Genomic DNA, 60948 nt, shown 5'->3' with positions numbered 1-60948 from the left:
CCGAACTGCCGGAGTGGCCAGACTGCGCCGAACTGCCGGAGTGGCCAGACTGCGCCGAACTGCCGGAGTGGCCAGACTGCGCCGAACTGCCGGAGTGGCCAGACTGCGCCGAACTGCCGGAGTGGCCAGACTGCGCCGAACTGCCGGAGTGGCCAGACTGCGCCGAACTGCCGGAGTGGCCAGACTGCGCCGAACTGCCGGAGTGGCCAGACTGCCCCGAACTGCCGGAGTGGCCAGACTGCCCCGAACTGCCGGAGTGGCCAGACTGCCCCGAACTGCCGGAGTGGCCAGACTGCCCCGAACTGCCGGACTGCCCAGACTGCCCCGAACTGCCGGACTGCCCAGACTGTCCCGAATTGCCAGACTGCCCAGACTGTCCCGAATTGCCAGACTGCCCAGACTCTCCCGAATTGCCAGACTGCCCAGACTCTCCCGAATTGCCAGACTGCCCCGACTGCCCCCCGGCGATGCCAGACTGGTCCGACTGCCCCTCGGCGATGCCAGAGTGGCCCGACAGCCTGGAACGGCCGGAGCCAGAGCCACCTCCAGAAATAGGTGGGTTGGGGAGGGGGGGTGTAGCACAGTGTCGTCGTTGACGGCAGCCACCCTCCCTTCCCTCCCTTTAGAAAAGGGGAATTTATTTTTTTTGGTGTTGCTTGGGGTTATTTTTTTAGGTGCTTCTGGGGTAGCACCTTTAAGGGGGGGGGTACTGTCACGTCCTGGCCAGTATAAGGTTAATTGTTTTTGTAGTTTGGTCAGGACGTGGCAGAGGGTATTTGTTTTATGTGGTTCGGGGTGTTGTGTTTGTGTAAAGGGTGTTTGATTTAGTTTTCCGGGTTTTGGTTTATGTTTAGTTAATTCTAGGGTTAGTCTAGTGTGTGTGTTTCTATGTTTGGTTGATTGGGGTTGGGACTCTCAGTTGAAGGCAGGTGTTGTCTATCTGCCTTTGATTGAGAGTCCCATATATTAGGGTGTGTTTGTATGTGTTATTTGTGGGTGATTATTCTGTGTATAGCCTTGTGCCTTACCAGACTGTTTATTTGTCGAGTGTTCGTTTTTTTGTGTTTTGTATGTTCATTGTTGAGATTAATTAAAAATCAAGATGAGCATTCACGTACCTGCTGCGTATTGGTCCACATTTTCTGATGACGATTTCGCATTATCGTCAGAAGACGAAGACAACAATTGTGACACCTTCACTCACGCCGCCAAACTTACCCTCGTAAAACTGACTATCCTACCGATCCTCGACTTTGACGATGTCATCTACAAAATAGCTACCACTAATCTACTCAGCAAACTTGATGCATTCTATCACAGTGCCATCCGTTTTGTTACCAAAGCCCCTTATACCACCCACCACTGCGACCTGTATGCTCTTGTCAGCTGGCCCTCGCTCCATATTCGTCGCCAGACCCACTGGCTCCAGGTCATCTACAAGTCTTTGCTAGGTAAAGCTCCGCCTTATCTCAGCTCACTGGTCACAATAACAACACCCACCCGTAGCACGCGCTCCAGCAGATATATCTCACTGGTCATCCCCAAAGCCTTTGGCCGCCTTTCCTTCCAGTTCTCTGCTGCCAGTGACTGGAACGAATTGCAAAAATCGCTGAAGCTGGAGACTTACATTTCCCTCACTAACTTTAAACATCAGCTATCTGAGCAGCTAACCGATCGCTGCAGCTGTACATAACCCATCTGTAAATAGCCCACCCAATCGACCTACCTCATCCCCATATTGTTTTTATTTACTTCTCTGCTCTTTTGCACAACAGTATCTCTACTTACACATCATCATCTGCTCATTTATCACTCCAGTGTTAATCTGCTAAATTGTAATTACTTCGCTACTATGGCCTATTTATTGCCATACCTCCTCATGCCATTTGCACACACTGTATATAGACTTTCTTTTTTTCTATTGTGTTATTGACTGTACGCTTGTTTATTCCATATAACTCTGTGTTGTTGTTTCTGTCGCACTGCTCTGCTTTATCTTGGCCAGGTCGCAGTTGTAAATGAGAACATGTTCTCAACTGTCCTACCTGGTTAAATAAAGGTGAAATACAAATTACAAATAAAAAAAGAGCCTATAGAAAGGTTTGAATGCCTTGATCTGCTTGGCTGTTCCTTTTAATGTACATACTAATGGAAATGATTTAAGAGGTACATGAGTGTGAACGTGTGTTTGTCCGTGGTGAGATTCGAACACGTAAACACTAGATTATTACACTAGATATTTACGTTATACGTCCACCTCGACCAGCTACCCTCTTTTCAGTGTTGCCTTAAATAACCATCTGACTTATGTAACCATACCAAACGTAACTTATAATAATTTGAGTGTTCTGGATTTATGTTTACTAAGTTACATCTAGTCTAGTAATGTAACCTAACATAAACATATCATACTATATGAATGGAGTGGCACAGATTTAAGTAAACTATAATATGTTTTGCTTGGATTCCAGACCTCTCTGTGTCACATGGTCTGCACATCAGCCAGGCTCGGAAACTACAACCAAATTTCACCCCCACAGTTCACTCCCATGTTATCTGATTCTGAGCTCACTATGCAACAGTTGTGTGCAGCTATGCCGTTGAACAGGTTCTTGTTCCAAGGAATAGAAAGAATAAGGTAGTTTGATCACATCACAATAGTTTGATTACAGAACACTAGTACATTTATCAGACAAGGCTGCAGTGCCTCAATAGCACTGATTCAACCAGGTAAATGTATCAGCTAGTTGTCTTTTGAAATGTGTTATACTATGTTATTACATTTACATTTACATTTAAGTCATTTAGCAGACGCTCTTAACCAGAGCGACTTACAAATTGGTGCATTCACCTTATGATATCCAGTGGAACAACCACTTTACAATAGTGCATCTAAATCTTTTAAGGGGGGGGGGGGGGGGGTTAGAAGGATTACTTTATCCTATCCTAGGTATTCCTTAAAGAGGTGGGGTTTCAGGTGTCTCCGGAAGGTGGTGATTGACTCCGCTGTCCTGGCGTCGTGAGGGAGCTATCCATTGTTATTGTAGAATTAATGCTACAGTATTGCTTTCCTGGTTTCAAGTTATGTTAGTCTTTATCTTTATGATGAATGTAATTGTCTTCTTCAGGAATGAAGGTGACTCAACTAGACTGTCTGTGTGTGATTCTTCTACATCTCCTACACACAGCAGGCTCTGGTACAGTAGAATACACATTTAATATCTCACTGCCTTTAATACCTCTGTGTGTGTGATTCTTCTACATTTCCTACACACAGCAGGCTCTGGTACAGTTGTCACATCCTGACCAGTATAAGGGGTTATTTGTTATTGTAGTTTGGTCAGGACGTGGCAGGGGTGTGTTTGTTTAGAGTGTTTCGGGGTTTGTTGGGCAATGTTCTGTTTTAAGAGGGGTGTTTGTTTAGAGTGTTTCGGGGTTTGTTGGGCTATGTTCTGTTTTAAGAGGGGTGTTTGTTTAGAGTGTTTTGGGGTTTGTTGGGTTATGTTCTTGTCAGTCTATTTCTATGTTAGTTCTAGTATGTCTATTTCTATGTGATGTTTGTTGGGTTGACCTTCAATTGGAAGCAGCTGCTCCTAGTTGCTTCTAATTGAAGGTCCTATTTAAGAGGGGTGTTTTTTCTATGGGATTTGTGGGTAGTTGTTCCTTGTTTAGTGTTTGTTGCACCTGACAGGACTGTTTCGTTTTTTTTTTGTATACGTATTTAGTTGTTTCCCCTTCTTCAAATAAAAAGAAGATGAGTATACATATTCCCGCTGCATTTTGGTCCAATCCTTATGACAACAGTAGAATACACATTTAATATCTCACTGCCTTTAATACCTCTGTGTGTGTGATTAATATGATCTCATTGTGTCTTTAGTCACTATTGTGGTCTTAAGGGTTCTACACGGTCTAAACAAATGGAGCCGACGGAGGTCCTTTTGCTTCTCTGTCTACATAGTTCTACGTACTTTTGTCCGTCGGCTCCGTTGGGTAAACTGTGGAGATCCCTTTAGGGTGTCTGGCCTAAGGTGATTTCCTCTCCTGGTCTCCTTTCCTTCATCTGCACTGGTGTATGTGTGTGTGTGATTAATATTATCTCATTGTGTCTTTAGTTGCTTGTGTAGTGTTAAGGTGCATAACCTAAGGTGGATTCCTCTCCTATTCTCCTTTCCTTCCTCTGCACTGATGTAAAAACTAAACTAAAGGTGAATCCAACTCTTCTGTAGGCATCCACCCTATAGTACTGCTATATATACTACAGTGTATAGTACTGCTATATATACTACAGTGTCTAGTACCACTATATATACTACAGTGTATAGTACTACTATATATACTACAGAGTATAGTACTACTATATATACTACAGTGTATAGTACTACTATATATACTACAGTGTATAGTACTACTATATATACTAAAGTGTATAGTAGTATAGTACTACTATATATACTACAGTTTATAGTAGTATAGTACTACTATATATACTACAGTATATAGTACTACTATATATACTACAGTGTCTAGTACTACTATATATACTACAGTGTCTAGTACTACTATATATACTACAGTATATAGTACTACTATATATATTAAAGTGTATAGTAGTATAGTACTACTATATATAGTACAGCGTATAGTACTACTATATATACACTACAGTGTATAGTAGTATAGTACTACTATATATGCTACAGTGTATTTCAGATCAGTGCAGATGAGAGGGACGACCACTTTAAACTATTGAAACTGTTAATCTGTCTGTTCTCTTCAGAGAAGTTTGAGGTTCTTGGTCCAACTGATCCCATTGTTGCTGTGGCTGGTGATGACATCATTCTGCCATGTTACCTCAAACCCAACATCAGCGCTGAGGACATGACAGTGGACTGGCTGAACCTGGACTTCAAAGACAGTCGTGTCTATCGTTACCAAAACCACAGAATCATACGAGATTATCAGATTCCCTACTATAGAGGAAGAACTTCACTGTTTGAAGAGGAGCTGTGGAGGGGAAACACCTCTTTGAAACTGACCAGGGTACAAGGCACTGATGAGGGACGTTACAAATGCTTTATTAAGGCAAAGAGCTGGTATGATGATTTCACTATTCAAGTCCTCGTTAAAGGTGAGGTTTATTTTCATGTTAATGTAATAATCTAACTACAGTACAATGACATCAACTCTTTTCTTCATATTACTGGATACAGTATGTGTCTATTTGTTCACAGCCTGTCACCAGTTAACATCCAGTCTACCTGTGTGTCTGTAGCTGTAGGATCCAAGCCAGTGGTGTCCATTGAGGGACACAGAGAGGGAGGGATGGGTCTGCTGTGTGAATCAGAAGGCTGGCACCCTGAGCCTGAGCTGGCGTGGCTGGACAGTAAAGGAGTCCATCTCTCTGCTGGACCTCCTGAAACACACAGAGACTTCAAGGGATTCTACAGAGTCAAACAACATGTCATTGTCCAGGAGACTGACACCAACCGCTTTACCTGCAGAGTCCAACAGAGCCGGATCAATGAGAAGATGGAGACAGAGGTTCACCTCCCTAGTGAGTAACAACATAATATTATTTAGACATGAAACACTAGAGATATTGATGTGTTAATGTCCAGTATATGTTTTAACCAAAGGCTTTGAGACAACAATACAAAAGATTAGTGTTTATTATGATACACTCCACTGCTGTGTGGTAGTATTAGTACCAAACCCTGTTGTTGATATGTGTGGTATTATTAGTACCAAACCCTGTTGTTGATATGTGTGGTAGTATTAGAACCAAACCCTGTTGTTGATGTGTAATGATGTGTGTGGTAGTATTAGTACCAAACCCTGTTGTTGATGTGTAATGATGTGTGTGGTAGTATTAGTACCAAACCCTGTTGTTGATGTGTAATGCTGTGTGTGGTAGTATTCGTACCAAACCCTGTTGTTAATGTGTAATGATGTGTGGTAGTATTAGTACCAAACCCTGTTGTTGATGTGTAATGGTGTGTGTGGTAGTATTAGTACCAAACCCTGTTGTTGATGTGTGATGATGTGTGGTAGTATTAGTACCAAACCCTGTTGTTGATGTGTAATGATGTGTGGTAGTATTAGTACCAAACCCTGTTGTTGATGTGTAATGATATGTGTGGTAGTATTAGTAACAAACCCTGTTGTTGATGTGTAATGATGTGTGGTAGTGTTAGTATCAAACCGGGTTGTTGATGTGTAATGATGTGTGTGGTAGTATTAGTACCAAACTCTGTTGTTGATGTGTAATGATGTGTGGTAGTATTAGTACCAAACCCTGTTGTTGATGTGTGGTAGTATTAATACCAAACCCTGTTGTTGATGTGTAATGATGTGTGGTAGTATTAGTACCAAACCCTGTTGTTGATGTGTGGTAGTATTAGTACCAAACCCTGTTTTTGATGTGTGGTAGTATTAGTACCAAACCCTGTTATTGATGTGTAATGATGTGTGGTAGTATTAGTACCAAACCCTGTTGTTGATGTGTATTGCTGTGTGTGGTAGTATTAGTACCAAACCCTGTTGTTGATGTGTAATGATGTGTGGTAGTATTATTACCAAACCCTGTTGTTGATGTGTGATGATGTGTGGTAGTATTAGTACCAAACCCTGTTGATGTGTAATGATGTGTGGTAGTATTAGTACCAAACCCTGTTGTTGATGTGTAATGATGTGTGTGGTAGTATTAGTACCAAACCCTGTTGTTGATGTGTGGTAGTATTAGTACCAAACTCTGTTGTTGATGTGTAATGATGTGTGGTAGTATTAGTACCCAACCCTGTTGTTGATGTGTAATGATGTGTGTGGTAGTATTAGTACCAAACCCTGTTGTTGACGTGTAATGATGTGTGTGGTAGTATTAGTACCAAACCCTGTTGTTGATGTGTAATGATGTGTGGTAGTATTAATACCAAACCCTGTTGTTGATAATTTGTAAGTCGCTCTGGATAAGAGTGTCTGCTAAATGACTTAAATGTAAATGTAATGTGTAATGATGTGTGTGTTTTAGGTGAGTTATTTGATTACGCAACCCCATTGAGAATGGCCTTCATTGTGTTATGCTGTCTGGGAGCCGTCACTGTGATTGGGTTAGCTCTGGCTATCTACTGCATATGCAATCAGAAAGGTAATGGAAAGATGTCACGAATGTTGAATTGTTTTTTTCCAGTGCTTTTTTCAACCTCAACACATTCACAGTGGTTGTATTCTAAGGATACAGGATAATATACTACATGTGCAGGTGACTAATATGTTAACACTGATGACTGATTTTAACCTGCAGGTGATTCACATGTTAACACTGATGACTGATTTTAATCTGCAGGTGATTCACATGTTGGCACTGATGACTGATTTTAATCTGCAGGTGTGATAATAGATAAAGATTAACTAAACAGACTAAAGCTTCTAGTGTTCATGTTAATGATGTTGTCACTGTCTTCCATCTACTCTACATGTTTACAGATTACCTCAAGAAGGAGAAGGGTAAGTATTGTCTTCAGATCATAACGTTATACACAGTTGAAGTCGGAAGTTTATATACACTTAGGTTGGAGTCATTAAAACTCGTTTTTCAACCACTCCACAAATTTCTTGTTAACAAACTATAGTTTTTGAAAGTCGGTTAGGTCATCTACTTTGTGCATGACACAAGTAATTTTTCCAACAATTGTTTACAGACAGATTATTTCACTTATAATTCACTGTATCACAATTCCAGTGGGTCAGAAGTTTACATACACTAAGTTGACTGTGCCTTTAAACAGCTTGAAAAATCTCTGAAATTGTTGTCATGGCTTTAGAAGCTTCATTTGAGTCAATTTGAGGTGTACCTGTGGATGTATTTCAAGGCCTACCTTTAAACTCAGTGCCTCTTTGCTTGACATCATGGGAGAATCAAAAGAAGTCAACCAAGACCTCAGAAAAAAATATTGTCGACCTCCACAAGTCTGGTTCATCCTTGGGAGCAATTTCCAAATGCCTGAAGGTACCACATTCATCTGTACAAACAATAGTATGCAAGTATAAACACCATGGGACCACGCAGCCGTCATACCGCTCAGGAAGGAGATGAACGTACTTTGACGCGAAAAGTGCAAATCAATCCCAGAACAACAGCAAAGGACCTTGTGAAGATGCTGGAGGAAACAGGTACAACAGTATCTATATCCACAGTAAAATGAGTCCTATATTTTTCTTATTTTTTTAATTTCACCTTTATTTATCCAGATAGGCCAGTTGAGAACAAGTTCTCATTTACAACTGCGACCTGGCCAAGATAAAGCATAGTGGTGCGACAAGAACAACAACACAGAGTTACACATTTAAACAAACGTACAGTCAATAACACAAAAGAAAAGAAAAATAGAAAGATCTATGTATAGTTTGCGCAAATGTAGAAGAGTAGGGAGGTAGGCAATAAATAGGCCATAGAGGCGAAAATAATTACAATTTAGCATTAATACTGGAGTGATATATGTGCAGATGATGATGTGCAAGTAGAGACACTGGGGTGCAAAAAAGCAAGAGGGTAGTAATAATATGGGGATGAGGTAGTCGGGTGTGCTATTTACAGATTGGCTGTGTACAGGTACAGTGATCTGTAAGCTGCTCTGACAGCTGATGCTTAAAGTTAGAGAGCGAGATATAAGACTCCAGCTTCAGAGATTTTTGGAATTCGTTCCAGTCATTGGCAGCAGAGAACTGGAAGGAAAGGCAGCCAAAGGAAGTGTTGACTTTGGGGATGACCAGTGCAATATACCTGCTGGAGCGCGTGCTATGGGTGGGTGTTGCTATGGTGACCAGTGAGCTGAGAAGGCGGGGCTTTACCTAGCAAAGACTTATAGATGACCTGGAGCCAGTGGGTTTGGCGATGGATATGTAATGAGGGCCAGCCAACGAGAGCATAGAGGTCGCAGTGGTGGGTAGTATATGGGGGCTTTGGTGATAAAACGGATGGCACTGTGATAGACTACATCTAGTTTGCTGAGTAGAGTGTTGGGAGCTATTTTGTAAATGACATCGCCGAAGTCAAGGATCGGTAGGATAGTCAGTTTTACGAGGGTATGTTTGGCGGCATGAGTGAAGGAGGCTTTGTTGCGAATTAGGAAGCCGATTCTAGATTTAATTTTGGATTGGAGATGCTTAAAGTGAGTCTGGAAGGAGAGTTTACAGTCTAACCAGACACCTAGGTATTTGTAGTTGTCCACATATTCTAGGTCAGAACTGTCCAGAATAGTAATGCTAGTTGGGCGGGAGGGTGCGGGCAGCAATTGGTTGAAGAACATGCACTTAGTTTTACTAGCATTTAAACGCAGTTGGAGGCCACGGAAGGAGTGTTGTATGGCGTTGAAGCTTGTTTGGAGGTTTGTTAGCACAGTATCCAAAGAAGGGCCAGATGTATACAGAATGGTGTCGTCTGTGTAGAGGTGGATCAGAGAATCCCCAGCAGCAAGAGCAACATCATTGATATATACAGAGAAAAGAGTCGGCCCGAGAATTGAGCCCTGTGGCACCCCCATAGAGACTGCCAGAGGTCCGAAGAACAGGTCCTCCGATTTGACACACTGAACTCTATCTGAGAAGTAGTTGGTGAACCAGGCGAGGCAGTCATTTGAGAAGCCAAGGCTATTGAGTCAGCTGATAAGAATGCGGTGATTGAGAGTCGAAAGCCTTGGCCAGGTTGATGAAGACTGCTGCACAGTCAGATGGCGGTTATGATATCGTTTAGGACCTTGAGCGAGGACGAGGTGCACACATGACCAGCTCGGAAACCAGATTGCATAGTGGAGAAGGTACGGTGGGATTCAAAATGGTTGGTGATCTGTTTATTAACAGGATGGATATAGGTCTATAACAGTTTGGGTCTAAGGTGACACCCCCTTTAAAAAGGGGGATGACCGCGTCAGCTTTCCAATCTTTGTGGATCTCAGACGATACGAAAGAGAGATTGAATAGGCTAGTAATAGGGGTTGCAACAATTTCGGCAGATCATTTTTTGAAAGAGAGGGTCCAGATTGTCTCGCCCAGCTGATTTGTAGGGATCCTGCAGTTGCTACAGGGGGTGCTGAGGTGTTGACTGGGGTAGGGGTAGCCAGGTGGAAAGCATGGCCAGCTGTGGAAAAATGCTTATTGAAATTATCGCTTATCGTAGATTTATTGGTGGTGACAGTGTTTCCTATCCTCAGTGCAGTGGGCAGCTGGGAGGAGGTGCTCTTATTCTCCATGGACTTTCCAGTGTCCCAAAACGTTTTGGAATTAGTGCTACAGGAAGCAAATTTCTGTTTGAAAAAACTAGCCTTAGCTTTCCTAACTGACTGAGTATATTGGTTCCTGACTTCCCCGAAGAGTTGCATATCGCAGGGGCTATTCGATGCTAATGCAGAACGCCACAGGATGTTTTTGTGCTGGTCAAGGGCAGTCAATTCTGGTGTGAACCAAGGGCTATATCTGTTTATAGTTCTACATTTTTTGAATGGGGCATGCTTATTTAAGATGGAGAGGAAAGCACTTTTGAAGAGCAACCAGGCATCCTCTACTGACGGGATGAGGTCAATATCCTTCCAGGATACCCGGGCCAGGTTGGTTAGAAAGGCCTGCTCGCTGAAGTGTTTTAGGGAGCGTTTGACAGTGATGAGGGGTGGTCGTTTGACCGTGGACCCATTACGCACGCAGGCAATGAGGCAGTGAACTCTGAGATCCTGGTTGAAGACAGCAGAGGTGTATTTAGAGGGCAAGTTGGTCAGGATGATATCTAAGAGGGTGCCCATGGTTACGGATTTTGGGTTGTACCTGGTAGGTTCCTTGATAATTTGTGTGAGATTGAGGGCATCTAGTTTAGATTGTAGAATGGCCGGGGTGTTAAGCATATCCCAGTTTAGGTCACCTAACAGTACGAACTCTGAAGATAGATGGGGGCAATCAATTCACATATGGTGTCCAGGGCACAGCTGGGGGCTGAAGGGGGTCTATAACAAGCGGCAACGGTGAGAGACTTGTTTCTGGAAAGGTGGATTTTAAAAGAAGAAGCTTGAATTGTTTGGGCACAGACCTGGATGGTATGACAGAACTCTGCAGGCTATCTCTGCAGTAGATTGCAACTCCGCCCCCTTTGGCAGTTCTATCTTTTCGGAAAATGTTATAGTTAGGGATGGAAATTTCAGAATTTTTGGTGGCCTTCCTAAGCCAGGATTCAGACACGGCTAGGACATCCGGGTTTGTGGAGTGTGCTAAAGCAGTGAATAAAACAAACTTCGGGAGGAGGCTTCTAATGTTAATATGCATGAAACCAATGCTTTTATTGTTACAGAAGTCAATAAATGAGAGCACCTGGGGAATGGGAGTGATGCTGGAGGCTGCAGAGCTTGGGTTAACCTCTACATCACCAGAGGAACAGAGGAGGAGTAGGATAAGAGTACGGCTAATGGCTAAAAGAACTGGTCGTCTAATGCGTTCGGAAAAGAGAGTAAAGGGGGCAGGTTTCTGGGCACAGAAGGGTAGATTCAAGGCATAATGTACAGACAAAGGTAGGGTAGGATGTAAGTACAGTGGAGGTAAGCCTAGGCATTGAGTGACAATAAGAGAGGTTTTGTCTCTAGAAGCACCATTTAAGCCAGGTGCGGTCACCGCATGTGTGGAGGGTGGAACAACAGAGCTAGCTAAGGCATATTGAGCAGGGTTGGAGGTTCTACAGTGAAATAAGACAAAAATTACTATCCAAAACAGCAATAGACAAGGCATATTGACATTAGGGAGAGGCATGTATAGCCGAGTAATCATAGGGTCCAGTGAGTAGCTAGGCGAGTTGGAGGCACAGATTCAGACAGCTAGCAGGCCGGGGCTAGCAGCAGGCTAGCAGATGGGCCTCAGGGGGACGTCGCAACGGGGGAGCCTGTTGTAACCCCCTCGGACGGTTACGTTGGCAGACCAGTTGGGATGGATCAGCAGGGCTCCGTGTTGGCAGCAAGGGGTCCAGGCCAATTTGCAAAAGAGTTAATTGAAGCTCAGGAATTGCTTGATAGATCTATTCAGCTAGCTGGGAGATGGGCCTAGATTAAAGATTAGCTCCAGGCTAACTGGTGCATGCTTTGGGACAGAGGCGTTAGCCAGGAGTAGCCAGTCGGATAGCAGCTAGCTAACTGCGATGATCCGGAGTAAAGGTTCAGAGCTTGCGGTAGGAATCCAGAGATATGGTGGAGAAAAGCAGTCCGATATGCTCTGGGTTGATATCGCGCTGTGCAGGCTGGCAGGAGTTGACCGGGCTAAAGCTGGCAGATGTCCCAGTTAACGGTGATGGCTAACTAGCAGCGGCTAACTGACTACTAGCTAGTAGCTGGCTAGCTTTTATTTTATGGAAAAGATGATGTTTGTTTCTGAACCATGCATCATACATTTAAGTCATTTAGCAGACGCTCTTATCCAGAGCGACTTACAAATTGGTGCATTCACCTTATAATATCCAGTGGAACAACCACTTTACAATAGTGCATCTAAATCTTTTAAGGGGGGGGGTTAGAAGGATTACTTTATCCTATCCCAGGTATTCCTTAAAGAGGTGGGGTTTCAGGTGTCTCCGGAAGGTGGTGATTGACTCCGCTGTCCTGGCGTCGTGAGGGAGGGGGTTACGTTTCTAAAGTATAAAAAATAGCAGATCCATAACGCAATGGGTGAGGCGGGTTGCAGGAGAGTATGTTCAGTCCGTAGATGGACAAATTAGATAAAAAATATATACAAAGAAAGAAACAATATATACAAGGGACGGGATAAGACAATGAAAACATCCCACTGCTACGCCATTTATATCGACATAACCTGAAAGGTCGCTCAGCAAGGAAGAAGCCACTGCTCTAAAACCGGCATAAAAAACCCAGACTACGGTTTTCAACTGCACATGGGGACAAAGATCGTACATTTTGGAGAAATGTCTTCTGGTCTGATGAAACAAAAATAGAACTGTTTGGCCATAATGACCATTGTTATGTTTGGAGGAAAAAGGGGGGAGGCTTGCAAGCCGAAGAACACCATCCCAACCTTGAAGCACGGGGGTGGCAGCATCATGATGTGGGGGTGCTTTGCTGCAGGAGGGACTGGTGCACTTCACAAAATAGATGGCTTCATAAGGCAGGAAAATTATGTGGATATATTGAAGCAACATCTCAAGACATCAGTCAGGAAGTTAAAGCTTGGTTGCAAATGGGTCTTCCAAATGGACAATGACCCCAAGCATACTTCCAAAGTTGTGGCAAAATGGCTTAAGGACAACAAAGTCAAGGTATTGGAGTGGCCATCACAAAGCCCTGACCTCAATCCCATAGAAAATTTGTGGGCAGAACTGAAAAAACATGTGCGAGCAAGGAGGCCTAAAAAACCTGACTCAGATACACCAGTTCTGTCAGGAGGAATGGGCAAAAATTCACCCAACTTATTGTGGGAAGCTTGTGGAAGGCTACCCAAAACGTTTGACCCAAGTTAACCTCTTGAGGATACCCTAGGATAGGGGGCGCCACAGCGCATTTTGAAAAAAAATCGTTCCCATTTTCAACGGCCTACTAATCAAACTCAGAAGATAGGGCATGCATATACTTATTATATATGGATAGAAAACACTCTAAAGTTTCTAAAACTGTTTGAATGGTGTCTGTGAGTATAACAGAACTCAAATGGCAGTCAAAACCCCGAGACCGATTGAAACAAGAAGTGGAATTCTGAATTGTGGACTTGACTTCTCATCTTTCCTTATTAATCACACCGTTAACCATGGTTCAGTGAGCACTTCCTATTGCTTCCACTAGATGTCGCCAGTCCTTTCACAGTGGTTTGAGCCTTATAGAGTCAAAACTCAGTGAATGACACGAGTTTGAAATTGGTCACAGGGGATGGGCCATCACCATTATGACGCCGGCGGCCATGTCTGCCCCCACCTTTGGAAACGGTTTTAAAGGCCATGACATCATCCCCCTCGAATCTTATTGGCTCTCTTGGTGTTAGAGGCCCTGAAGATTTATTTTATACAACGTTTGACATGTTTGAACGAACCTACATGCGCGAGGATTGCTTTTATTATGAACTTCAGAGCTGCGCTTGGAGAGAGCCATAGGACGCGCTACCAACATCAGGCTAATGGAACGTGAAGTATGGACTTTTTGACCGAACATACATCTGTTGTGGACCTGGGATGCTTTCTGATGAAGACAACTAAAGGTAGGCGATTATTGACAATATTATAGAAGATGAGATGGTTCATGCTGTTGCGTCCAAGATGGCGCCGAGCTCTGTATATTAGCTCATTTTCTGAGTATCGCATCTCCTTTTATCGCAAAGTGTGATTACCCAGTAAAGTTAATTTAAAATCTGGTATGACGGGTGTTCTCAAGAGATATTCATCTATAAATGTTAGATTGACAATATACATTTAAAAAATCGTTATAGTATAGCAATTTATTGAAATGTAGCATTGTTTACCGGGACGCTTTTGAGGGGAAATTAGGTAGTCAACGTCAGACAGAGATGTAAAATGCTGTTTTTATATATAAATATGACCTTTATTGAACAAAAGAATGCATGCATTGTATAACATGATGTCCTAGGGGTGCCATCTGATGAAGTTTGTAAAAGGTTAGTGCTGCATTTAGCTGTTTATTGATTATATGTGATGCAAGTGGTTGGTCGGAAAATGGCTATGAAGCTGCTTTTTACGATGGACTCATCTAATATAATCTAATGATTTGCTTTTCCTGTAAAATCTTTTTGAAATCGGACGACGTGGGTCGATTCAGGAGAGGTGTATCTATAAAAAATAAAAAAAAATATTATTTAAAAAAAAAACAAATTATGATATTTTTTTAATGCTAATTGGCGATATGATTTTTCGCTGGATTTTGATCCCGCTAACGGGATCAGATGCTGACAACTTAAAGGCAATGCTACCAAATACTAATTGAGTGTATGTAAACTTCTGACCCACTGGGAACGTGATGAAAGAAATAAAAGCTGAAATAAATCAATAATTCTATCTACTATTATTCTGACATTTCACATTCTTAAAATAAAGTGGTGATCCTAACTGACCTAAAACAGGGATTTTTTACAAGGATTAAATGTCAGGAATTGTGAAAAACTGAGTATAAATGTATTTGGCTAAGGTGTATGTAAACTTCCGACTTCAACTGTAAACCAATGTCTCTTCCGTAGATCTAACTTCTAGTGAAGTAGGAAACGCACAATGTTCTGCATATTAATGTTCCCTGACTTTCATCTGATGTTGGAACATTGATATGAGACAAGGAGTCCCAGAGAGAGAATACATCTTCTAGTGTTCATGTTAATAATGTTCTCACTGTCTTCCATCTACTCTACATATTTACAGATGAAATCATGGAGGAGAAGGGTAAGTAGTGGCTTCAGATCATCACTTTGCTAGATTTATGAAAGCACATTTTATGTTTATTTATTTGTTGACCACAAAGGGCAATCGGTAGTCGATACATCCATTTTTGGACTGATAAATGTATTATATGTACCCATTAATTCTTGAGGAATATAACTTATTAAATATTAAAGAGCTTAGTTTAACGCCGTACTCCAAAATTCAAGTTTTTTTTTACCTCAATGTTTGTAAACAAAGAAAATGTAAACAAACACTATATAGCCTCCAAACATATTTAAAACTAAAATGTTGATACAGTATCATGGATGGTCAGTGCTTGCATCCATAGCTCTGTCTATGAATTTGGGAGTAATATTATTTCTCCAGACCCTCCCTCAGCTTTTTACCAAAACAACAGTGGCTGGGATCACGCTTTGTTATTGTTTCAACTTCTGATTGGCCCTAGTTGTTCCTTCTGATGGTAGAACAGTGGTATGAGACAAGGGCCGGGATTCAATTCAAATAATATCACTCCATTATAACAAAGCACACTATAACAGACTTTTAAAGGTAGTTTAAGTTTGAGTCAACATGTGCAGTGTTTACCATGAATGTGATCTATGCGAATGCAGGTGGAAAATGCCTTTAAAATGTGCATTCTCAGCTGTGAAGTGTCCTGCTGTATAGCACACATTGGATTGAAACCCGACCAAGGAGTCCCAGAGAGAGACTACATGTTCTAGTGTTCATGTTAATGATGTTCTCACTGTCTTCCATCTACTCTACATGTTTAAAGATGTCCTCAGGAAGGACAAAGGTAAGTAGTGTCTTCAGTTCATCACTTTTATAACATTATAACCAATGTCTCTTCTATAGATGTAACTTCTAGTGAAGTAGGAACCACATAATGTTGTGCTATTAATGTTTCCTGACTTTTATCTGCTGTTGGAACATTGATATGAGACAAGGAGTCCCAGAGAGAGACTACATCTTCTAGTGTTCATGTTAATGATGTTCTCACTGTCTTCCATCTACTCTACATGTTTACAGATGACCTCAAGAAGGAGAAGGGTAAGTATTGTCTTCAGATCATAACGTTATACACAGTTGAAGTCTGAAGTTTATATACACTTAGGTTGGAGTCATTAAAACTCGTTTTTCAACCACTCCACACATTTTTTTGTTAACAAACTATAGTTTTTGCAAGTTGGTTAGGTCATCTACTTTGTGCATGACACAAGTAATTTTTCCAACAATTGTATACAGACAGATTATTTCACTTATAATTCACTGTATCACAATTCCAGTGGGTCAGAAGTTTACATACACTAAGTTGACTGTGCCTTTAAACAACTTGAAAAATCTCCGAAATTGTTGTCATGGCTTTAGAAGCTTCATTTGAGTCAATTGGAGGTGTACCGGTGGATGTATTTCAAGGCCTACCTTTAAACTCAGTGCCTCTTTGCTTGACATCATGGGAGAATCAAAAGAAGTCAACCAAGACCTCAGAAAAAATATTGTCGACCTCCACAAGTCTGGTTCATCCTTGGGAGCGATTTCCAAATGCCTGAAGGTACCACATTCATCTGTACAAACAATAGTATGCAAGTATAAACACCATGGGACCAGGCAGAAGTCATACCGCTCAGGAAGGAGACGCGTTCTGTCTCCTAGAGATGAACGTACTTTGACGCGAAAAGTGCAAATCAATCCCAGAACAACAGCAAAGGACCTTGTGAAGATGCTGGAGGAAACAGGTACAAAAGTATCTATATCCACAGTAAAATGAGTCCTATATTTTTCTTATTTTTTTTATTTCACCTTTATTTATCCAGATAGGCCAGTTGAGAACAAGTTCTCATTTACAACTGCGACCTGGCCAAGATAAAGCATAGTGGTGCGACAAGAACAACAACACAGAGTTACACATTTAAACAAACGTACAGTCAATAACACAAAAGAAAAGAAAAATAGAAAGATCTATGTATAGTTTGTGCAAATGTAGAAGAGTAGGGAGGTAGGCAATAAATAGGCCATAGAGGCGAAAATAATTACAATTTAGCATTAATACTGGAGTGATATATGTGCAGATGATGATGTGCAAGTTGAGACACTGGGGTGCAAAAGAGCAAGAGGGTAGTAATAATATGGGGATGAGGTAGTCGGGTGTGCTATTTACAGATTGGCTGTGTACAGGTACAGTGATCTGTAAGCTGCTCTGACAGCTGATGCTTAAAGTTAGAGAGCAAGATATAAGACTCCAGCTTCAGAGATTTTTGGAATTCGTTCCAGTCATTGGCAGCAGAGAACTGGAAGGAAAGGCAGCCAAAGGAAGTGTTGGCTTTGGGGATGACCAGTGCAATATACCTGCTGGAGCGCGTGCTATGGGTGGGTGTTGCTATGGTGACCAGTGAGCTGAGAAGGCGGGGCTTTACCTAGCAAAGACTTATAGATGACCTGGAGCCAGTGGGTTTGGCGATGGATATGTAATGAGGGCCAGCCAACGAGAGAATAGAGGTCGCAGTGGTGGGTAATATATGGGGGCTTTGGTGATAAAACGGATGGCACTGTGATAGACTACATCCAGTTTGCTGAGTAGAGTGTTGGGAGCTATTTTGTAAATGACATCGCCGAAGTCAAGGATCGGTAGGATAGTCAGTTTTACGAGGGTATGTTTGGCGGCATGAGTGAAGGAGGCTTTGTTGCGAATTAGGAAGCCGATTCTAGATTTAACTTTGGATTGGAGATGCTTAAAGTGAGTCTGGAAGGAGAGTTTACAGTCTAACCAGACACCTAGGTATTTGTAGTTGTCCACATATTCTAGGTCAGAACTGTCCAGAATAGTAATGCTAGTTGGGCGGGAGGGTGCGGGCAGCAATTGGTTGAAGAACATGCACTTAGTTTTACTAGCATTTAAACGCAGTTGGAGGCCACGGAAGGAGTGTTGTATGGCGTTGAAGCTTGTTTGGAGGTTTGTTAGCACAGTATCCAAAGAAGGGCCAGATGTATACAGAATGGTGTCGTCTGTGTAGAGGTGGATCAGAGAATCACCAGCAGCAAGAGCAACATCATTGATATATACAGAGAAAAGAGTCGGCCCGAGAATTGAGCCCTGTGGCACCCCCATAGAGACTGCCAGAGGTCCGGAGAACAGGTCCTCCGATTTGACACACTGAACTCTATCTGAGAAGTAGTTGGTGAACCAGGCGAGGCAGTCATTTGAGAAGCCAAGGCTATTGAGTCAGCTGATAAGAATGCGGTGATTGAGAGTCGAAAGCCTTGGCCAGGTTGATGAAGACTGCTGCACAGTAAGATGGCGGTTATGATATCGTTTAGGACCTTGAGCGTGGACGAGGTGCACACATGACCAGCTCGGAAACCAGATTGCATAGTGGAGAAGGTACGGTGGGATTCAAAATGGTTGGTGATCTGTTTATTAACAGGATGGATATAGGTCTATAACAGTTTGGGTCTAAGGTGACACCCCCTTTAAAAAGGGGGATGACCGCGTCAGCTTTCCAATCTTTGTGGATCTCAGACGATACGAAAGAGAGATTGAATAGGCTAGTAATAGGGGTTGCAACAATTTCGGCAGATCATTTTTTGAAAGAGAGGGTCCAGATTGTCTCGCCCAGCTGATTTGTAGGGATCCTGCAGTTGCTACAGGGGGTGCTGAGGTGTTGACTGGGGTAGGGGTAGCCAGGTGGAAAGCATGGCCAGCTGTGGAAAAATGCTTATTGAAATTATCGCTTATCGTAGACTTATTGGTGGTGACAGTGTTTCCTATCCTCAGTGCAGTGGGCAGCTGGGAGGAGGTGCTCTTATTCTCCATGGACTTTCCAGTGTGCCAAAACTTTTTGGAATTAGTGCTACAGGAAGCAAATTTCTGTTTGAAAAAACTAGCCTTAGCTTTCCTAACTGACTGAGTATATTGGTTCCTGACTTCCCCGAAGAGTTGCATATCGCAGGGGCTATTCGATGCTAATGCAGAACGCCACAGGATGTTTTTGTGCTGGTCAAGGGCAGTCAATTCTGGTGTGAACCAAGGGCTATATCTGTTTATAGTTCTACATTTTTTGAATGGGGCATGCTTATTTAAGATGGAGAGGAAAGCACTTTTGAAGAGCAACCAGGCATCCTCTACTGACAGGATGAGGTCAATATCCTTCCAGGATACCCGGGCCAGGTTGGTTAGAAAGGCCTGCTCGCTGAAGTGTTTTAGGGAGCGTTTGACAGTGATGAGGGGTGGTCGTTTGACCGTGGACCCATTACGCACGCAGGCAATGAGGCAGTGAACTCTGAGATCCTGGTTGAAGACAGCAGAGGTGTATTTAGAGGGCAAGTTGGTCAGGATGATATCTAAGAGGGTGCCCATGGTTACGGATTTTGGGTTGTACCTGGTAGGTTCCTTGATAATTTGTGTGAGATTGAGGGCATCTAGTTTAGATTGTAGAATGGCCGGGGTGTTAAGCATATCCCAGTTTAGGTCACCTAACAGTACGAACTCTGAAGATAGATGGGGGCAATCAATTCACATATGGTGTCCAGGGCACAGCTGGGGGCTGAAGGGGGTCTATAACAAGCGGCAACGGTGAGAGACTTGTTTCTGGAAAGGTGGATTTTAAAAGAAGAAGCTTGAATTGTTTGGGCACAGACCTGGATGGTATGACAGAACTCTGCAGGCTATCTCTGCAGTAGATTGCAACTCCGCCCCCTTTGGCAGTTCTATCTTTTCGGAAAATGTTATAGTTAGGGATGGAAATTTCAGAATTTTTGGTGGCCTTCCTAAGCCAGGATTCAGACACTGCTAGGACATCCGGGTTTGTGGAGTGTGCTAAAGCAGTGAATAAAACAAACTTCGGGAGGAGGCTTCTAATGTTTATATGCATGAAACCAATGCTTTTATTGTTACAGAAGTCAATAAATGAGAGCACCTGGGGAATGGGAGTGATGCTGGGGGCTGCAGAGCTTGGGTTAACCTCTACATCACCAGAGGAACAGAGGAGGAGTAGAATAAGAGTATGGCTAAAAGAACTGGTCGTCTAATGCGTTCGGAAAAGAGAGTAAAGGGGGCAGGTTTCTGGGCACAGAAGGATAGATTCAAGGCATAATGTACAGACAAAGGTATGGTAGGATGTGAGTACAGTGGAGGTAAGCCTAGGCATTGAGTGACAATAAGAGAGGTTTTGTCTCTAGAAGCACCATTTAAGCCAGGTGCGGTCACCGCATGTATGGAGGGTGGAACAACAGAGCTAGCTAAGGCATATTGAGCAGGGTTGGAGGTTCTACAGTGAAATAAGACAAAAATTACTATCCAAAACAGCAATAGACAAGGCATATTGACATTAGGGAGAGGCATGTATAGCCGAGTAATCATAGGGTCCAGTGAGTAGCTAGGCGAGTTGGAGGCACAGATTCAGACAGCTAGCAGGCCGGGGCTAGCAGCAGGCTAGCAGATGGGCCTCAGGGGGACGTCGCAACGGGGGAGCCTGTTGAAACCCCCTCGGACGGTTACGTCGGCAGACCAGTTGGGATGGATCGGCAGGGCTCCGTGTTGGCAGCAAGGGGTCCAGGCCAATTTGCAAAAGAGTTAATTGAAGCTCAGGAATTGCTTGATAGATCTATTCAGCTAGCTGGAAGATGGGCCTAGATTCAAGATTAGCTCCAGGCTAACTGGTGCATGCTTTGGGACAGAGGCGTTAGCCAGGAGTAGCCAGTCAGATAGCAGCTAGCTAACTGCGATGATCCGGAGTAAAGGTTCAGAGCTTGCGGTAGGAATCCAGAGATATGGTGGAGAAAAGCAGTCCGATATGCTCTGGGTTGATATCGCGCTGTGCAGGCTGGCAGGAGTTGACCGGGCTAAAGCTGGCAGATGTCCCAGTTAATGGTGATGGCTAACTAGCAGCGGCTAACTGACTACTAGCTAGTATATATACAAAGAAAGAAACAATATATACAAGGGACGGGATAAGACAATGAAAACATCCCACTGCTACGCCATTTATATCGACATAACCTGAAAGGTCGCTCAGCAAGGAAGAAGCCACTGCTCTAAAACCGGCATAAAAAACCCAGACTACGGTTTTCAACTGCACATGGGGACAAAGATCGTGCATTTTGGAGAAATGTCTTCTGGTCTGATGAAACAAAAATAGAACTGTTTGGCCATAATGACCATTGTTATGTTTGGAGGAAAAAGGGGGGAGGCTTGCAAGCCGAAGAACACCATCCCAACCTTGAAGCACGGGGGTGGCAGCATCATGATGTGGGGGTGCTTTGCTGCAGGAGGGACTGGTGCACTTCACAAAATAGATGGCTTCATAAGGCAGGAAAATTATGTGGATATATTGAAGCAACATCTCAAGACTGAAAGTTAAAGCTTGGTTGCAAATGGGTCTTCCAAATGGACAATGACCCCAAGCATACTTCCAAAGTTGTGGCAAAATGGCTTAAGGACAACAAAGTCAAGGTATTGGAGTGGCCATCACAAAGCCCTGACCTCAATCCCATAGAAAATTTGTGGGCAGAACTGAAAAAACATGTGCGAGCAAGGAGGCCTAAAAAACCTGACTCAGATACACCAGTTCTGTCAGGAGGAATGGGCCAAAATTCACCCAACTTATTGTGGGAAGCTTGTGGAAGGCTACCCAAAACGTTTGACCCAAGTTAAACAACTTATAGGCAATGCTACCAAATACTAATTGAGTGTATGTAAACTTCTGACCCACTGGGAACGTGATGAAAGAAATAAAAGCTGAAATAAATCAATAATTCTATCTACTATTATTCTGACATTTCACATTCTTAAAATAAAGTGGTGATCCTAACTGACCTAAAACAGGGATTTTTTACAAGGATTAAATGTCAGGAATTGTGAAAAACTGAGTATAAATGTATTTGGCTAAGGTGTATGTAAACTTCCGACTTCAACTGTAAACCAATGTCTCTTCCGTAGATCTAACTTCTAGTGAAGTAGGAAACGCACAATGTTCTGCATATTAATGTTCCCTGACTTTCATCTGATGTTGGAACATTGATATGAGACAAGGAGTCCCAGAGAGAGAATACATCTTCTAGTGTTCATGTTAATAATGTTCTCACTGACATCCATCTACTCTACATATTTACAGATGAAATCATGGAGGAGAAGGGTAAGTAGTGGCTTCAGATCATCACTTTGCTAGATTTATGAAAGCACATTTTATGTTTATTTATTTGTTGACCACAAAGGGCAATCGGTAGTCGATACATCCATTTTTGGACTGATAAATGAATTATATGTACCCATTAATACTTGAGGAATATAACTTATTAAATATTAAAGAGCTTAGTTTAACTGCCGTACTCCAAAATTCAAGTTTTTTTTACCTCAATGTTTGTAAACAAAGAAAATGTAAACAAACACTATATAGCCTCCAAACATATTTAAAACTAAAATGTTGATACAGTATCATGGATGGTCAGTGCTTGCATCCATAGCTCTGTCTATGAATTTGGGAGTAATATTATTTCTCCAGACCCTCCCTCAGCTTTTTACCAAAACAACAGTGGCTGGGATCACGCTTTGTTATTGTTTCAACTTCTGATTGGCCCTAGTTGTTCCTTCTGATGGTAGAACAGTGGTATGAGACAAGGGCCGGGATTCAATTAAAATAATATCACTCCATTATAACAAAGCACACTATAACAGACTTTTAAAGGTAGTTTAAGTTTGAGTCAACATGTGCAGTGTTTACCATGAATGTGATCTATGCGAATGCAGGTGGAAAATGCCTTTAAAATGTGCATTCTCAGCTGTGAAATGTCCTGCTGTATAGCACACATTGGATTGAAACTCGACCAAGGAGTCCCAGAGAGAGACTACATCTTCTAGTGTTCATGTTAATGATGTTCTCACTGTCTTCCATCTACTCTACATGTTTACAGATGACCTCACTGAGAAGATAGGTAAGTAGTGTCTTCAGATCATCATTCTGATAACATTATTAGAACCACAAAGTTAAATTTTCTCAAATTTACCAACTTTAAGTAGGAAAAAATGTAAGAAGGTTATTTTGAGCACATTGAAGATCTTCCTTCTGATGTTGGAACATTGATATGAGACAAGGAGTCCCAGAGAGAGACTACATCTTCTAGTGTTCATGTTAATGATGTTCTCACTGTCTTCCATCTACTCTACATGTTTACAGAGGTCCTCAGTAAGGAGAAGGGTAAGTAGTGTCTTTAAATCATCACTTTGATAACATTATGTAAACCGATGTCTCTTCTTTCTATAACTTCTAAAGAAGTAGAACACACATAATGTTGTTCACATTAATGTTCCCTGACTTTTCTTAATATCTATGTCTACAGCTGTGGTTGAGAAGGATCTCACTAGTCAATTGGGTAAGTTGTGTCCTTCATATCCCAGTGTCTTCAGACCATAGTATGGTGTTCTAGAACAGGATGTGTTGAGGCTGTAGAGGACCACTAGACTAGAGAGAGGTAGTCTCTGATACACCTGGATCACTGATGGACCAGCCACATTTAATTAATGAAATTAAGACGTGGTGGTAGGGTAGAATATCTTCATTGGAGAAGTTGTCTAACAGAGGTACCCTGGACTCATTTAGGTGATGGAACTCAATTAGGATTTGCAACGTTTGAGAAGTGATATGAGACAAGGAGTCCCAGAGAGAGACTATATCTTCTAGTGTTCATGCTAATGATGTTCTCACTGTCTTCCATCTACTCTACATATTTACAGATGTCCTCAGGAAGGAGAAGGGTAAGTAGTGTCTTCAGATCATCACTTTGCTGGATTTACATAAACCATTTTATGTAGATGTTTTGTTGTTGAGCACAAAGGGACAATCGGTAGTTGCTACATCAATGTTTTGACTTATAAATGAAATGTGTACCGATTGATTCTTGAAGAATATAACTTATTACCATGATTAAAGATCTTAGTTTAACTGTCTGTACCCCATCAGAACCCAAAATATAACCTTGTTTTACTCTCAATGTTTGTAAACAAAGTAAATGTAAACAAACACTATATGGCCTCCAAACATATTTAAAACTATAATTTTGATACAGTATCATGGATGGTCAGTCCTTGCATCCATAGCTCTGTCTATGAATTTGGGAGTGATATTATTTCTCCAGCCCCTCCCTCAGCTTATTACCAAAACAACAGTGGCTGGGATCACGCTTTGTTATTGTTTCAACTTCTGATTGGCCCTAGATGTTCCTTCTGATGTTGGAACAGTGGTATGAGACGAGGGCCGGGATTCAATTCAAGGCGAATTATAACGCAGCACACTATAACAGACTTTTAAAGGTAGTTTATGCTTGAGTCGACATGTGCAGTGTTTACCATGAATGTGATCTCTGCGAATGCAGGTGGAAAATGCCTTTAAAATGTGCATTGTCAGCTGTGAAGTGTCCTGCTGTATAGCGCACACTGGATTGAATCCCGACCAAGGAGTCCCAGAGAGACTAGATCTTCTAGTGTTCATGTTAATGATGTTCTCACTGTCTTCCATCTACTCTACATGTTTACAGATGACCTCAAGAAGGAGAAAGGTAAGTAGTGTCTTCAGATCATCACTTTGATAACATTATTAGAACCAAAAATGTTGAATTTTCTCACATTTACCGACTTTAAGTAGGAAGAAATGTACTGTTATTTTGAGCACATTGAAGATGTTCCTTCTGATGTTGGATCATTGATATTTTTTTATTTCACCTTTATTTAACTAGACAAGTCAGTTAACATTAAATTCTTATTTTCAAATATGGCCTAGGAACAGTGGGTTAACTGCCTTGTTCAGGGGTAGAATTACAGATTTTCACCTTGTCAGCTCGGGGATTTGATCTTGCAACCTTTCGGTTACTAGTCCAACGCTCAAACCGCTAGGCTACCTGCCGACCCAATATGAGACAAGGAGTCCCAGAGAGAGACTACATCTTCTAGTGTTCATGTTAATGATGTTCTCACTGTCTTCCATCTACTCTACATGTTTACAGATGACCTCACTGGGAAGCTAGGTAAGTAGTGTCTTCAGATCATCACCTTAATAACAACATTATGTGAACCAATGTTTTTTTTATAATATTTCTTTTTAACCGTTATTTAACTAGGCAAGTCAGTTAAGAACAAATTCTTATTTTCAATGATGGCCTAGGAACAGTGGGTTAACTGCCTTGCTCAGGGGCAGAACGACAGATTTTGTACCTTGTCAGCTCGGGGATTCAATCTTGCAACCTTTCGGTTACTAGTCCAACACTCTAACCGCTAGGCTACGCTGCCGCCCCAAGTTACATCTTCTATAGACGTAACTTCTAGGGTAGTAGAAAACACACTAATGTTGATGTTCTAGAACAGCATGTGTTGAGGCTGTAGAGGACCACTAGACTAGAGAGAGGTAGTCTCTGATACACCTGGATCACTGATGGACCAGTCACATTAATGTTGATGTTCTAGAACAGGATGTGTTGAGGCTGTAGAGGACCACTAGACTAGAGAGAGGTAGTCTCTGATACACCTGGATCACTGATGGAGCAGTCACATTAATGTTGATGTTCTAGAACAGGATCTATTGAGGCTGTAGAGGACCACTAGACTGGAGAGGTAGTCTCTGATACACCTGGATCACTGATGGACCAGTCACATTAATGTTGATGTTCTAGAACAGGATGTGTTGAGGCTGTAGAGGACCACTAGACTAGAGAGAGGTAGTCTCTGATACACCTGGATCACTGATGGACCAGTCACATTAATGTTGATGTTCTAGAACAGGATGTGTTGAGGCTGTAGAGGACCACTAGACTAGAGAGAGGTAGTCTCTGATACACCTGGATCACTGATGGACCAGTCACATTAATGTTGATGTTCTAGAACAGGATGTGTTGAGACTGTAGAGGACCACTAGACTAGAGAGAGGTAGTCTCTGATACACCTGGATCACTGATGGACCAGTCACATTAATGTTGATGTTCTAGAACAGGATGTGTTGAGACTGTAGAGGACCACTAGACTAGAGAGAGGTAGTCTCTGATACACCTGTATCACTGATGGACCAGTCACATTAATGTTGATGAAATTAAGACGTGGTGGTAGGGTAGAATATCTTCATTGGAGAAGTTGTCTCACAGAGGTACGCTGGACTCATTTAGGTGGTGGAACTCAATTAGGATTTGTGGCGTTAGGGAAATGATATGAGACAAGGAGTCCCAGAGAGAGACTATATCTTCTAGTGTACATGTTCAAAGCAAATTTTATTGGTCACATACACATGGTTAGCAGATGTTAATGCGAGGGTAGCGGTATGCTTGTGCTTCTAGTTCCAACAGTGCAGTAATATCTAACACTTCCCAAGAGCTACCTACTACACACAAATCTAAAGGGGTGAACGAGAATATGTACATATAAATATATGGATGACAGATGGCCGAGCGGCATAGGCAAGGGTCAGTAGATTCTATAAAATACAGTTTATTCATGTGATATGAGTAAAGTAAGATATGTAAACATTATTAAAGTGGCATTATTTAAAGTGGCATTGTTTACTGTGACTAGTGTTCCATTTATTAAAGTGTCTAGTGATTGGATCTCAGTGTAGGCAGCAGTCTCTCTGAGTTACTGATTGCTGTTTAGCAGTCTGGTGGCCTTGAAATAGAAGCTGTTTTTCAGTCTCACAGTCCCAGCTTTGATGCACCTGTACTGACCTCGCCTTCTGGATGATAGTGGTGTGAACATGCAGTGGCTCAGGTGGTTGTTGTCCTTGATGATATTTTTGGCCTTCCTGTGACATCGGGTGCTGTAGGTGTCATGGAGGGCAGGTAGTTTGCCCCCGGTGATGCGTTGTGCAGACCACCCTCTAGAGAGCCTTGCGGTTGTGGGCGGTGCAGTTGCCGTACCAGGCTGTGATACAGGCAGACAGGATGCTCTCGATTGTGCATCTGTAAAGGTTAGTCAGGGTTTTGGGTGACAGGCTAAATTTCTTCAGCCTCCTGAGGTTAAAGAGGCGCTGTTGTGCTTTCTTTACTACACTGTATGTGTGGGTGGACCATTCCAGTTTGTCTGTGAGGTGTACGCCCACGAACTTTAAACTTTCCACCTTCTCCACTGCTGTCCCTTCGGTGTGGATACAGGGGTGCTCCCTCTGCTGTTTCCTGAAGTCCATGATCATCTCCTATGTTTTGTTGACGTTGAGTGAGAGGTTGTTTTCCTGACACCACACTCCGAGTGTCCTCACCTCCTCCCTGTAGGCTGTCTCGTCGTTGTTGGTTATCAAGTCCACTACTGTTGTGTCGTCTGGAAACTTGATGATTGAGTTGGAGGCGTGCGTGGCCACGCAGTCGTGCGTGAACAAGGAGTGCAGGAGAGGGCTGAGCACACACCCTTGTGGGGCCCCAGTGTTGAGGGTCAGCGTAGTGGAGATGTTGTTTCCTACCTTCACCACCTGGGGGCGGCCCGTCAGAAAGTCCAGAACCCAGTTGCACAGGGAGGGGTTGAGACCCATGGCCTCCAGCTTGATGATGAGCTTGGAGGGTACTATGGTGTTGAATGCTGAGCTGTAGTCAATGAACAGCATTCTTACATAGGTATTATTTTTGTCCAGATGGGATAGGGCAGTGTGCATTGTGATGGCGATTTCGTCATCTGTGGACCTGTTGGGGCGGTTTGCAAACTGAAGTTGGTCTAAGGTGGCCGGTAAGGTGGTGGTGATATGATCCTTGACTAGCCTCTCAAAGCACTTCATGATGACAGAAGTGAGTGCGACGGGCAGTAGTTATTTAGTTCAGTTATCTTTGCCTTCCTGTGTACAGGATCAATGGTAGCCATCTTGAAGCATGTGGGGACAACAGACTGGGAGAGGGACCGCTTAAATATGTCTGCAAACACACCAACCAGCTCGTCTGCGCATGCTCTGAGGACACAGCTAGGGACACCGTCTGGGCCAGCAACCTTGCCAGGGTTAACACGTTTAAATGTTTTACTCACGTCAACCGCTGAGAAGGGGGGGGGGGGGGGGCGCAGTCTTGTTAGCGAGCCGCGACGGTGGCACTGTATTATCCTCAAAGCGGGCAAAGAAGGTGTTTAGTTTGTCTGGAAGCGTGACGTCGGAATCTGTTACGTGGCTGTTTTGTTTTTGTAGTCTGTGATTTCCTGTGGAACCTGTAACATGTTAATGATGTTGTCACTGTCTTCCATCTACTCTGCATATTTACAGATAACCTCAGGAAGGAGAGGGGTAAGTAGTGTCTTCAGATCATCACTTTGCAAGAATTATGTGAAGCATTTGAAGTCTTTTTTTTGTTGCTGATCACATTGAAGATGTTCCTTCTGATGTTGGAACAGTGGTATGAGACAAGGGCCGGGATTCAATTCAAGGCGCATTATAACACAGCACACTATAACAGACTTTTAAAGATATTTTACGCTTGAGTCGACATGTCCAGTGATTACCATGAATGTGATCTCCGTGAATGTCGGTGGCAAATGCCTTTAAAAAGTGCATTGTTAGCTCTGATGTGCCCTGCGGTATACTGCACACTAGATTGAATCACGACCAAGGAGTCCCAGAGAGAGACTACATCTTCTAGTGTTCATGTTAATGATGTTCTCACTGTCTTCCATCTACTCTACATGTTTACAGTTAAGCTCTGGGAGGAGAATAGTAAGTACAGTAATATCTTCAGATTATCACTTGGATAACATTATGTAAACAAATGTCTCTTCTGTAGATGTAACTTCTCATGAAGTAGAAAACACATCATGTTGTGCATATTAATGTTCCCTGACTTTTATCTGATTTTGGAACATTGATAGGGTAAGTAGTGGCTTCAGATCATCACTTTGCTAAATTTACGTAAACACAATTTTTTTTGAGCACAATGGGACAATCGGTAGTTGGTGCATCCATTTTTTGACTTTTAAATTCATTTTGTACCCATTGATTCTTGAAGAATATAACTTATACATGATTAAATAGCTTAGTTTAACTGTTGTACTCCATCAGAACCCTAAATATAACCTTGTTTTATCTCAATGTTTGTAAACAGAGTAAATGTAAGCAAACTCTGTACAGCCTCCATACATATTTAAAACTATAATGTTGATACAGTATCATGGATGGTCAGTCCTTGCATCCATAGTTCTGTCTATGATTTTGAGAGTGATATTATTTCTCCAGACCCTCCCTCAGCTTATTACCAAAACAACAGTGGCTGGGATCACGCTTTGTTATTGTTTCAACTTCTGATTGGCTCTAGATGTTCCTTCTGATGTTGGAACAGTGGTATGAGACAAGGGGCGGGATTCAATTCAAGGTGCATTATAACACAGAACACTATAACAGACTTTTAAAGGTATTTTACACTTGAGTCGACATGTGCAGTGTTTACCATGAATGTGATCTCTGTGAATGCCGGTGGAAAATGTCTTTAAAAAGTGCATTGTCAGCTGTGAAGTGCCCTGCCGTATAGCACACATTGGATTGAATCCCAACCAAGGAGTCCCAGAGAGAGACTACATCTTCTAGTATTCATGTTAATGATGTTCTCACTGTCTTCCATCTACTCTACATATCTACAGCTAACCTCTCGGCCCAGACTATTAAGTAGTGTCTTCAGACCATCATTCTGATAACATTATTAGAACCACAAAAGTTTAATTATTTCGAATTTACCGACTTTAAGTAGGAAAAAATGTAAGAAGGTTATTTTGAGCACATTGAAGATCTTCCTTCTGATGTTGGAACATTGATATTAGACAAGGAGTCCCAGAGAGAGACTACATCTTCTAGTGTTCATGTTAATGATGTTCTCACTGTCTTCCATCTACTCTACATGTTTACAGATTACCTCAAGGAAGAGACGGGTAAGTAGTGTCGTCAGATCATTACGCTACTAGCATTATGTAAACAAATGTCTCTGCTATAGATGTACAGTTTCTTCAGAAAGTATTCACACCCATTGACTTTTTCCACATTTTGTTGTGTTACAAAATGGGATTCAAATGTATTTAATTGTCATTTGTGGTTAATGATCTACACAAAATACTGGAGTAGAAAAATACTAACATTTATTACAGATTAAAGAGAAATAAAAACACTAATGTACAGTATGTTTATTAGATTAGTATTCAACCCCCTGAGTCAATACATGTTACAAACACCTTTGGCAGTGATTAAAGCTGTGAGTCTTTTTGGGTAAGTCTCTAAAAGCCTTGCATATCTGGATTGTACAATATTTGCCCATTTATTGTTTTAAATATTCTTCAAGCTCTGTCATAGATTTTCAACCTGGTTTCAGTCTAAACTGTAACTAGACCACCCAGGAACATTAAATGTCATCTTGGTAAGCAACTCCAGTGTATATTTGCCCTTGTGTTTTAGGTTATTGTCCTGCTGAAAGGTGAATTTGTCTCTCAGTGTCTGTTGGAAAGCAGAATGAACCAGGTTCCTGTAGGTTTTTAACTGTGCTTAGCTCCATTCTGGGTTTTTTTTATCCTAAAAAACTCCCCAGTCCTTGCCCATAACATTTTGCAGCCACCACCATGCTAGCAAATATATAGAGTGGTACTCAGTGATGTGTTGTGTTGGATTTTCCCAAAACATTTCCCAAAACGCTTTGTATTCAGGACAAAAAGTACATTTATTTGCCAGATGTTTTTGGTGGATTACTATAGTTCCTTGTTGCAAACAGGATGTATGTTTTGGTATATGTTTAATCTGTACAGGCTTCCTTCTTTTCACTCTGTTATTTAGGTTAGTATTGTGGAGTTACTACAATGTCGTTGATCCATCCTCAGTTTTCTCCTATCACAACTACTAACCTCTGTAACTGTTTTAAAATCACCATTGGCCTCATGGTGAAATCCCTGATAAGTATCCTTCCTCTCTGATAACGGAGTTACGAAGTACTACTGCATCTTTGTATTGACTGGGTGTATTGAATAACCATCTAAAAGTGTAATTAATAACTTCACCATGCTCAAAGGGTTATTCAGCATAATTTTTTTCCACAGGTTGAATCTGTGCTTGAAATTCACTACTCGATTGTGGGACCTTACAGAGATAATTGTAGCTGTGGGGTACAGAGATGGGGTAGTCATTAAAAAAATCATGTTAGCCACTATTATTGAACGCAGAATTAGTCCATGCAACTTATTATGTGATTTGCTAAGATCATTTTTACTCCTGAACTTATTTATGCTTGCCATAACAAAGGGGTTGAATACTTATTGACTCAAGACATTTCAGATTTTCATTTTTCATTCAGTTGTAAAAATGTATAAAAAAACAAATTCCACTTTGACATTATGGGGTATTGTGTGTTGATCAGTAACATTATGGGGTATTGTGTGTTGATCAGTAACATTATGGGGTATTGTGTGTTGATCAGTAACATTATGGGGTATTGTGTGTTGATCAGTAACATTATGGGGTATTGTGTGTTGATCAGTAAAATTATGGGGTATTGTGTGTTGATCAGTAACATTATGGGGTATTGTGTGTTGATCAGTAACATTATGGGGTATTGTGTGTTGATCAGTAACATTATGGGGTATTGTGTGTTGATCAGTAACATTATGGGGTATTGTGTGTTGATCAGTAACATTATGGGGTATTGTGTGTTGATCAGTAACATTATGGGGTATTGTGTGTTGATCAGTAACATTATGGGGTATTGTGTGTTGATCAGTAACATTATGGGGTATTGTGTGTTGATCAGTAACATTATGGGGTATTGTGTGTTGATCAGTAACATTATGGGGTATTGTGTGTTGATCAGTAACATTATGGGGTATTGTGTGTTGATCAGTAACATTATGGGGTATTGTGTGTTGATCAGTAACATTATGGGGTATTGTGTGTTGATCAGTAACATTATGGGGTATTGTGTGTTGATCAGTAACATTATGGGGTATTGTGTGTTGATCAGTAACATTATGGGGTATTGTGTGTTGATCAGTAACATTATGGGGTATTGTGTGTTGATCAGTAACATTATGGGGTATTGTGTGTTGATCAGTAACATTATGGGGTATTGTGTGTTGATCAGTAACATTATGGGGTATTGTGTGTTGATCAGTAACATTATGGGGTATTGTGTGTTGATCAGTAACATTATGGGGTATTGTGTGTTGATCAGTAACATTATGGGGTATTGTGTGTTGATCAGTAACATTATGGGGTATTGTGTGTTGATCAGTAACATTATGGGGTATTGTGTGTTGATCAGTAACATTATGGGGTATTGTGTGTTGATCAGTAACATTATGGGGTATTGTGTGTTGATCAGTAACATTATGGGGTATTGTGTGTTGATCAGTAACATTATGGGGTATTGTGTGTTGATCAGTAACATTATGGGGTATTGTGTGTTGATCAGTAACATTATGGGGTATTGTGTGTTGATCAGTAACATTATGGGGTATTGTGTGTTGATCAGTAACATTATGGGGTATTGTGTGTTGATCAGTAACATTATGGGGTATTGTGTGTTGATCAGTAACATTATGGGGTATTGTGTGTTGATCAGTAACATTATGGGGTATTGTGTGTTGATCAGTAACATTATGGGGTATTGTGTGTTGATCAGTAACATTATGGGGTATTGTGTGTTGATCAGTAACATTATGGGGTATTGTGTGTTGATCAGTAACATTATGGGGTATTGTGTGTTGATCAGTAACATTATGGGGTATTGTGTGTTGATCAGTAACATTATGGGGTATTGTGTGTTGATCAGTAACATTATGGGGTATTGTGTGTTGATCAGTAACATTATGGGGTATTGTGTGTTGATCAGTAACATTATGGGGTATTGTGTGTTGATCAGTAACATTATGGGGTATTGTGTGTTGATCAGTAACATTATGGGGTATTGTGTGTTGATCAGTAACATTATGGGGTATTGTGTGTTGATCAGTAACATTATGGGGTATTGTGTGTTGATCAGTAACATTATGGGGTATTGTGTGTTGATCAGTAACATTATGGGGTATTGTGTGTTGATCAGTAACATTATGGGGTATTGTGTGTTGATCAGTAACATTATGGGGTATTGTGTGTTGATCAGTAACATTATGGGGTATTGTGTGTTGATCAGTAACATTATGGGGTATTGTGTGTTGATCAGTAACATTATGGGGTATTGTGTGTTGATCAGTAACATTATGGGGTATTGTGTGTTGATCAGTAACATTATGGGGTATTGTGTGTTGATCAGTAACATTATGGGGTATTGCGTGTTCTAAATGTGTGTGTTCTTAATTTCATCTATTTAAATTCAGGCTGTAACACAACACTGTGGAGAAAGTCATGGGGTGTGAATACGTTTTGAAGGCACTGTAACTTCTAGAGAAGCAGAAAAACACGCATATTAATGTTCCTTAACTATTATCTCAAGTTGGAACATTGATATGAGTCAAGGAGTCCCAGAGCGAGACTACATCTTCTAGTGTTCATGTTAATGATGTTCTCACTGTCTTCCATCTATTTTCCATCTATGTTTACAGTTCGCCTCAGGGGGGAGAAGGGTAAGTAGTGTCTTTAAATCATCACTTTGATAACATTATGTAAACCGATGTCTCTTCTTTCTATAACTTCTAACGAAGTAGAACACACATAATGTTGTTCACATTAATGTTCCCTGACTTTTCTTAATATCTGTCTACAGCTGTGGTTGAGAAGGATCTCACTAGTCAATTGGGTAAGTTGTGTCCTTCATATCCCAGTGTCTTCAGACCATAGTATGGTGTTTTAGAACAGGATGTGTTGAGGCTGTAGAGGTCCACTAGACTAGAGAGAGGTAGTCTCTGATACACCTGGATCACTGATGGACCAGTCACATTAATGTTGATGTTCTAGAACAGGATGTGTTGAGACTGTAGAGGACCACTAGACTAGAGAGAGGTAGTCTCTGATACACCTGGATCACTGATGGACCAGTCACATTAATGTTGATGTTCTAGAACAGGATGTGTTGAGACTGTAGAGGACCACTAGACTAGAGAGAGGTAGTCTCTGATACAGGTAGTCTCTGATCACATTTAATGAATGAAATTAAGAAGTGGTGGTAGGGTAGAATATCTTTATTAGAGAAGTTGTCTCACAGAGGTACGCTGGACTCATTTAGGTGTGAGGAACTCGTTTAGGATTTGTGACGTTAGATAAGTGATCTGAGACGAGTCCCAGAGAGAGACTACATCTTCTAGTGTTCATGTTAATGATGTTCTCACTGTCTTCCATGTACTCCACATGTTTACAGATGGCATCAAGAAGGAGAGGAGTAAGTAGCGTCTTCAGATCATCACTTTGTTCGAATTATATGAAGTATTTAACTTTTCTTTTTTTTCTGAGCACAAAGGGACAGTCGGTAGTTGATACCTCCATTTTTGGACTTATAAATAAATGATATGTACCCATTGATTCTTGAAGAATATAACTTATACATGATTAAAGATCTTAGTCTAACTGTTGTACCCCATCAGAACCCAAAATGTAAACTTGTTTTAAATCAAATCAAATCAAATTGTTTTTGTCACATGCGCCGAATACAACACCTTATCGTGAAATGCTTACTTACAAGCCCTTAACCAACAATGCAGTTTTAAGAAAATAGAAAATGTTTACTAAATAAACGAAATAAAAAATATAATAAAAAAAGTTACACAATAAAATAACAATAATGAGGCTATATACAGGGGGTACCGGTACAGAGTCAATGTGCAGGGGTACAGGTTAGTCGAGGTAATTTGTACATGTAGGTAGGAGTAAAGTGAAGATGCATAGATACTTAACAGCGAATAGAAGCAGTGTAAAAACAAAGAGGGGGGTGGTCAATGTAAGTAGTCCGAGTGGCTATTTGATTAATTGTTCAGCAGTCTTATAGCTTTTGGGTAGAATCTGTTAAGGAGCCTTTTGGACCTAGACTTGGTGCTCCTTTACCGCTTGCCGTGCGGTAGCAATAAGGACAGTCTGTGACTTGGGTGACTGGAGTCTTTGACAGTTTTTTGGGCCTTCCTCTGACATCGCCTAGTATATACTGTACAGTCAGGCCCATAAATATTTGGACATTGACCAAGTTATTATCAATTTGGCTCTGTACACCACCACAGTGGATTTGAAAGGAAACAATCAAGATGAGCTGAATGTGCAGACTTTCATCTTTATTTTTAGGGTATTTACATCCGAATCTTGTGAACGGTGTTAATTACCCCTAATTTTAGGGGCTCAAAAGTAATTGGACAAACTAACAATCATAAATTAAATTGTGCGTTTTAATACTTGGTTGCAAATCCTTTGAAGTCAATGACTGCCTGAAGTCTGGAACCCATAGTCATCACCAGATGCTGGGTTTCTTCCCTGGTGATGCTCTGCCAGGCCTTTACTGCAGCTGTCTTCCGTTCCTGCTTGTTCTCGAGGCGCTTTGCCTTCAGTTTTACCTTCAGCAAGTGAAATGCATGCTCGATTGGATTCAGGTCAGGTGATTGACTTGGCCATTGCAGAACATTCCACTTCTTTGCCTTAAAAAAGTTTGGGTTGCTTTCGCAGTATGCTTTGGGTCATTGTCCATCTGCACTGTGAAACGCCGTCCAATGAGTTTTGAAACATTTGGCTGAATCTGAACAGATAATCTAGCCCTAAACACTTCAGAATTCATCCTGCTGCTTTTGTCAGCAGTCACATCATCAATAAATACAAGGGAACCAGTTCCATTAGCAGCCATACATGCCCACTCCATAACACTACCTCCACCATGCTTCACAGATGATGTGTTATGCTTCGGATCATGAGCTGTTCCTTCCCTTCTCCATACTATTCTCTTCCCATCATTCTGGTACAAATTGATCTTTGTTTCATCTGACCATAGGATGTTGTTCCAGAACTGTACAGGCTTTTTAAAAATGTTTTTTGGCAAACTCTAATCTGGTCTTCCTGTTTTTGAGGCTTATCAATGGTTTAAGTCTTGTGGTAAACCCTCTGTATTTACTCTGGTGAAGTCCTCGCTTGAATTCTTTTTTACCTTGACACAGATACGCCTACCTCCTGGAGGGTGTTCTTGATCTGGTCAACTGTTGTGAAGGGGTTTTTCTTCACCAGGGAAAGAATTCTTCTGTCATCTACCACAGTTATTTTCTTCGGTCTTCCGGGCCTTTTGGTGTTCCTGAACTCACCAGTGTGTTCTTTCTTTTTAAGAATGTACCAAATAGTTGATTTGGCCACACCTAATGTTCTAATCTCTCTGATGGGTTTGTTTAGATTGTTCAGCCTAATGATGGCCTGCTTCACTGGCAGTGACAGACCTTTGGACTTCATATTGAGGGTTAACAGTAACAGATTCCAAATGCAAATGCCACACTTGAAATCAACTCTAGACCTTTTATCTGCTTACTTGTAAATTAACTAATGACGGAATAGCACACACCTGGCCATGGAACAGCTGAGCAGCCAATTGTCCAATTACTTTTGGTCCCTTAAAAACGGAGGGACCACATATAAAGTTCTGTTATTCCTAAACTGTTCACCCAATTTGGATGTAAATACCCTCAAATTAAAGCTGGAAGTCTGCACTTTCAGCTCACATCCATTATTTAATTTAAACTCCAATATACTGTGGTAGACAGCTAAAATAATAATAACTTGGTCAATGTCAATATTAATAGACCTGACCGTAGGTTCTGGATGGCAGGAAGCTTGGTCCCAGTGATGTACTGGGCCGTACGCACTACCGTCTGTAGCGCCTTACAGTCAGATACCGAGCAGTTGGCATACAATGTAGTGATGCAACTGGTCAGGTGCATTTTTTTTGAGGATCTGGAGACCCGTGCCAAATCTTTTCAAGGTGTTGTCGTGCCCTCTTCACGACTGTCTTGGTGTGTTTGGACCATGATAGTTTGTTGGTGATAAGGGCACCAAGGAACTTGAAACTCTCGACCCGCTCCACTAAAGCCCGGTCGATGTTAATGGGGGCCTGTGGGAGTCCACGATCATCTCCTTTGTCTTACTCACATTGAGGGAGAGGTAGTTGTCCTGGCACCACACTGGCAGGCCTCTGACCTCCTCCCTATAGACTGTGTCATCATTGTCGGTGATCAGGCCTACCACTGTTGTGTTGTCAACAAACTTAATGAATGTGTTTGATTCGTGTTTGGCCACACAGTCATGGGTGAACAGGGAGTACAGGAGGGGACAAAGCACGCACTCCTGAGGGGCTCCAGTATTGAGGATCAGTGTGGCAGATGTGTTGTTACATACCCTTACATTTTACATTTTTTTTAAACATTTATAGTCATTTAGCAGACGCTCTTATCCAGAGCGACTTACAGTAGAGTGCATACATTGTTATTACATTTTTTTAAATACTGGCCCCCCGTGGGAATCGAACCCACAACCCTGGCGTTGCAAGTGCCATGCTCTACCAACTGAGCTACAATGGGACTACCTGGGGGGCGGCCCGTGTTAAGGGTAGGTAACAGGGACCCCAGGGTCCTTAGCTTAGTGATGAGCTTCGAGGGCATTATGGTATTGAACACTGAGCTGTAGTCAATGAACAACATTCTCACAAAGGTGTTCCTTTTGTTCAGGTGGGAAAGGGCAGTGTGGAGTGCGATTGAGATTGAGATTGCATCATCTCTGGATCGGTTGGGGCGGTATGCGAATTGGAGTCGGTCTAGGGTTTCTGGGATAATGGTGTTGATGTGAGCCATGACCAGCCTTTCAAAGCACTTCATGGCTCTTCATTTACCCCAATGTTTGTAAACAAAGTAAATGTAAACAAACACTGTACAGTCTAAACATATTTAAAACAATACTTTTGATCCAGCATCATGTAGGGTCATTCGTGGCATCGATAGTTCTGTCTTTGAATTTGAGAGTGATATTATTTCTCCAGCCCTCCCTCAGCTTTTAACCAAAACAACAGTGGCTGGGATCACGCTTTGTTAATGTTTCAGCTTCTGATTGGCTCTAGATGTTCCTTCTGATGTTGGAACAGTGGTATGAGACAAGGACCGGGATTCAATTCAAGGTGCATTATAACACAGCACACTATAACAGACTTTTAAAGGTATTTTACACTTGAGTCAACATGTGCAGCGTTTACCATGAATGCGATCTCCGCAAATGCCGGTGGAAAATGCCTTTAAAAAGTGCATTGTCAGCTGTGAAGTGCCCTGCCGTATAACGCACATTGGATTGAATCCCGACCAAGGAGTCCCAGAGAGAGACTACATCTTCTAGTGTTCATGTTAATGATGTTCTCACTGTCTTCCATCTACTCTACATGTTTACAGTTGACCTCTGGGAGCAGAATAGTAAGTACTGTCTTCCGATCATCACTTTAATAACATTATTAGAACCACGAAGAAAACATTTTCTTTAATTTACTGACTTCAAGTAGGAAAACATTTTAACAAGGTTATTTTGAGCACATTGAAGATCTTCCTTCTAATGTTGGAACATTTATATGAGACAAGGAGTCCCAGAGAGAGACTACATCTTCTAGTGTTCATGTTAATGATGTTCTCACTGTCTTCCATCTTCTCTATATGTTTACAGATTACCTCACTGAGAGACTAGGTAAGTAGTGTCTTCAGATCATCACTCTGCTAGAATTATGTCAACCATTTTATGCTTTTAACATTTGAACTGCAATCCAGGTCATTTGGTTCTGCTATTTGATGAAGCACATGGATATTCACATTAATCGGTTGTATAAATAAACAACATATCTGACATTGTATTCCCATTTGAACATTGCTGTGCTTTAAATTAGCTGAAAGTTCAGTGATACACATTTGGGTGACAACCAAACAAAACATCTAACATTGTTTTTCCACTGGAATTTGGTTGTGCTTTTAGATGGTTGAAAACGTAATTATAACACATTGGAAATTCAACTCACTTTTGGCAGTCTTTATGAGTGGGTGAATATACTGTAGGTTGTAATCTCATTGATCAACCAAATATTACCCAAATATCCATGTTGAGATAACGTAGTTTGCCCAGTGGGTAGTTTCTGATTGACCAGGATCACTGATGGACCAGTCACATTTATATAATGAAATTAAGAAGTGGTGGTAGGGTAGAATATATTCATTGGAGAAGTTGTCTCACAGAGGTACGCTGGACTCGTTTAGGTGGTGGAACTCAGTTAGGATTTGTGACATTAGAGAAGTGATATGACACAAGGAGTCCCAGATCATCACTTTGAAATAATTATGTGAACCATTTTATAAAGGCAATTCCTAATCCAATTCAAAACTTACGTTGAGGCCCCAGGTTTGTGATGCCGCCGTCAGACGCTCTTTCAAAGTAACCACAAAACAGGGAATACAAATCTCTGTTCGTGTAAAAACACGTTTCCAAAACACAGATAATTTGATAGGCTACAGAGTCCCTCCACGATCAAAATAAAAATAGTCAGATTTAAACAGAAAACAAAATGGTGTACAGTAGCATTTTTCTTAGTTCATGTAATAATGATTAAAACAACTATGGTAACTCCATACCTGAGTCCTAGCTGACCTATAATGTATGGCAACTCCATTCCTGAGTCCTAGCTGACCCATAATGTATGGTAACTCCATACTTGAGTCCAAGCTGACCCATAATGTATGGTAACTCCATACCTGAGTCCTAGCTGACCCATAATGTATGGTTCATGCAGGTTCATGCTCTACAACATCCATACGACCCTACCTCACACAGGAAGTGGCACAGGTCCTAATCTAGGCACTTGTCATCTCACGTCTTGACTAATAGAAATTGATGTTGGCTGGGCTCTCTGCTTGTGCCATACAACCCCTGCAACTTATCTAGAATGCTACAGCCCACATGGTTTTCAACCTTCCCAAGTTCTCCCATGTCAAACCGCTCCTCCACACAATCCACTGGCTTCCAGTCGAATCTTGCATCCACTACAAGATCATGGTGCTTGCCTACGTAGCAGCAATTGGAACTGCCCCTTCCTACCTTCAGGCTATGAGCAAAACCTACACCCCAACCCGAGCACTCCGTTCTGCCACCTCTGGTCTCTTGGCCCTTACACACCTCCGGGAGGGCAGCTCCCGCTCAGTCCAGTCCAAGCTCTTCTCTGTCCTGGCACCCCAATGGTGGAACCAGCTTCCCCCTGAAGCTAGGACAGCAGAGTCCCTGCCCATCTTCCGAAAGTACCTGAAAACCTTTCAATCACCCACCAGTGAATGCGCTTTTCAGAACAGTGCAGATCAGAGTGTGTGCACATTTGTTGATATTCTTTGCTAGTTAGCGAGTCATTAGCCCAGTTAACTGAGCAGGTCGTAAACAGAACCCACCATAGATAGAATGCCTCTTTGGTAAGTGGTCTGTCCTGAATGGATATTTGTAACTTTATTGAGTCTGATTCAATGCACCATTGTACTTCAAGGGCTCTTTCTACTGGTAGCATGTTCTGATCCCAGTCCAGATCCGTTATCTCCTTTGCTTTCTCCTCTTCAGGAATAGCGTCAACAACTTGACTGATCCATTTGTTCAGTCTAAAGCCTCCTTTAGAACACAAGGATGTGCTGTCCTGAGTAAGTCCAGAGAAAATCCAGAGAAATCTCAGGTCTGTATCCTGCTCTGGAACTCTCACCTGGTGGAACATGACTTCAATATCTGTCATGAAGGCAACAGGCTCTTGGTGAAATGTGGACAAAACACCAATGATATGGTTTGTCAAGTCTGGACCATGTTGAAGCTGAGTATTCAGTGATGTCTCTTGTTAGCTGGCTCCACAGTCTAATACCACCCTCAGACTGTGCTTCTTGGGATGATATACTCTGTGGTGAGGAATATACCAAAATATCTTGCTGCTGTCATTCTGTAAGTCTATTGGCTCCATCACTGCAAAGCCTTTGTCCAGGATGTCTGCCATGAAGTTGGTATAGTCCTTACAGGACTAGGGATTCTTACTAAGTTTCCGTTTCAGGTTGAGAGCACGCAGTTGTTGGGAAATGCAGCATCCTCATTCCTCAGTGGGGGGCATATCCTATAGTGGACACCCACCAGCTTGTCTGACACGCTCCATAAAGAGATGATCTTCTCTTGATAGTTCAAGCTGCTCCTCATGGTGGTGCTCTGGGAAATCATGCTTGACCTGTTGATGCAGCGGCTCTTTCAGCTCTACCACAGAGATTCTGTGTGACGTTACGTGAGACCGCCTGTAGGTGGAGACGTTCCCCTTTCTTAGAATCCCATTCACAATCCAGACCAGAGTGGTTTTCACAGCGTAAGGGCCATCTTCTTGGCTGTTTGTGACCGTCCATGGCTCAATGGCCTGAGGTATGTTTGTCAGCAATACAATACAACTTCAGAATCAATCTGCTTGAGACACACCTTTTCCAAATATTGCCATTGGTTCACATCTGTCTGGTTAGGAATCGGTGGAGGCTGATGGGGGGAGCTATAGGAGGACGGGCTCATTGAAATGTCTGGAATGGAATAAATGGAGCGGTATTAAACATCAATCATATCAAATTTTATTGGTCCCATGCACATATTTAGCAATGTTATTGCTTGTGGAAACCACATGGAAAATCTCATATTTGACTCCATTCCATTGATTTCACTCCAGCCATTACAATGAGCCCATCCTCCTTTAGCTCTTTCCACCAGTCGCCGTTGGTAGGAATGTTCTCCTTAGTTACTGGGATTTCCTTCTGTGTGAAAACAGCAAGGATTTCAACAACACTGCTGTCATCAAGGCTGCTTATCTCCAAGTCAGAGACAACAAAGGTACTCATGACTACCTGGTTGTTGATAGTCTTTTATTTTTGTTATTCAACAACTGAACAATACAATGCAGCAAGAGTAAGTACTATGACAAAAGGTAATTCAACCCTCCCACCCCCAAAATAAAACATTTATTAAAACAAGGAAAAATTACAAAATAAATTAGAATAGTAATAATACTAATAATGACTAAATAAAACAAATGACAAGAGAGACCAACATAGACACAAAGCAATACAAACAGTACATTACAGAGAGACAATAGCTACATCGATCTACAAGCTCACATCCACCAACCCCAATGGAAGTGTTTACATATAGTCCAGGAAGGGTTGACATTTTTTCACAAAGTAGTTGTACCCCATCTATATAACAATTTTCAAAATGCCTCATTCCCTACTCATGCCAATGCTGAACAATGTTGCTATCCAAGATCATTGGTAGGAGTTTGTTTTGCCACAGGGGTTTTTTGGGTGACAAGTCTCGTTTCTGTCACGCCCTGACCTTAGAGAGACATTTTTTTCCCTCTAGTTTGGTTAGGTCAGGGTGTGATGTGGGGTGGGCAATCTAGTTTGTCTATTTCTTTGTGTTGAGCCGAGTATGGTTCCTAATCAGAGGCAGCTGGCTATCGTTGTCTCTGATTAGGAATCATACTTAGGCAGCCTTTTTTTTCCACCTTTAGTTGTGGGATCTTGTTTTTGTGTAGCTGCCTTTGAGCAGCTCCAGAACGTCACGTTTTCGTTGTTCTCCTGTTTTGGTGAGTTTCATTTTCATAAAAAAATATGTGGAATTCCATGCACGCTGCGCCTTAGTTTATTTATGATTGGGAGTTCGAAGATAGCGATCGTGACAGTTTCAGATCGAATAACTTACGAAATACATACCAAGATCTTACTAAATTGACGGTACAGGGATTATATTACTCCCAACCTCTTCATTAATACAGCTAATTCTCTCAAATAATGGAAAAGGCGGATCTCTCCATCTATTCAAGTCATCCACCACCTTTTAAACCAAGACAGAGTAGTTAAGCAATTTGTTAAGTCATTATCAATTGTGATTCCTAGATGTTTGAACCTCTGTGGCAACCATCTGAAGGGACCTGTTCGTTCACAGATGCTATAGTTAAACGAGTCAGTGGAAGTATTTAACTTTTGTCCATATTGTCTTTGTAACCTGATATAGAGCTGTATGTACCCAAAAGCGTCTGTAGTTTTGAGAGGGATCCGGTCGGGTCAGAGAGGAACAAAATAATGTTATCTGTGAACAATGACATCTTGTGCGTTATCTGGCCCACCTGAAAGCCCTTTATGCAAGGATCCGTTCTTATGGCCTAAGGCCTCTGCCAGGGGTTCTATGGCTAGCACGTAAAGGAGTGGGGAAAGTGAACAGCCCTGTCTACTACCTCTAAAGAGTGGGAATGGGGCTGACATCATGGCATTCGTGGTGATATTGACTTGCGGTTTATGGTATAAAGTCTTAACCCAGTTACAAAGTTACATTTAGCAAGGACCTTGAATAGGTATGGCCACTCCAGCCTATCAAAGGCCTTTTCAGCGTCTATAGATACTGCTATACTCCTCACACTGGCCATGTGAATTACGTTGAATAACCTGCACAAATTATTGGTGGAGGATCTTTTCTGTATAAAGCCTGTTTGATCGGTGTTAATCAGGTTTAGCAAATATTGTCCTAATCTAGTAGCCATCGCCTTAGAAATCGATTTATAGTTGGCATTGAGGAGCGAGATCGGCCTATAGTAAGAGCATTGTAGAGGATCTTTATTTTTTTATGTATAATATAACTGTTATAATAGCCATGGAAAAGGAGTCCAGCAGGCTCTGCGTCTCAGCAGCTAAATTTAGAACATCCATCAAGACAGGAATAAGCAAATCCTTAAACTCCTTATAAAACCCTGGGGAAAAGCCATCTCCTGGTGATTTGCTGGATTGTAGAGAGGAAATTTCCTTTTTGATTTCTGTTTTCGTAAAGGGGCGATATACACTGGGGGAAAAAAGTATTTGATCGCCTGCTGATTTTGTACGTTTGCCCACTGATAAAGAAAGGATCAGTCTATAATTTTAATGGTAGGTTTATTTGAACAGTGAGAGACAGATTAACCTCTCTGGGCTAGGCGGGACGAAATCGTCCCACCTACGCAACAGCCAGTGTAATCCCATGGCGCGATTTTCAAATACCTTAGAAATGCTATTACTTCAATTTCTCAAACATATGACTATTTTACACCATTTAAAGACAAGACTCTCGTTAATCTAACCAGATTGTCCGATTTCAAAAAGGCTTTACAATGAAAGCAAAACATTAGATTATGTCAGCAGAGTACCCAGCCAGAAATAATCAGACACCCATTTTTCAAGCTAGCATATAATGTCACAAAAACCCAGAAGACAGCTAAATGCAGCACTAACCTTTGATGATCTTCATCAGATTACACACCTAGGACATTATGTTATACAATACATGCATGTTTTGTTCAATCAAGTTCATATTTATATAAAAAAACAGCTTTTTACATTAGCATGTGACGTTCAGAACTAGCAAACCTCCAGTGAATTTACTAAATTACTGACGATAAACGTTCACAAAAAACATTATTATTTTAAGAATTATAGATACAGAACTCCTTTGTGCAATCGAGGTGTCCGATTTTAAAATAGCTTTTCGGTGAAAGCACATTTTGCAATATTCTGAGTACATAGCCCAGCCATCACGGCTAGCTATTTAGACACCCACCAAGTTTAGCCCTGACCAAACTCCGATTTACTATTACAAAAGTTTGATTACCTTTGATGTTCTTCATCAGAATGCACTCCCAGGACTGCTACTTCAATAACAAATGTTGGTTTGGTCCAAAATAATCCATCGTTATATCCAAATAGCGGCGTTTTGTTCATGTGTTCAAGCCACTATCCGAAGTGTAAATAAGGGTCACGAGCATGGCGCAATTCGTGACAAAAGATTTCTAAATATTCTATTACCGTACTTCGAAGCATGTCAACCGCTGTTTAAAATCCATTTTTATGCCATTTTTCTCGTAAAAAAGCGATAATATTCCGACCGGGAATCTGCGTTTAGGTAAACAGACAAAAGAAAACAAAGCAAAGCATTCTGTCGACGCGGGCACGAGCCTGAGTCTCACAGTACTGTAACCAGCCACTACCCAAACGCGCTACTTTTTTTCAGCCAGCGCCTGCAAAGCCACGATTCAGCTTTTTGCCGCCTTCTGAGAGCCCATGGGAGCCGTAGGAAGTGTCACGTAACAGCAGAGATCCTCTGTAATGGATAGAGATAATCAAGAAGGGGAAGAAATTGTCAGACAGGCCACTTCCTGCATGGAATCTTCTCAGGTTTTGGCCTGCCAAATGAGTTCTGTTATATTCACAGACACCATTCAAACAGTTTTAGAAACTTTAGGGTGTTTTCTATCCAAAGCCAATAATAATAATATATGCATATTCTAGTTACTGGGCAGGAGTAGTAACCAGATTAAATCGGGTACGTTTTTTATCCAGCTGTGTCAATACTGCCCCCTAGCCCTAACAGGATAACAACAAAAATATCCAGGAAAACTCATGTCAAATGTTATAAATTGATTTGCATTTTTATGAGGCAAATAAGTATTTGACCCCCTCTCAATCTGAAAGATTTCTGGCTCCCAGGTGTCTTTTATACAGGTAACGAGCTGAGATTAGGAGCACACTCTTAAAGGGAGTGCTCCTAACTGCAGCTTGTTACCTGTATAAAAGACACCTGTCCACAGAAGCAATCAATCAGATACCAAACTCTCCACCATGGCCAAGACCAAAGAGCTCTCCAAGGATGTCAGGGACAAGATTGTAGACCTACACAAGGCTGGAATGGGCTACAAGACCATCGCCAAGCAGCTTGGCGAGAAGGTGACAACATTTGGTGCGATTCTTCGCAAATGGAAGAAACACAAAAGAACTGTCAATATCCCTCGGCCTGGGGCTCCATGCAAGATCTCACCTCGTGGGGTTGCAATGATCATGCGAATGGTGAGGAATCAGCCCAGAACTACACGGGAGGATCTTGTCAATGATCTCAAGGCAGCTGGGCCCATAGTCACCAAGAAAACAATTGGTAACACACTACGCCATGAAGGACTGAAATCCTGCAGCGCCCGCAAGGTCCCCCTGCTCAAGAATACATATACATGCCCGTCTAAAGTTTGCCAATGAACATCTGAATGATTCAGAGGACAACTGGTGAAAGTGTTGTGGTCAGATGAGACCAAAATGGAGCTCTTTGGCATCAACTCAACTCGCCGTGTTTGGAGGAGGAGGAATGCTGCCTATGACCCCAAGAACACCATCTCCACCGTCAAACATGGAGGTGGAAACATTATGCTTTAGGGGTGTTTTTTCTGCTAAGGGGACAGGACAACTTCACCGCATCATTTGACGGGGCCATGTACTGTCAAATCTTGGGTGAGAACCTCCGTCCCTCAGCCAGGGCATTGAAAATGGGTCGTGGATGGGTATTCCAGCATGACAATGACCCAAAACACACGGCCAAGGCAACAAAGGAGTGGCTCAAGAAGAAGCACATCAAGGTCCTGGAGTGGCCTAGCCAGTCTCCAGACCTTAATCCCATAGAATATCTGTGGAGGGAGCTGAAGGTTTGAGTTGCCAAACGTCAGCCTTGAAACCTTAATGACTTAGAGAAGATCTGCAAAGAGGAGTGGGACAAAATCCCTCCTGAGATGTGTGCAAACCTGGTGGCCAACTACAAGAAACGTCTGGGCTCTGTGATTGCCAACAAGGGTTTTGCCACCAAGTTCTAAGTCATGTTTTGCAGAGGGGTCAAATACTTATTTCCCTCATTAAAATGCAAATCATTTTATAACATTTTTGACATGAGTTTTTCTGGATTTTTTGTTATTCTGTCTCTCACTGTTCAAATAAACCTACCATTAAAATTATAGACTGATCATTTCTTTGTAAGTGGGCAAATGTACAAAATCAGCAGGGGATCAAATACTTTTTCCCCCCACTGTAGTTCGTTTTGGTTTTCCTGTGTGAGGTGCGATAGTTCAATAGTAGACAAAAATATCATTGCTGGTTCCGTTCCATCAGAAGTGTATAACTTAGAATAGTATTGTTTAAATGAATCATTAATCTCTTCCGGGTTGTGAGAAACTTGACTAATCTGTGTTTCAATAGAGTTGATGGTTTTCGAATTCTCCTCAGCTTTTATCTGCCATGCCAAGACACTGTGTGTTCTCCCTCAATTCATAATATCTTTGCCTAGTTCTAAGAACAGCCTTTTCAGTTTGTAAGTACTTAGGGTATTATATTTTAGTTGTTATACACCAATGAGCGGTCTGTTTCTTTAGAGACAGATTTTTGGTGTTCTTTTTGTAGTAATACGATTTCATTAATTCATTCAATTCAGCAGTGCATTTCTTTTTGAGGCTTTTGGTATAATACATGATTTGACCCCTAAGAAAGGCCTTTAACGTATCCCTGAGTACAAAACTATTGGGAGAGGACGGACAGTTTGTTTCACAGAAACTTAATTTGGTCTCTGATGAATTGACAAAATTCTGCCTGTTTAAAAAGAGTTGGGTTTATGAAAAAAAAAAAAATAATAAAATAAATAAAAAAATATAAATAAATGAAAAAAAAAATAAAACAATATATAAATTTAAAAAACAATAAAAAAACAAATAAAAAATAATGTATGAAATTAATTGAAATGTATGCACTCACTACTGTAAGTCGCTCTGGATAAGAGCGTCTGCTAAATGACTAAAATGTAAAATGTTTAGGAACCATCTATAGGTCCCTTGAACTCCATCCGGCATCCAAACAGAAAGTGTGAGGGGAGAATGATCTGAGATAGTTCTGGATAAATACTCAGTTTCCACAACTCAGTGGGTTACCTTTGCTGATAGGAGAAAACAATCAATCCAGGTATTAGAGTTATGCAGGCAGGAGTAGAATAAGTAATCCCTATGTTGAGGGTGGTGGAGCTATCTCCATGTGTCTTTCAAATGTAAGTATTTCATAAATGATAGAGTGCATTTGGCTGACTTAGTCAATGAGGTTGCTTTAGTTGAGGATGCATCCAGAATCTGATCCAGACAACAATTCAAGTTGCCCCCAACTAAGTGTTCCCTGAAATTCCGTTACCTTGAGGAATATATGTTGAATAAAAATATGATCATCATAATTAGGTGCATATACATTAAAACTTATTTGGGATAAGGGGCGGTATTTTGACGTCCGGATGAAAGCGTGCCCAAAGTAAACTGCCTGCTACTCAGGCCCAGAAGCTAGGATATGCATATAATTGGTAGATTTGGATAGAAAACACTCAAAAGTTTCTAAAGCTGTTAAAATAATGTCTGTGAGTATAACAGAACTGAAATGGCAGGCGAAACCCAGAGGAAAAACCATCCCCCCCAAAATATTCATCCTACCACTGATTTCAATGGCTGGCACTTTTATAATAGGGCAAAATCGTGCCCGATTGCAGTTCCTAGGGCTTCCACTAGATGTCAACAGTCTTTAGAAAGAGTTTCAGGCTGGTTTTTGGAAAAATGAGCCAGAAATTGTAGTTTTTCTATGTGGCTCCCATTTAGCCTGTAGTGTTTCCAAGCGCATGAATGATAGTGCGCTCTTTGGTATTTTTCTCCTGTAAAGACTAACGATTCTCCGTCTTAAATTTGAGCGTTTATTTGCATATTAGGGTATCTAAGGTTTGATTATAAATGTTGATTGACTTGTTTGGATAAGTTTATTGGTAATGTTTGGGATTCATTTTGTATGAATTTTGAAGGAGGGAAACCGAGTGGATTATTGACTGAAGCGCGCCAGCTAAACTGAGTTTTTATGGATATAAAGAAGGACTTTATCGAACAAAAGGACCATTTGTAATGTAACTGGGACCTTTTTGGAGTTCCAACAGAAGAAGATCTTCAAAGGTAAGGCATATATTATATCGTTATTTCTGACTTTCGTGTCGCAACTCCCTGGTTGCAAATTATTTGTGTGCTGGGTGCTGTACTCAGATAATCGCATGGTTTGCTTTCACCGTAAAGCCTTTTTGAAATCTGACACATTGGCTGGATTAACAAGAAGTTAAGCTTTATTTTGATGTATAACACATATTTTCAAGAATGTTAAATATTTGAATTTAGTATTTTTGAATTTCGCGCTCTGCAATTTCACCGGATGTTGGCCAGGTGGGACGTTACCGTCCCATGTATCCATAAGAAGTTTTAAGAAAGGTCCAAGATTCAGAATACATTCTGCCATGGACCATTACATAACGTCCCAGTGGATCAATATTTGTTTTCGTTACACAGAAGGGTAAATTCTTATTAATCAACACAGCTACTCACAGCTACTGTCTTTGTGTTATATGAAGAGGCAAAGACCTGTCCTATCAATTCCCTCTAACTTTTTATGTTCTTCTCCTGTTAGATGTGTTTCTTGTATAAACGCAACATCAGTCTTGAACTTTTTCAAGTACATAAAGCACTCGTTTTCGTTTAACAGGACCGTTCAGTCCGTTAACGTTTAATGATGTATGATTTACTATCTTAGCCATATTGTTCACTTAATACATGAATGCAAATATAATGATATTGTCCAATAAGAGTGTGGGATATTCTATTGCCTATTTTTCAGTGAGCCTGTAGTGCAACCCATATTATAAAGCGAAGGTCTCTCACAAAACAGTACTGTAATATAAAGTAAACAAAACAATACCCCCCCCAGTGCTGTTCTTGAACGTGCCCACCACAAATCCTACGCTCCCAGAGTCGCTATTCCTAAATTACATTTTTAACATGAAGGCAAAGGTGAACCTGGAGCTGATGCCCAGTAAATTAACAAACACAGAGAATTCTTCACCCATCCTTATAAGATGCAAGTCAAAAACAAAACCAATAAGCGGTGTCCTGATCCCAACACACCTACCATGACAAGGAGCAAAATAAAAATATAAGACTTCATGGCTTAGCCATATAAAAAGGTCTAACAAATCATATTGATGCCTCTGAGGACCATGCCTGTCCCAAATAACTTAAAAACAATGTCACTCTGGCAAAAACAAATAGTTTGTTTACATGGACATTGGGATCTTACCTCATTGATCTGTCAGTAAGCTATAGTATAATCCAGCAAAGCAGTCCTAACAGTTATGCAAGTAATAAGGCAGGCTAGTGGGACACAGCCTAGCTAGCAGTGAAATTAACCCGGTCCGCTATCCAGTCAACCATGTCCTGAGCCAGTCGCCTGCAGTACGTTGCTTCTTTATGGGAGTTTTGAAGAATCTTCTCTGTCCGCCATGGTTGATTCTCATCTTTGCAGGTTGAAGCAGCGCAAAGGGAATGTTCTTGGAACTAAGTAATTTTTTCACCTAGTCGAATTCTTTCCTGCGTTTGACCATCATGTCTGGATATAATTTAATCACCTCCCCGTTGTGTGGGATCACTCCCTTCTCCTTGAAATGTTCGGCCACGGTTCTGAGAACTTTCTCTCTGTTTTGGTACCGCAGGAGCCGAACAAGGAAGGGTTGTGGGTTTTGATCATAGGGGATGGGCGAGGGGTGAGTGACCTGTGTGCCCGTTCGATAACCAGGGGTTCAGCCAAATGTTCTTTGCCCAGTAGGGAGGGGATAATGGCAGCAGACAAATCAATGTGATCCGTCCCCTCATAGGCCTCGCAGAGGCCGATAATTCTGATGTTGCTTGGCCTACTGTAGTTTTCCAAATGGTTGACCTTATTCATCAGGTATTGTTGTTTTTGCTCAGTTTCTGTAGTTCTGTCCCCATTCCCTCTAGCGTGTCCTCAGCAGCTCTTCAGCTTCTTCCATTTGTGATCCTAGCGTGTTGATAATAGTTGCCAAACCTTAGATGGAGTTTTTGATTTCAGCCATCTGTGCTGAGATGGAGCAGCTGAACTCAGACAGTTTCAAGTTAAATTGTGCTGTAAGGGAGTCATTGCCTTCTTTGAGCACTTTGAGGATGTGAGCTAGCCTAGCTAATTCCTGAGGAGTCATGGTGACATCTTGGGTTTCCGAGGAGGCCATGGTCAGAGGTTCTTGCTCCATCGTTTCTTGGTCTCTTTCGGTTCTTCCCTTGCCTTTTTTGTCTCGTAGGCATATCACCACTCTTGGCTACATTGTAGCAATAAGTATGGGTGAACTTATCAAGTTTTAGGATAAGTTTGTTAAAGATTTATCGGGAGCTCTCGGTCACGCTTCTTCCTAGCTTCGCTGCATAACGTGACCACTTTTTGATAGTCTTGAGAAGAATGTCCCGCTCTTCTTCCAGGGACTGAGATCTTGAAGCAGTGCTTCTGTACAGAATGAGGCTGTACTGCCCGGATCTAGAAAGGCATATGTTTCCACTGTTTTGTTACTTTCTTTAATTTACCCCTCACAGGCACAATGGCTAGGATGCAATCAGGATCACCTGCCCCAGTGTGACTCCCTGCAACTTCATCTAGTTTAACAAACGCATTGGTAACACTCTGCTCTCCGTTTTCGTTGCTTTTGTAGCTGTTTACCTCTTTTATAGCTGATGTGCAACATGGTAGGATGTTTACGTGAACACAGTTTAAAGGGAAGTTGATGTGTGCATCCTTTGCTCATGTGTCCAGGGGTCAGACAACCAAAGCAGATTCCCTTGCTCTTCAAAAAATCCAACTTCTCTTGATGTTTGTTCTTGTTCACAGTGCAGATGCCTGTACTGTGTTCTATTTGATAGAATGGACACTGCCTGAGTGCCACACAAGAAGGATTTCCAACCCAGCGCTTCACTGTTTTCACAGCTGGAGTAACTCTCCTTCAGAACACTTGGCCTACTCACAGGCCTTGAACCTTCCCTCACTGCTGCGGTGGGCATTTCCCTCAGGTTTCCAAACAGGGGATGTGAGGCTATCCTGGCTTAGTAACCAGATGAGCAAACCTGCCTCTTCTTCCATTGCTCTCTTGTTGGTCGTAAGCCGTCCCTCTCCATTTTTCTTTCAACATTACAGCAGCTTTGAGACTGGCTCTGATATTTGATTGGCTGTCCATTTCCTCAATATATTGAACATTATCCATAGTGTTGAAGCATCCAGTGAGGAAAACTGCAAAGGCTTGTAAGGATTCAGAATCTTTAACCTTGATGGATGGCCAACTGAGAGCTTTCTCAATATAAGCTGTGGCGATTCTATACTCGTCTCCAAAGTGTTTTTTCAGAAGCCTTTTGACCTCTGCGTACCCTCTGTCAGCCTCCATATGTTGGTAACTGTGGACTAGATCTCTAGCTAATCTGACCATACATATCCTCCTTAATCCTGGTTACAAGTAAACTCAAACAGGAAGTACCAGTGACATGCTCAATTCGGAAGTGGTGAGGAGTTTATACATCAGTCACCGGCTTCATTAAAGTGCATCGACGACATCGTCCCCACACTGACCGTACATACATATCCCAACCAGAATCCATGGATTACAGGCAACATCCGCACTGAGCTAAAGGCTGCCGCTTTTAAGGAACGGGACACAAACTCAGACGCTTATAAGAAATCCCGCTGCGCCCTCAGACAAATCATAAAACGGGCAAAGCATGAATACAGGACTAAGATCTAATCCTACTACACCAGCTCTGACGCTCGTCGGATGGGGCAGGGCTCGCAAACTATCAAGGATTACAAAGGGAAACCCAGGCACAAGCTGCCCAGTGACACAAGCCTAGCAGACAAGCTAAATGCCTTCTATAATCATTTCAAGGCAAGCAACAGTGAACCATGCGTGAAAGCACCAGCTGTTCCAGACGACTGTGTGATCACACCCTCCGTAGCCGATTTAAGTAAGACCTTTAAACAGGTTTTTCACTCACAAGGCCGCATGGCTCATCCTCAGAGCATGCGCAGACCAGCTGGCAATTGTCTTCACTGACGTGTTTAACCTCTCACTGACCCAGTCTGTAATACCTGCGTGTTCCAAGAACACTAAGGTAATCTGTCTAAATGACTGTAGCCCCGTAGCACTCACATCGGCAAACATGAAATACTTTGAAAGGCTGGTCATGGCTCACATCAACATCATCATCCAAGACACCCTGTACCCAATCCATTCGCATACCACCCCAACAGATCCACCGATGATGCAATCTCTATTGCACTCCAGACTGCCATTTCCCACCTGGACAAAAGGAACACCTACGTGAGATTGCTATTCATTGACTACAGCTCAGCGTTCAATACCATAGTGCCCTCGAAGCTCATCACTAAGCTTAGGTCCCTGGGACTGAATATCTCCCTCTGCAACTGGATCCTGGTCTTCCTGACGGGCCGCCCCCAGGTGGTGAGGGTAGGCATCAACACGTCCATCATGCTGACTCAACATGGGGGCCTCTCAAGGGTGCGTGCTTAGTCCCCTCATGTACTCCCTATTCACCCACGACTACGTGGCTCCTCACACTCCAACACCATCATTAAGTTTGCAGACGACACGACGGTGGTAGGCTTGATTACCGAAGATGAGACAGCCTATAGGGAGGAGGTCAGAGACCTGGCAGTGTGGTGCCAGAGCAGCAACCTCTCCCTCAACGTCAGTAAGACAAAGGAGATGATCGTGGACTACAGGAATGATGAATTTCTCCAAAAAGTATAGCCTGTCTTTGCTGTTCTTGGTCAGGTCTTCGATATCATTCTCGAAGGCACGTACAAAGAACCTGTAGTCTAGTATGTCACCCTTAAACACTGGTACCTGAGTTTTTCCTAACCAGCGTGCTTCTACATCTGCGTTGCTTGCTGTTTGTGTTTTTTTCCCTGTATAGCACTGGACATCTGCTGATGTAAAAAGGGCTTTATAAATAAATATGATTTATTAAGAGGTATAATGCCTGGAGCCACTTGTGTATTCAGGCTGGTCTCATAATGTCAGGAGACACTTGTTTATTCAGACAGGTCTCAGACTTTTTCGTGTCTTTGGCATCATTAAATTGAAGACTGTTATTTTATCAAATAAATTCTCTTATTATTACAAAGTTATAATTTTCCTAATATAACTTTTCTGATATTTTAATATCTGATCAATTATTCTTCTAATTAATGAATTATTCTTTACCTCACGTTAGTCTCATTCCAAACGTCGTAAGTTATTGGTTATCTGCACAAACCCAGCCTTCACTATGATTCATCCATACATCCATTGTCTTCGTCATTTATTTACTAACTAACTAACTAAATAATCACAGAAATGCATAACAAACAAACAGTAGATATGGTTACAAGGAAATGATAGGGGAGTTTCCCTAGTGGGCTAAACCGATATGGCGGCTTGGTAGACAAAGGGAAGTGGGTGTGAACTGAGAAGGGCGCAAAAGGCAAAAGTCACTACACAGTTGATAATTATATTGATTGAAATGCTAAACCTTTGCACATGAACGCTCACTCATTCGGGAATAATTGCAATCAATATATATATTTACGCTCAGTGTGTCGTTGTGATCTCTGTTGGAATCGTCTGTCTTTCTGTTGGAAATTTCTGCTGCTTGTCTCCATCTGCTTCCAAGGAGTCTTTCGTGGTTAGAATGGATACTTCAGAGTCCCATTCAAAAATGTTCTTATAGAATAGATGTTTCGGCGATTGTCGGTCTTCGCATTCAATGGTACATAATGCCTAGCTGCAGAATAGTAATTAGTATCGAAGATTTGCTCTTATTTTGTCGGTATCGATAGTCTCAGAGTTTAACCATGTGGAATGGTTAAGAATTCAGCAACCATTACAACCTTAGCTTATACTGAGATTTTTGTGGTCTCTACTCCAACCTTTGCTCCCTCAGCTGACCGAGGTATGCATGGTCTAAAGTGGGCTTCTCTAGGTGGGGGTTATATTCGGAACAGCAGAAAGGCTGTCCCATGACGCCAGATCAATGTCTGTGCTCATGGGGCGGGCCAATGACTTAGTTAAACTTTAAAGGGAATTGGATTCTCTTTCATTAAACTGTTTAAAATCACATTACATAATTTCACAAATAGTTTCATCTTTACTCATTCATTTTATACAATTAGATTCAAATCTCATAATGGAGACTCTTGTATAAACAGAGTTATGGTAATGTGGCTGTATTGTCTCTCAATGAGGTCATAAACTTTAAACAAAATGGACCGGACGTAGCTGGATTCTCCACTGACCGGTTACACAATCTCCAAAACATGGATATTGTTCAGTTCTCAAGTTCTGTGAGGTAGAAGAAGTTCCTTTGTTCTACTGTGAACCTTTCTCTCTCTATACTGCATGAGGTAAAGAGTCTCCTCCAGGAATTTACGACCTGAGATAAGTGCCTGGGTGTAGGGGGAAGAGAGAGGTGGTGAGAGAGTTAGTGCTTGCTATATCCAAAGAGGGCCACGTCATGACAACTTGATGTAACATATTAACAGTAAATCCAGGACACTCAAATTAGTATATGTTTGGTATGGGTATAGAAGGTTACTTAAGGCTAAAACAAAAGGAGGGTGTTTGGTTGGGGTGTGTGGGTGTATAACGCAAACGTCTAGCAACCGAAAGGTTGCATGTTCGAATCTCATCACGGACTACTTTAGCACATTTGTAACTACATAGCAACTACTTTTGAGCTACTTTGCAAGTATTTAGCATGTACACTAACCCTGCCCCTGACTCTAAACTTAAAAAAATATTCTAACCTTTCCCTAACCCTAACCTTAACCATTTAACCTAACTGATGACCTTAACCATAACCTCTAGCTCTAGGGTTAAGGGGTTATGTTACAAATTGCAATTCATATCATATTGGACGAATTGCAATTCATAACATATCATATGAAATGGATTATGGACATCCACAAATTAATACATACCATACGAAACAAAACATATCACACTAAATGGAGTGTCTCGGATTTAATTACAGAATAATGGCAAATGTTTTGAGACCACTTTGGTGGATTTGACAGCTCTAACGCAGTTCCACCTCTGACACTGTCAAAACAACCGCTATGTTGGATAAAACAGATCTGATTGAATCCAGCCCTAAATCATGTATTAACATTAGTTTAGAGGTTCTCACCCATGACCTAATGAAAACCGGAGAGATCCTGTAGCAGTTATCTCTACCTCAGTCACACATGACCTAATGAAAACTGCTACAGGATGTCCTGTTCTCTCTACCTCAGTCACACATGGACCACTAATAGTGGAAGACAATATCATGTGTCAGAGATCAATACATTAACATGTTATCCTCCACTTGTATTATACCCACTGATGTCATTGTTTACCATAGTGTATTATACCACTGATGTTGATGTCATTGTGTTTACCATAGTGTATGTTTCTCTCCACAGGTGGTGTGACTCTAGACCCTGATCTCCTTGGGAAGGGGAGACATAAAACAGGATCTCCCTGACAACAGAAAGAGGTTTACAAAATGGTTCTGTGTACTGGGAAATGTGGCCTTCTCAGGGAAAATCAAACCAAATTGTATTTGTCACATGCTCCGAATACAATAATGCTTACTTACAAGCCTAAGGGCAACAATGCAGTTGAATATGTATTTTTTAAATGTTAATTATTTAACCTTTGTTTAACTAGGCAAGTCAGTTCTAATTTACAATGACGGCCTAGGAACAGTGGGTTAACTGCCTTGTTCAGGGGTACAGGTTAGTCAAGGTAATTTATACATGTAGGTAGCAGTAAAGTGACTATATATAGTTAATAAACAGTGAGTAGCAGCAGTGTAAAATCAATTGGAGGGGGGAGGGGAGCGAGGGGGGGTGTAAATGTAAATAGTCCGGGTGGCCATTTGATTAATTGTTCATCAGACTTATGGCTTGGGGGTAGAAGCTGTTAAGGAGACTTTTGGTCTTAGAATTGGCGCTCCGGTACTGCTTGCCATGCGGTAGCAGAGAGAACAGTCCATGACTTGAGTGACTGGAGTCTTCGACAATATTTGGGGCTTTCCTCTGACGCAGGAAGCTTGCCATCCAGATTCTATTATGAGGGGAGGGGAGACTGAGTGGACTTTTGGAGTGGTCAGAGAGTCCATCAAGAGGGATGGCAGTTTTAAATAAATAAAGGATACTTGACTGTGGAGCTGAAGAATGGAGAGTACACGTCTCATGCTGGTCCCTCTGTCACCCTCTCCCTGAGAGAGAAGCCCCAGAACGTGGGGGTGTTTGTGGATTATGAGAAGTGTCAGGTTCCCTTCTACAATGTGGAGGACAGGTCTCATATCTACTCTTTCACTGACTGCACCTTCACTAAGAAACTCTATCCATTCTTCAACCCTGGTGGTTCATAAAGTGTTTCACTGGTCATCTGTCCTGTGAATGTCACTGGCTGACTGGCAGATACAGTATAAACAGCAATAACTCCTATTGAGAGAGTACATGTACATGAGTTCTTAGTTATACATTTTCTGTCAATCTTTTTGTTGTTGTAGAGTGGAAGCGTGTTTATTGGATAGGACAGAGAGGTAAAGAGTGAATGTAGGAATATTTAAAGAGCAATGGGTTGGATCTGAACCCATTCTGGTACTGGACATCCCAGACCACTGATTTCTTGTCAATGTTTGACTTATTTTTGATGTGTCTTTCACCCATCCCTTGGACTGTTCTGTCTTGAGGAGAATGTGCTAAATATTTGTATTGTCTGTGTTTTCTAACAGTATTTCTTCTGTATCCATTCTGCTGTGTGCTTCTATATTTAGTTAAGAATGTAGCAGCAACATAAAATAAATGTTTTTAGAAATGAAAAATTTGACTAACATTTTCTAAATAAAGTGTGCTTAAAATACTTTTATCTCCATCGTTGTCATCAGAAAGACTACTGTATGTATCAGACTACTGTATCAGACAGACTACTGCACAATACTACTATATGAGACAAACTACTGTATCGGAAAGACTATATGTATCAGAGATACTACTGTATCAGACAGACTACTGTATCAGACAGACTACTGTATCAGACAGACTACTGTATCAGACAGACTACTGTATCAGACAGACTAATGTAGCAGACTAAGGTATTAAAGGACTATAACAGAGACCTCTGTATCAGACTACTGTTTCAGACAGACTGCTCTGTCAGACTACAGTATCAGACTACTGTTTCAGACAGACTGCTCTGTCAGACTACAGTATCAGACTACTGTTTCAGACAGACTACTGTATCAGACTGCTGTATCAGACTACAGTACGAGACAGACTACTGTATCAGACTAGTGTAACAGACCGACTACTGTAACAGACTACTATATCCAACTACTGTATCAGACTACAGTTTCAGACAGACTACTGTATCAGATTACTGTATCAGACTACAATATCAGACAGACTACTGTATTAGACCACTGTAACAGACTACTGTATCAGACAGACAACTTTACTACCAGCCCTAGTCTCTTGTGGCCATCCATCTCTTGTTCAATTGACTATTGAAGTATGGAGAACTTCAGTGTTGGATTTTGAGTTTGAATGGGTGTGCTGGCGTTTAATTGTCTCTGAGTAGAAGTTATGTTTCCCAACAGGAGAGGCATTTCGTTTTTCTTGTCTTGTCCGTGTCTCTCTTCATATGTTTCAGTATTCTGTGCAGTATTAATTTAGTCTCTTATGCAAGCTAGCTTGTTGCAAGTGCTACTTTTTTTTAAAACACTGGCTCTTTGAAACTCCAACCATGCAAAATACTTGATTGATTTGATAAGTGGAAACTCGTCACTAGTTTCCATCTAGACTCTGCTGTACTGCACCCTTTTTATCGTCTTTCTAAGGATACATTTTTTTAAATGTACGGTACTGTATGGTATGGTGCGATATGGTATTGTATGGTACTGTATGTGCTTCCGAGGCTACTGCATCTATGTCTATGTTCAGCAAACCTGACTAGAGCAGAAAGAAAGATTTCAAATAGTATTTGAAGCCAGGTATGCTGTGCAGGCAGAGGAGTGCTGGATCATTCAGAGATCTGCCCAAAGCTAGGCTGATTAGAGCAGGAGGATCAGAGAGGGAGGATCGGAGAGGGAGTGAGAGGGACTAAGGATGGAGGGAGAATCAGAGAGGGAGTGAGAGGGATGGAGGAGGGAGAAAGAGGGAGGATCGGAGAGGGACGGAGGAGGGCGGGAGACAGGGAGGATCGGAGAGGGACAGAGGAAGGAGGGAGAGAGGGAGGATTGGAGAGGAAATAAGAGAGATGGAGGAGGGAGAGGGGGGGATTGGAGAGGGAGTGAAAAGGATGGAGGGAGAGAGGGAAGATCGGAGATGGAGTGAGAGGGATGGTGGGAGGAGAGCTGAGGGCAAGACTGCTGCAATCTTTCCTTCTCTCCATGACTCTGCTCGTTCTCTGTCCCTCTCCAATGGGTTCTTCATTTTTTACTTTGTAGTCACTTTGTAGTCATTTAGCAGACGCTCTTATCTGATCAGTGCATGCAACTACAGTAGATAGATCAACCACATAATATCAATATCCTAACCCTACCATTTATGAGTGATGGAGGCCACCGTGTTCTTGGGGATCTTCAATGATGCAAACATGTTCTGGTACCCTTCCCCAGATCTGTGCATCAACACAATCCTGTCTCTGAGCTCCATAGACAATTCCTTTGACCTCGTGGCTTGGTTTTTGCTGTGACATGCACTGTCAACTATGGGACCTTATATAGACAGGTGTGTGCCTTTCCAAGTCATATCCAGTCAATTGAATTTACCACAGGTGAACACCAATCAAGTTGTAGAAACATCGCAGGGATGATCAATTGACACAGAATGCACATGAGCTCAATTTCCAGTCTCATCACAAAAAGTCTTAATACTTATGTAAATAAGGTATTTGTTTTTTATTGTTAATACAGTTGCACACTTCTTAAAACCTGTTTTCGCTTTGTCATTATGGGGTATTGTGTGTAGATTGAGGATTTTATTCATTTAATGCATTTTAGAAGAAGGCTGTAACATAACAAAATGTGGAAAAAGTCAAGGGGTCTGAATACTTTCCGAATGCACAGTATATACAGTGCCAGTCAACATTTTGGACACAGCTACTCATTCAAGGGTTTTTTTTTATTTTTACTATTTTATTCATTGTAGAATAATAGTGAAGACATCAACTTTGAAATAACACATATGGAATCATGCAGAAACCAAAGTGGCAATATCGTCCTCAGCAATTTTCCATCCAAGTGGTGGCTGCATCATGTTAAAGGATATGCTTGTAAATGTTAAGGGCTGGGGAGTTTTTCAGGATAAAAAAAAATGAAATGGAGCTAAGCACAGGCAGAATTCTAGAGGAAAATATGGTTTAGTCTGCTTTCCACCAGACAATGGAAGATGAATTCACCTTTCAGCAGGACAATAACCTAAAACACAAGGCCGTATCTAGACTGGAGAATGGTCCTGAGTGGCCGAGTTATAGTTAATACTTGAAAATCCATTGCAAGAGCTGGAAATGGTTGTCTAACCTCGAAGAATTCTGAAAAGAATAATGGGCAAATGTTGCACAATTCAAGTGTGGAAAGCTCTTTAAGACTTGCCCAGAAAGACACAGCTGTAATCACTGCCAAATGTACCTACAAAGTATTGACTCAGGAGTTACTTATTTACTTATGTAAATTAGATATTTCCGTATTTAATTTTCAATAAATGTGAAGAAACAAAACACTGTCATTATGGGGTATTGTGCTCAAAGTGGAGGAGAAATTGACTTCATCACTACTTGTTTTTGTAAGTGTTGACATGCTGAATGCACTGAGGTGTCTGTTTAAGCTACTAGTACACAGCTCGGACACCTATGCATACCCCACAAGAC

General features: G+C 41.6%; 1 protein-coding gene across 3 annotated transcripts; it reads left to right on the top strand.

Annotated features, from left to right (window-relative positions):
* Positions 1 to 2602: 2602 nt before the first annotated feature.
* Positions 2603 to 29197, top strand: LOC106592896 (butyrophilin subfamily 2 member A1). Of its 3 annotated transcripts, XM_082978654.1 has the most exons (15): positions 2603 to 2730; positions 3129 to 3197; positions 4781 to 5131; positions 5276 to 5557; positions 7031 to 7147; positions 7486 to 7506; positions 15386 to 15406; positions 16182 to 16202; positions 16436 to 16456; positions 22516 to 22536; positions 23738 to 23770; positions 24132 to 24152; positions 24932 to 24952; positions 25397 to 25417; positions 28606 to 29197. In XM_082978654.1, exons 2-15 carry the CDS (start codon positions 3131 to 3133, stop codon positions 28632 to 28634), a joined length of 1047 nt encoding a protein of 348 aa, XP_082834780.1. In that variant the 5' UTR covers positions 2603 to 2730; positions 3129 to 3130; the 3' UTR covers positions 28635 to 29197. The 3 variants fall into 3 exon arrangements, with proteins under 3 accessions (XP_082834780.1, XP_082834795.1, XP_082834788.1); XM_082978662.1 differs by lacking the exon at positions 2603 to 2730 and having other exon boundaries at positions 2976 to 3197; XM_082978669.1 differs by lacking the exons at positions 16182 to 16202; positions 16436 to 16456; positions 22516 to 22536; ... (3 more) ...; positions 25397 to 25417; positions 28606 to 29197 and having other exon boundaries at positions 15386 to 15414.
* Positions 29198 to 60948: the final 31751 nt, after the last annotated feature.

The sequence above is a fragment of the Salmo salar genome, chromosome 01, assembly GCF_965601325.2.
Source record: "Salmo salar chromosome 01, fSalSal1, whole genome shotgun sequence".
NCBI lineage: Eukaryota > Metazoa > Chordata > Actinopteri > Salmoniformes > Salmonidae > Salmo > Salmo salar.
Note: the sequence above shows the minus strand (reverse complement) of the source record. Positions and strands in the feature narration are given on the sequence as shown.

Bases quoted from the DNA above. Each gene is read 5' to 3' on its own strand.
- LOC106592896 (XM_082978654.1), top strand. From the start codon at position 3,131: ATGAAGGTGACTCAACTAGACTGTCTGTGTGTGATTCTTCTACATCTC. The intron at 7,507-15,385 runs GTAAGTATTGTC...ACATATTTACAG, and splicing joins TTACCTCAAGAAGGAGAAGG to ATGAAATCATGGAGGAGAAG. The intron at 15,407-16,181 runs GTAAGTAGTGGC...ACATGTTTAAAG, and splicing joins TGAAATCATGGAGGAGAAGG to ATGTCCTCAGGAAGGACAAA.